This window comes from Lissotriton vulgaris, chromosome 1_1 (assembly GCF_964263255.1).
Source record: "Lissotriton vulgaris chromosome 1_1, aLisVul1.2, whole genome shotgun sequence".
Classification (NCBI taxonomy): domain Eukaryota; kingdom Metazoa; phylum Chordata; class Amphibia; order Caudata; family Salamandridae; genus Lissotriton; species Lissotriton vulgaris.
The window spans coordinates 1,540,207,804-1,540,279,892 of record NC_141685.1 but is presented as its reverse complement, the minus strand read 5'-3'; the positions used below and the strand labels follow the sequence as shown (position 1 = coordinate 1,540,279,892).

Below are 72,089 nucleotides of genomic sequence, written 5' to 3'. Positions count from 1 at the left end.
TTCTCTCTCTGCTATATAGATTGAATTAGAATGCATTTTAGCATTTATAGACTATTTTATTTTAGATCTATCATGTATCATAGAGAGTAAGGTGAAACATTTCAATCATCTTATTCTGTTGTGGTTTTGGTGTTCTATTCCATCATCACTGAAGTTCCCATTGGTTATTTGCCGTTGAGAATTCATTTTGTTTGAAGAACTGAAAGTCCATTGGCAAACCTATATTGTTAGGCTATGTTTTGCAGACTGCTTTATGTTACACTGTCTATAAATGTGTAATAAAAATAAGTTTAATTTGAATCTTGATTTTAAGCATCTTTACTGTGCAGCCAGATGGGTTGCACTGTATTTAAATGTAAATTCTAAACTTGGGGTCTCATTTACAAGCCCATGTGTGCTGCTGGAATGTCACTTTTATTGATGTGTGGCTTTTCATTGCCTTGTGGATATTGTGTGAGGCTACACAGCGCAAGTTGCTGCATTGCCTCACACTGCAATGGGAAGGCGTGTCATGGGTGTTATGGTTGGTGTTCCAAAGTAACACTCATGGTATTTGACACATTCCCAAATTTACAACAAGCCAATGCCTCGCCAGCGGAAGTGTAAGGGAGGCACAACGAGGAGAAATAACATTATTTATCCTCATTTTTTCCTCTTTCTATGGGGGCTGCATTCAGTATCACACATGAAAGGAGGAAATCACCACCATAGATTGTGTTTGTGCAGGAAGGTGTCACTTTCTGCACAAAAACTATAATTTCCACTACGCAGGTATCTTTGCACCGGGGTGCAAAGGTGCCTGCATTGGCACATGGCAGCCAATGGTATGCCAGTGCAGGGGAAGAGCACAGGAATGTGTGTATCTCATACGTAATGTGCATTCCTCCTCTTTTATTATGACATGGGGCAGCGCAGCAAGAAGGCTTGCGGCGCTGCCCCACATAAAAGGCTTGTAAATGAGGTCCTAACTCCTTTATTCTTCAAGCTCCCGTAAGAATATTGAGTCTGCAAGGGATGAAAAGGGCCCACATTCCCATGTTGGATCACACACATTGCTGAAATCCTACAGACATCACAGATAAAGTGATGAATGAGTGGTTTGGGCCAACGACTTATTGCTGTTTGACAAATTCTAACTGTTTCTTGCGGTGGTTTGCCACTTGATCTAGTTGGTGTCTGAAGTAGTCAGCCTTAGTATTCTTAATTTGTTTGTTGTAGAGGCTCCTGACATCTCTAAGGAGTTTTAGTTGGACCGAGGAAGGACTGGATCACCAGGAACATTTAATTGCCCTAAGGTTGTAGCCTTCTGTGTTGAAGTTGTCATTATACCTGGGTTTGGATATTTTTGTTAAGGCATTTTTTTGTAGAGTAGAGCAATGTCATCCATGATGTTGGTGATTGTCGAATTGTAGGCATCAGTGAGTGATTGCACCTCAACCAAGTCAGCTTGGGAGGAGAGGGCTAATTTACATTGGGCAGCCAGTTCATCACAGTTTCTTGATCTGAGGTCTCTTTTCCATATCTTTGATTTCAATGGTTGAGCCTTCCTCGTCAACACCTTCCTGTTAATATAAAAGAGGATGCTGTATTGGTCAGACCTGTCACAAGGGGTAATGGACTCTTGGATGATGGTCTGCCCTTAAGAGAGGATGAGGTCTAGAGTTTCTCCTTTAATATGAGTTGGATGGTCGCAGTGCTGAGGCAGATACAACATGGTCGTTGGAGTTAGATCAGTGCAGGTTGAAATCACCAAGAAAGATTTGGCCCACTGCTGAGTCTTCATTGCTAATGAAGATTTCCATTAGTTGCTCAATGAAGGGTAGATTGTCACCCGGGGGATGGTAAAAGGTGTGAAGCTTGCAAACATGTAGGTTCTCACTTGAGATGCTGAGACGAAGATATTCACTAGAGGAAGATGCAGAGGACTCCAAGTGAGCAATCGAGAGTGTGTTCCTGGGAATACAGGTTAGGCGACCACCCAACTTCAGAGCTCTGTCTAGCCTAATTATGTCATGAGTGGGAGGTGTATGAGGTCTAAGATAGGAGTGGAAGCAGGATTTAGCCAGGTTTCAGTTAAGATGATAATGTCTAAATCATGGAGTTGGAAGAGGTCGAAGATATCGGAGGCGTGTTTACTGGCTTATATGCAATTAAGTAGTACACATTTAAGTTGTAGTGGATTAGGGGGGAAGGAGTCTGGGTGAAGCTCACACAGGTGAGGTTGTCGGTATTGCTTCATCTAGGATTACGAGTAGGTTCTCTGTTTGGGTTAGAAAGGATGGAATGTATTTGTCTCAGCTGGAACATGTTAGATTTGGACCAAGAAGAGCAAGAGTGGTAACTGTCCAGGAGATCCATGGATGCCCACTGGGTCTAGCATTTTCTGAGGCTGGCGGGGGCATTGGGTAGGGGAATAGATTTCGAGATGGACAAGGCTAAAGGCTGACCAATGTGATCACTATCCCTGATAGACGCCCTGGGCCAATTTGCAGAGGTGAGGACAAAGCTGATCACGGGGAAAAGATAATTTGAGAGGGCTTTCAAGTCATGTCGCTTAGAAGTAAGAAGGTGCGACTGTAGAGATATATTGTCAAGGCACACAGCCAAGTCTCAGTGTTGGGCTAGGGGTGGACGGTGTAAGGGAAATGAGCGGTGTCAGGGGGCCTCAGTGTAAGGCCTGTTGGGGCCTGTGGGGAGGAACATGGCCCAGACTCTGGCATAGCATGTGGCAAATTTTTAGGGAAGGGGCCAGGGGCATCATCTAATAATCGAGAAGACTGTAGGGCTTTAGGGAACCTCTCAGCTCGAGAGAAACCCCATGACAGACTGACAGGCGGTGAGGAGAATGAGCCTGTAGATCCGGCACACAGCTGAGCGGTAGTTCTAATGGGTTGACATACTCCAACCGGGGACAAGGCGGCTCTGGGATCAGCAAAAGGAGGGGTGGGGTCTAGGGAGAGTGGGGTACTCACAACTGTTAAGGCGAGAGTACTGGTTAAACCCAGTGGAGATGTAGTGGATGAGTAGGGGTCAGTGGAGTTGCCATATAGCGGTTATTAGTGAGCGGTGATGGGGGGCCTCAGCCACATTGGACCTACAGGTTAAGAAACATAGTGTGCAAGGTTATAAGCATCAGGAAGGAACATTTCAGGTGCATTCAAAACAAAGGAACAGATTATTTCTAATTATGTTGTAGCAAATTTTACAGTGTCGTAGTGGTGAATACCTGAAAGGGCATAAATGTATCACAATCAATTGAATACAAAAGGCTCATAGAAAGTTTTAACGATTAAGGTACTGAGGCGGCCGGTCGAGGGGATTGATTTCGAGCGGCCATCTTGGGTTAGGAGGAAGACACTTGGGCAGTCGAGATAGGAGCATAAAAGGGGCATTTCCAGCGGGGCTGAGTCCTTGCTATTTTGCTTTTCTCCCCTCCTGAGGCGGAAGCCGGGAGGTTGCTCTTCCTCTCACACTATCTTTTTCTGTGTACCCTTCCCTGCTGTGCCACAATTTTTTAAAAATGGTTTAACCACTGTTTTGCCACGATTTTAAAAAGAAAACTTACTTAGTATTTTAAATTGCACAGGATTTGAGCCTGCACTCCCGCATCCCCTGCATTTTCGGCCAGCCCTCAGACGATAAAGGTACTGAGGCGGTCGGTCGAGGGGATTGATTTTGAGCGGCCATCTTGGGTTGGGAGGAAGACACTCGGCCAGCCGAGATAGGAACATAAAAATAGATCGGCATGCCTCCGCGCAGCAGACGCTATCAGCGGACGTGCCGGACCTGTGCCGGAGTCGTGCCAGAGTCCTGCCTGTCTGCGCCCGTCAGCGCTAAGGAGGCGTCAGGGGCCAGGGGCGCTGCTCAGCCGCTCATCCCTCCTCCTGAAAACCTTAGGTGCTCACTTAGTACCCTCAAATCACTCAGACCTTCCCGGCACGTTTGCCATCACAAATTATTTCCCGAGCAACTGCGCCATGGCTTAAATTGCAGCTGTCCGAATGAACCTAGTCCGCTAAACCCTGCTTACGCTGCAAATCCCTCCAGGATATCTGGGGCACAGGACTTCCCCCTTCCCTTGAAAGAAGTAGGCTTTCTCATTAATGCCCGTTCCCTGGCCAAAAACAACTTTGCTTTCAGAGACTTTGTATCTGAAAGAAAACCTTCCTGGGTCTTTGTCACCAAAACGTGGGGCTCAGACTCAGCAGGCCCTGACCTGATTAACGCCCTCCCTGATGGTTATTCCATGGTGAGACAGGACAGAGAGGGTCGTAGAGGGGGTGGAATAGGCATTATATATAAAAATTCCTTCACCTGTCTCATGGAGTCCCTTTGATCTCCCCAGAAATCCTTTCAGGCCCTTTTCTTCTCCCGCAGCACCTCCCCCAAGGAAAACTTTGCAGGTATCCTTATCTACAGACCTCCGGGCTCTAGGTCTTCGTTCGCCGCCGATTTACTCAAAGTAATTGAACAGTTTATTAATAGGCCCTCCCTGACTATTCTTGGAGACTTCAATTTTCACTTAAAAAATTTCAACTCGGCTGATACGTTGTCCCTCGTGGACTCACTGGCCTCTCTCAGCCTTTCCCAAAAAGTGCTATTTCCTACCCATTCCACCGGCCACATCTTAGATGGGGTGTTTACGAATGACCCCAGGCTAGAGATTGGTTGCCCTTTGCCCCTCTCCTGGTCGGATCATAAAGCAGTCCCCCGGGAATTCGCGTCAGGCTTTCTTTCCGCCCCTCCAACGGATACGAACTGTTGGGTCCTGAAGAAGAGTTACAGGGGCCTGTCTAACGAATCCCTTGGCCCTCTCATCGCCAATTTCAAGCCTCCCCCTTCTCAGGACATTGATACCACTACCCGCGAGCTCGCAAGCACCATCTCTAGGGCTATGGACACTCTTGTCCCGCTTAAGTCCCACTACTGTGCCAGGAAACGCCTGTCAGCGTCCTGGTACTCAGATTCCCTTAGATTCCAGAGACAGGAGTGTAGGAGGCAAGAAATGCTCTGCAGAGCCCAGCCCGATGCTGACGGACGGACCAAGCATAAAAATCTCCTTAAGAGTTATAAAGCGGGGGTGTTGGTCGAAAAGCAAACTTACTTTTCCAATCTAATCTCTTCCTTCACTTCCCCTGGAGACCTTTTCAAAGTTGTAGACACATTATCTCTCGTCCAACATCCTGACCCCATAGTTCCCTCGCAAGAACTCTGTGATCAGATCTCCACCTTTTTCCACACTAAAATATTGGACATTTACACAGCACTCCAGACTCAAAATCTCACCAATGTTTCTCTTCCCAGTCTAGAGCATATCCCAGCCCCCAATGAAACCTACCCCAGTTTTCCCCTTCTTACGGCTGAGGTCCTCGACAAGCTCTTGGACTCCCTCAGGTCAGGATCTCCCCTCAACCCCTGTCTGCTTAAAATCCTAAAAAACTGCAGGGAAACCTTACTTCCCCCCCTTTTGGAAGTTATGAATAGCGCTATCTCCAGCGGATCATTTCCAGCATCCTGGAAGACTGCCATCGTTAAGCCCCTTCTGAAAAAGGCCTCCCTGGATCCTGGGACCCTGAAGAACTTTCGTCCCATTTCCCTTCTTCCTGCTCCAGCCAAGATGCTGGAGGCTCATCTGAATTTCCATCTTAGCGCCTTTCTTGATAAGACCTACCTGCTCGACCCCTCTCAGCATGGCTTTCGAAAGGCGCAGAGTACTGAGTCAGCCTTCACAGTGGTGGTCAATAACATCCGTGCTAAGGTCGACAGAGGTCAGACTACTCTTCTGATCCTGCTCGACCTTACAGCCGCATTTGACACCCTGTCCCCTACCATCTTGGCCTCCCGTCTCAGTGAGATGGGTGTGGAGGGTCTGGCTCTGAGCCTCCTCCCTTCTTTCCTTAATCATAGGGAGCAAAGTGTCAAATTGGGTGGCTTCCTTTCCACAGCCAAGCTCCTGCAGTGTGGGGACCCGCAGGGCTCCTCTTTGAGCCCTACGCTTTTCAACGTTTATGTGGCCCCACTTGCTAGGCATGTCAGGACTTTTGGACTGGAAGTGCTCTCATACGCCGATGACACCCAGATCATGGTCTCTCTTTCACAATCCGTCGAGACCACGGCCCTAAACTTTAGAAACTGCATGGAAGCTGTGGTAGGTTGGATGGCCTCGAACTTCCTCAAGTTAAACGGGGAAAAGACTGAGATCCTTGTCTTTGGTGGAAACAAGGAGGTTTGGTCAGCCGACTGGTGGCCACAGACACTGGGAACATGTCCCAGCCTTCTCCCGTCGCTCGTAACCTGGGAGTCATATTTGACACCTCACTTGCCTTCGACAAGCAAGTTAACTGAACGGTCTCAAACTGCTGTGGGGACCTAAGGGTGTTAAGAAAGCTCACCCACTATCTCTCCCCCGACGCCCAGAAACTTGTTTCTGTTGCCCTCCTATCCTCACGCCTGGACTACTGCAATACCTTATATCTTGGCATGAGCAACAAACTAATCCATCGCCTGCAAGTCGTCTAGAACACTGCACCGAGGTTTGTCGTCAATGCCCCCAGATGCTCCTCAGGAACCTTGATCAGGAAAAATCTTCACTGGCTCCCTGTGTATGCCAGGATAAAATTTAAAAACCTGACCATCACCCACCGGCCTCTTCATGGTGCTGGTGCTGAGGGCATCAGGTCCCTAGTATCAACCTACGCCCCTGGTAGGGCCTTGCGCTCTGCCAGCCAGAATTTGCTAACCGTCCCCCGAGTTGCTAAAGCGAGATGGGGAGGTAAGGCATTTTCCTCCCTTTCTCCTAGACTTTGGAATGAGCTTCCCTTGGAACTCAGGAACCAAGAATCTCTTGTCCTTTTCCGAAAAGGCCTTAAAACCTTGCTCTTCACTGAAGCCTACTCTTAGGCTCCTATACTCCCTATATATGCACTTGGCTATTTTCCATCATCTGCGCCTTGACGCCTTCGGGCAAAGTTGCGCACTACAAATCTGGATCAACACTGATATATGTGTTGAGGTATGGACAGTTCTGTTGGGGACTATTAAACGCCTATCCTTACTGACAATAGAGAATGTTTTGAACATGTCCAGAGATGCATAAACACTCTGGAAAGTTCATTGGGGACTAAATGAGAGAAGACCAGTCCTCCTTCTGGATTATACCTATGTATAGACTCCTAGTTTGGAAAATTCATTTGAGTTCCTCTTTGTTTTGGAGTCGTTTGATGTCTGTTCCTCTCAGAGGTGGTTTCACCATGCTAATTACTTGCCAATGGGTATCATCATCTGTGTGTCCTTCGGAAGAGAAGTGATTCAGAAGCGGGCATTTGGTACCTTGCAGCAGAGTTGGCTGCGGTGTTCCCATATGTGAATCCTTATTTTTTGTCTCGTTTGGCCAATATCAATATTATTACATGGACACAGATTTGCATAGATCACATGGGAGGTGTTACAATTAGAAAATTGTTCTAGAGAAATACTGATGGTATCAAATACAAACACTTTGCTTTCAATAGTAAATTGGCATGCAACACAGTTCCCACATTTCGAGTGGCCAGTTAGAGAGGGGAGACGCCAGAGAACAGAGTCTCTGTATAGGTTTTCTTGTTGTCAGAAGACTGGCCCTGAACAGATGATCTTTTATGTTCCTATTCTTGTGAAATGCAAAAAAGTGGCATTCACTGTTAACCTCGCCAGCATTCAGTGTAGGCCAGGTTTTAAGATGCATTTTTTTCTCTTTATTGTATATTGGTGAAAAGGTTGTAACACACACCAGGCGATTATGTCTGTCTTTCTTAGCCTTGGGTGTGAGAAGAATATCAAATGAGTCAAATTGAGTGCGCTACGTGGGTACGTGGGCGCATCCCTGTGTCGTAGGCACACTTATTAACGTTCAGGATAACCTGACTCTGGTGTAAGTTCTCATGAAAAAAGTTCAAAACCAATTGATTCAAGATTTCATCATGGTTTGTATTTAGATATTTTCATAAGGTTCTGTGATCAAGCGTTACATCACGCTGTATTCATCATGAAGTTAACAACGGTTTAGCATTGGCTCCGATGCATTTCGGACTGACATAGTCCTTTGTCAAGGAGCGCTGAAAGGATACAAACAATGCAGTCTGACTGCATTGTTTGTATCCTTTCAGCGCTCCTTGACAAAGGACTATGTCAGTCTGAAATGCATCGGAGCCAATGCTAAACCGTTGTTAACTTCATGATGAATACAGCGTGATGTAACGCTTGATCACAGAACCTTATGAAAATATCTAAATACAAACCATGATGAAATCTTGAATCAATTGGTTTTGAACTTTTTTCATGAGAACTTACACCAGAGTCAGGTTATCCTGAACGTTAATAAGTGTGCCTACGACACAGGGATGCGCCCACGTACCCACGTAGCGCACTCAATTTGACTCGTAGCTTAACGCACCTGGACAGTTGCGTTACCTGTCAGAGCACCTTCAACTTGTTTAAACTCACCCTAAACATCTTTTCAACTTTGTTCTCAAACCTTGGCTGTGCGCCCGTGCCTATCCTTTCAACCATATAGAAGAATATCAAATGAGCCATTCGACACAACAGCTGACCAGCAGCCTATCTCAGTGTAGAGTTATAAATAGTAAAAGAGTACTTTTAAACTGTTTTTGGATCTTTTCAATAGGAAAATTGACCTAGCAAGAAAAGTACATGTACATGCTCAAGTGTAGCAGGCCCAACACATGATGTAAGACCTACATCTCTGCATGGTAGAGTTGAAAGTGTCAGTTCTTTACTAGATATTTGAATGAGTGTGTCAGTTTCTGTTTGGGGCTCTCATTGCGTGTGTATATAAGTCTGTTCTTAAATTGTTGCCTCTCTTTGTGACATACATAATTCTCTAAATTTGTCTATCAGCGGCTGCATGGATTGACTCCTGGATGAGTTAGTGAGTATTTGTTTTTTAAATATGTGTACAGCTGCCTCCATTACCACTAAATACAAATCAGTTCAGCCGATCTGTGTGAATGAGTATTTAGGTAGTTCTTTAACTACCGCACAAGGTGTTTTAGTGTCTCTCTGCTACTCTACTTAGGTATCTAATATTGAAGTCTGGGTAGCAGGGTGGATATATAATTGGACATAGAAGTCTGTAGAAGTGTGTATACTTCACTAAACTTTACAGTGCATGTGCAACATTTAAAGAATATACCACCCTACCCTATAATCTAGCTGCACCCCAGATCAGTGGTGCCTTATATATGGTAAATGACCACTTTATGCCTTCCATAGGACTTTTACAAGTAAAGGTTGGCCTAGCCATAAACCTGCATACACAGGCTCAGGTGTACCAAGATGGAGACATGATGCAAGGGCTACTTATGTGTTATTTAAGTGTGTAGGCAACTACCTCCATCAGCATTAGATACATAACAGTTGTGCCTGTCAGTGTATGTGAATGATTAAGTACTTCTGTCACAGTCTGTATGTATCAGATTGACGTGTCACTGGCAGGGTGGAAATAGGATTCGGTACATGGGTCTCTAGGACTGCACATAGCTCATTAAACTTCAAAGTATATGTGTAACATTTTAAGCATATAACACCCTACAATATTATGTAGCTGATGCTTATCTCAGTGGTAAGTTACTCATGGTAAAATAGCAGTGTGTGCATTCAATAGTACTTTTATATGGGATGGTTGGCCAAGCTGTAACTTTGCATGCACAGGCTCAAGCATAGCAGACATTATTCAAGGGCTACTTCTCTACATGGTCAACATGAAACGGTCAGTTGTTTAGTAGTTCTCTGAATGAGTGTTTCAGTTCTTATCTAGAGCTCTGATTCCATGTGTGTGTAAATTTGTTACTAAATCACTGACTCTGTGAAATGTATGGTTCTCTTAATGTGTCTGTAAGGGCCTGCCTTGATTGCCTCCTGGGTGTGTTAGTGAATACTGGATTTTTCAAGTGCATGTGAAACTGCCTTCATTAGCACAAGATACAAATTAGTTGTACCTGTCTGCGTAAGTGACGGTTTATGTGCTTCTCTAACTACCTAACTGGGTGTTTCAGTGTCTGTCTGCTTTTCTCCCTAGTTATGTCAGATTTAAGTCTGGGTTTAGGCTGGATGTGTAATTGCCCACAAAAGTCTTGTGGAGTGTATATACCTCAGTACATCTTCAGAGTAGATGTCTTAAGTTTTAAGCATATAGCTCCCTACAGTATGACCTAGCTGCACCCTTCCTTAGTATGGACTCATATGTTCTAAAAGAGCAGGTTCCACCTTGTGCAAGCTTTGTAAGTAAAAAGACAGCCCTAACAGTAGAACTGCATGCTCAGGTCAATTACACCACATATGTGACGACGAGTACGTTCCATAGTTGAGCCGTCTGTGTAATGAACTGGGAATTAGTGATATACTTGCCACCCCCCAAGGCTGGTGTTCTATCTATCTGTGAACCCCTGTCTATATGTGTACCCCCTATATCACGGGGAGCTGATATAGCCAGGTTCTGTCTGTCTCCTGCTGCTCCCATATCTGTTTGTAACAACTAGTATATTCCATAGTTGAGACGTCTGTGAAATGACCTGGAAAGCAGAAATATACTTGCCACCCCCCAGGACTGCTGTTCTATCCATCGATGGACCCCTATGTATCTGTGTACCCCCCATGTCATGGGGGAGCTGATATATACACGTTCTGTTTGTCTGCTGCTGCTCCCATATCTGCTTGTGACGACTAGTACATTCCATAGTTGAGACATCAGTGTAATGTACTGGGAACCAGAGATATACTTACCACCCCCAGAGCTGGTGTTCTACCCATCTGTGGACCCCTATGTATCTGTGTACCCCGTCCATCTGTGGACCCCTAAGTATCTGTGTACCCTCCTATGTCACAGATGAGCTGATATAGACAGGTTCTGTCTGTCTGCTGCTGCTCCCGTATTTGCTTGTGACAACTAGAACATTCCATACTTGAGACATCAATGTAATGAACCAGGGAAGCAGAGATATACTTGCCGCCCCCCAAGGCTCCTGTTCTATCCATCTGTGGACCCCTATGCATCTGTGTACTCCCCTATATCAATGCGAGCTGATATAGACAGGATCTGTTTGTCTGCTGCTGCTCCTACATCTGTGTGTAACAACTAGTACATTCCATAGTTGAGACATATGTAATGAACTGGGAAGCATATATATATTTGCCATCCCCAAGGCTCCTGTTCTATCCATCTGTGGACCCCTATGTATCTGGTTGCTGGTGGTCAGCTGGTGGTCTGCTGGTGGTCTCACTAGTGTCATTTTTGCCCGCTAGTGCCATTTCTGATCCATGTAACCTGTTGTGTTTGCATTTGCATCTTGCTCCAGCATATCATTATTGTTCACCCTCCCGCACTTACTCGGCTGCCATACCAACATGGATCTCATAGGCAAGCATACATATAAAATCAACTACCCATCCGTGCTCACCAAAAAAGCCGCTAAACGCTTTAAACACGACTTCCTTAGGTCCCACCCAGAAACCCCCTTTGCCGACACCTACTTCTCATCGGTCAATGGACCCTTGAACACCGACATCATTTTCCACACCACACGCAGAGCTCAATGGAAAAAAGCGTTCCTCACCCTACTCACCGTCTCCACCACCAGGAAAGCCGCCCATGGCCTAACACTCTCCATCACACCATCCCAACTCTTCCCAGGCAGAACCACCATCACTATTTACAATAACGGGATTGTCCTAATTCAATCGACAGACAGGAACTTGGAACTACTTGACAACCTGTTTCCCACTTTCAAAGAACACCTATCCAACCCTCGGGCTTACACTCATATCACCTCCTGTCCTACCACCCCTGACCGCACAGCACCCACCCTTAACTCTCCTAACCCAGTTCAGCACCAGAACGACACTCACCTTACCCTCACACCCAGCACCATAGTTAATTACCCACCTGCTGCAGCTACCCCTCCCCACCCATCAATCACAGACATAGATCTTGCCCCCTCATACACCACCCGCTCCCCCATCCCCTCTACCAACCCTCGTACCTCCGCTCATCTTCCCATATCCCCCCCACACTTTGCACCCCCGTCCCGTCCTCCACACCAATCTTCTCAGAACACCCCTCCTGCCCCATCGGCACCCCACACAACATGACTCTCTCCCCGCCTATCTCCCCCCCACCCTTAGCACTCCCGTCACGCCTAGCCTTCACCCCTCCATCAACCTTTCACCCCCCACTCTCACTCCCCATTATCCCACCTCCTCCCCCACATTTGCCAGCCTCCACACTGCCCCATTTACCCTTCCCCCCTAGCACTGATGCCCTTCCCAATAACGCCAACACCAACCCTAACACCTATCCTCTCGCTAACTAATCCATCACCTTTACCATCTCCACCTCCCCACCCCATTCCCTCCCGTCTCCAGCAACCTATTCGCCTGTTCACCGCCAGCACCCCCCCCAACGCCGCGCCCATCACCACGCTGGACATGATTATGTTCACCCTCCTCCAAATGAAAGAAGAACTACGCTCCATCAAAGAGCTGCTCATCACATACCCCAGACACCCTCCTCCCACCACCACCCTTACACCTAATTACACTTCCCCCTCACCTCCTACTCGCCTTATCACACAACACTCCACACACCGGACCTCTATCCCCCCTCGCACTACCACCAATCGCAACACCATTCGCAATCACATTACCACCATGCGTAACACTCCCTCTACACCTGACAACACTTCCTCCTCTCCTACTCGCCTTATCACACAACTCTCCCCACACTGGACCTCTATCCCCTCTCGCGATACCACCAATCGCCCCAGACGCACTACCAATACGATCTCAGACCATGACATACACACCCTTCTCCACTCCTACGTCCCGGCTCCCCAATATTGCCTAGCCACTAACCACATGTCCATCCCAACGATTATCTCTAACCCCCTCAGGCACCAAAAGGATAACAACAGAGGCGCCGTACCCAACAACCTCACTAATGTACCCCTCACTATAGAACCTTCCTCCACCCTTTGCACCCCCAGCCTCAATTGCATACTTCTCAATTGCAGATCGGCCCAAAGACATTCCGCGGAGGTCGCCGACCTCATCATGTCTCTGGAACCGGATCTAGCCATTCTGACTGAAACATGGATGTCTGATTCCTCTACACCTATATTGGATATCCTAGTCCCCCCAAACTACTGTATCATTAGACTGGACAGGAACAAAAAGACAGGCGGTGGAATTGCCTGTATCTACAGAAGCAACCTCTCAGTCACTAAAGCGTCCGCCCCCTCTCTGACTTCCTGTGAATACCTCTGCCTTGATGTAACCAGCAAAAGCAAACCAGCATGCTCACTACACATTATATACCACCCACCTGGGGACAAGCTCTCCTTCTTCCAACAACTCATGGATACAATATCAATCAAAACACCCAAATTTTTCTTGGCGACTTCAATCTCCACTGGAATGACAGCAGTGACACAGTGGTAAACAGCCTCAAAAGCTTCCTCAACGCACTTGATCTCACCCAAATATGCAATAGCCCGACCCATGAGAGAGGTTCTATCCTCGACCTTATCATCTCCAAAGAGGACGCTATTCAACTTGAGTCAATCCAACCTTGTGACTGGTCAGATCATCATATTGTCTCCTTCCTCATCAATGAAAAACTTAAATTTAACCCAGTTCAACACTCTAAGCCCAAAGTTTGGAAAAGAGACCTGAAGAAACTCAACCCAAACTCCTTACCGCCTAACAGCTGCAATCTCCTTCTTCCCCCCTTCTGGCACTACGGAGGTTCAACTCCTGACTGACCAATATCTCAATGCTATGTCCACAATAATCAATGAGGCTGCACCCATGCAACTGAAAAGAGTCTCATCCAAGATCTCCAACCCATGGTATGACGGGAGCCTCAATGAAGATAGACGGGCCATGCGAATGGCAGAGCGCACTTGGAGGTCAGCCCCCTCTGCACTGCACCTAAAAAGCCTGAAGAAACAGAGAAACGCCTACTTCAGGAAAATTAAACGCTCAAAAAGAGATTTCTTTAGCCTCCAGCTCGCCCAAGCAAAAAACCGCCCAAGAAAACTGTTTGAGTTAATCAGAACACAATCCAAAGAACAACCCCAGACACTCAGCACCATGGGCGCTACACCTTCCTGTGAAGACTTCTCTGCTTTCTTTAACCAAAAAACTGACAACATAAGAACTGATCTCCTCAATGATGCAATCCTTTACTCCAACCCCCAACACACAGCAGTGCCTGAACCAAAGAACAATGCTACATGGTCATCCTTTGGCACCTACTCCGAAGAAGAAATTGGCAGATTGCTCAGCACCCTGAAACCATCCAATCACCTCATTGACCCCCTTCCTGCTAATGCTGTAAAAGACTTTACCCCCTTGCTCCTCCCACTCTGGACTAAGATTGTCAATAGCTCTCTTCAACAAGGATCCATCCCTAACGCCCTCAAAGTCGGGCAAATCACACCGCTACTAAAAAAAACAACAGCAGACCCCACTGACCTAAACAATTACCGCCCTATTACAAATATCCCCACCCTTGCTAAACTGTTGGAAAAATGCATACAGCTACAACTGACTAAACACATAGATAAGTTTGATCTCCTCAATGCTCATCAATCATGCTTCCGAGCAGGGCACAGTACTGAAACTGCCATGACTCACATAGTGGACGACGCCCTCCAAATCCTAGACCAAAACAATACCTGCCTCCTCATCCTTCTGATTATAAACAAACAGTGGTCCTGAACCTATCAATTACAGTTTTTTGAACAAATCAAGAATGAATCAATATTTGAGTAAGAAAGCAACAATGATCTGTCTGCTAATTGTAAAGAATGTATTGTCTATGACAGAAACCTTACACCACGGTTAGAGAAAATATATTCCTATTTAATTTTTGTATTCATATTTTTGCAATACTTTTTATATCGATAAAAAACACACAAAGGTTGCCCCAAAACAGGAGCGTGCAAAGGAAAGATGTGATCCAGAAAATGAAAACAAGTGAAAGGGGAGGTAAGTAAGGAAATAGTGATTAAGAAATAGTTTGCATTATTTTACAATCAATACTAAACAAAACATTTTTCATAGTATTGAGCACCTGGCCAACAACATAGTTTTTTGCATTCCAATCAACAACATTGTCGTACATGAGCCTAAATATCATCAATTTTGCACTGTGTACAATGCTAACAAATAATTGGTCCAAGGTATATATATTGGAGATGTCGACGTTTCGACTCGACTTATTCCCAAGCAGCGATTTGGACCTGGGGATTGCGAGCCTTCATCAGGACTAGAGATAAAATGAGGCAACCAGGGAAAATGAATGACCCTAAAAGAGAGAGGAAGTGTGGAAATTACTATCCGTGGTGAAGGTGATAGCCTATCCTATAAGTAGGGTATGGCAATTTCTCTTACCCTTGATAATAGAGCAAGTGATGTGGGGAGATCCAAATTTACCACAACTCAACAGGAGACCTGTAGAGACAATTTGAAATCCAGAATGTATCTAGATCAACTAGTATGCAATTTGTCAATGATTACTGTGGCCAAGTCATCATATTACCTTGAGTTCATATCTTTGTCCATGTCAAAGGGACGTTGCTTCATATATGACATGGTGTGGGGTACCTAAAATTAATTAAATGACATCAGTATACCATAAACTACATCACTGATGGGTACCTAGTAATATTATATGCCTGGAGGTGTAAATTACCTTATTTGCAGTAGAATCAATCAATGAACCCAAGTCGGTAATTTGCGCACTTTCACTCCAGAATTCAATAACCGCTATAAGAATGACAATGAAACCTTATTCATTATGTGCCATTGGTCCCACATGAGCATTCATTAAAGTGCATAAGGCAGGAGGCTAAAAACTTTGTAGAGCTTACCTGAATTTAATATGTACAATTTTCAGGTAAGCCATGTGCAGAAATACTCCTACTCAGTTTGGGATGAGGTGTGTGGGAGGACAAAAATCAATAAGTTTAAAATGTCACTCGGGTACTAGCGTAGTTGTGTGTGAATAGTCCAAGCATATTCAGAAGGTTCACACATACCCGTTGTTTTTTACGTTGTCATCCTATCCATCCGAGCCTCACAGTGCCATCGGATGTCCTGGCTGATTAGAGTGAGTGAAACTGCTGCTCGTGTTGTAGATACTGGAACTGATATTTACACGTTCTGTTTGTCTGCTGCAGCTCCCATATCTGCTTGTGACGACTAGTACTTTCCATAGTTGAGACATCAGTGTAATGTACTAGGAAGCTGATATATACTTGCCACCCCCTAAGCTCCTGTTCTATACTTTTGTGGATCCCTAGATATCTGTATCCCCCATGTCACGGGGGAGCTCATATACAGAGGATCTGTTTGTCTGCTGCTACTCTGAATCTGCTTTTGACGACTAGTACATTCCATAGTGAAAACATCTGTGTAATGAACTGGAAAGCAGATATATATTTGCCACCCCCCAAGGCTCTTGTTCTATCGATCTGTGGACCCCTATGTATCTGTATCCCCCCGTATGTTACAGGGGAGATGATAAAGGCAGGTTATGTTTGTCTACTGCTGCTCCCATATCAGCTTGAGACGACTACTACATTCCATAGTTAAGACATCTGTGTAATGAACTGGGAAGTAGAGATATACTTGCCACCCCTAAGGGCTGCTGTTCTATCCATCTGTAGACCCCTATGAATCTGTGTACCCCCCTATATAACAAAGAAGCTGATATAGACAAGTTCTGTCTGTCTGTCTGCAGCTGCTTCCATACCTGTTTGTGATATTCGTTACCAATTTGCATAAACTGTATAAAATATGGACGGCTGATAGCATATTGAGAGCAGTCAGTGGATCTTTCCGCCGGACTTAAAAAAGGGCTGGTGTTCTATCCATCTGTAGACCCCTATGATTCAATGTACCCCCCTATGTCACAGGGGAGCTCATATAGACAAGTTCTGTCTATCTCCTGCTGCTCCAGTATCTGCTTAGTACTTTCCATAGTTGAGACATCTGTGTAATGAACTGGGAAGCAGAGATATACTTGCCAACCCCGAAGGCTGCTGTTCTATCCATCTGTGGACCCCTATGTATCTGTGTACCCCCTATGTTACGGGGGAGCTGATATAGACAGGTTCTGTCTGTCTGCTGCTGCTTCCGTATCTGCTTGTGACGACTAGTACATTCCATAGTTGCGACATCTATGTAATGTACTCGGAAGCAGAGATATACTTGCCACCCCCCAGGGCTGGTGTTCTATCCATCTGTGGACCCCTATGTATCTGTGTACCCACTATGTCACGGGGGAGCTGATATAGACAGGTTCTGCCTGTCGGCTGCTGCTCCTATATCTGCTTGTCACAACTAGTACATTCCATAGTTGATACATCTGTGTAATGAGCTGGGAAGCAGAGATATACTTGCCACCCCCCCAGGGCTGGTGTTCTATCCATCTGTGGACCCCTATGTATCTGTGTACCCCCCTATGTCATGGGGGAGCTGATATAGACAAGTTCTGTCTATCTGAACAGTTGTATGTCAGCTATGTGACATGTCATCACAAGAAAGTGTCCAAAAAATACCTACAATTTAAGAAGAAATGAAGAGTCAAAATACATAAATGACTACAAGTCATTCATTTTGTCCATATTGAATGCTAACATGGATATTCAATATGTTGCGGACAATTTCATTGCTGTTGCTACATTACAAAATCAGAAAATATGGAATTGAAAGAAATGTGGGAAGAGATTTATCACGAAAAGACACTAACTAAGAAATTATACAGTTTTAGTTTGAAGATGTTATCCCATCGAGAAATCAGAGCATATGAATGCTCAGATCGGTTATCATCTGCATCTCTATACTCCAAATCTAGAAGAATAATTTAGGTGAGTCTAAGTCTTGCTGCAATGCAAAATCGGGTACTGAAATCTGATCTAGAAATTGAATATTTAGCAGAAAAACATCCGGAAAGTACAGATATTTTGAAAACGAATATGTTGAATACATATTACCCAAACAGAAGTCATCAACTTGAGAACATGTGTTTCTATGAAGTGCTGCAAAATAACACTTTTAAACAGAATACTACAGAGAACACAATAATGGTAAACATGAAGTCATTGGTTCCGAAAGATATTTGGTGAAACAAACGAAAGGAAATTTGATTAATCACAGGAAGCTGAGTTGTGACACTGCTGATTAAAGGGAATTTTACAATGAAGCTCTTTTACAAATATTCAAAACAAGGCGTTCGGAAGTATAATTATTTGAAGATTTTAGGTGAAAGGCCACATTTTTCTTGTATTTGTTGTCGCCGAACTCACTACAGGAAGGAATTTGCAACTAATTTGTTGGTAGAGAATTGTTTTGATTTGGGTTCTGATCACTATATTTGCAAATATTGTTATAACAAATTAGATAAGAATAGAATGCCTGCTAGAGCTGTGCATAATAATTTAGAGTTAGTTTCTATTCCTCCAGAACTGACAGATCTCAATACCTATGACTCTGTTCTCATTCAATGTGTGCACCCATTTCAGGTTATTGTTCGTATGGACCTTGTTAGAACCAGGGGTCTCTAGTTGGCACAGGTAAGTACCTTAGACCAAGTAGGGACCCTTGCTTCTAGTCAGGGTGAAGGAATAACCCTCTGAGATAACCCCCGCTCACCCTCAAGGTAGCATGGCGCGAGCAGTCTAGGCTAAACAGAGGCAACGTGGATAATATTTGCACTTAACACAACAATAATCCCCAATCCACCACAAACTGAGACCACACAGGTAAGTATATTTTATAAAAATATATAACTTTATCTAGTTTCAGCCGGTAAATGAAGCAGTTGCATGATAATCACTTCTTTAGAACACATAGCATTTTAACTTAAAGGTTGCACTTAATTTCTAGGATGGTACTTGTAAATAGGCAGTTCTGGTCATTCAAAACAATAGTCTCAGGTTCCAAACAAAAATAGTCTCTAGTCTCTTAAATCAGGCCTAAAAAAATATGCCCCCGATTTCTATTCCCACCGCTCCCAAGACGAGCAGTAAACACAAGGCCCACGTGTACTTGTAGCTATGGGCTTCAAGCGCTGATTCCACTCCCTCGCGAGGCCCAGGGACTCTTTCTCGTCCCCGGGGCAGCCTCGCGTCTTCCCGGGATGCAGGCGCACCAAAGCACACCCGCCGTGCAGATTGCACGTGTCCCCGCCCCGGCCGGTCCCCTTTCCTCTCCCGCCCGCTCTCGACAATCCAACGAGCGGCGGGGGAGGCGGTGAGGCTCACCTGGTGGGGGGACGGCTGGCCGGGGGTGCGGGACGCTTCCAAGTCCCTCGGCGGGGTCAGATCTCGTCCCCGGTCCCGGCGGTGATTACGACAATTCTTCGGCACCTCCCGCAGCTTCAGTGGAGGCAGCCTATCCTGTCGCGGCCCTCTAGTCGAGCCCCTCTGAGCGCGAGGCCGCCAACCAATGGCAGCGCGGCCTCGCCGATGACGCTCCGCAGGCTCAGCCAATCACGGCACACCACAGCTGATGACGCTGCGCCGCACGGGCCAATCCCGTCGCGGCGTTAGTGAGGGGGCTCGGCTCCCTCAGCCAATGGGGTCGCGGCGGCTTCGTTCTTCGGCGCGGCAGCTCCTGGACCTCGGAGCAAGTTGCGGGGGGGGTTTCCTGGCCCCGGGCCGCGGTGGTGATTTGGCGGCAAAGGGTTTCCAAGGGCGCTGGTCTCGACTAGACCCCCCTCTCGACCTTGCCACCACCTGGGAGCAGATTTCACGAGGGGAGGCTCCACAAGCCTCCGACCCTCACGGTTAATGTGCCGATGAGCACACCGATCCCTTCCTCACGCTCCGCAGTCCAGCACCACGCGTCTCGGGTCCCAACAGCACGATTTTCCAGCCGTTTTCTGGGATAGCTTTAGGAACCTTTAGTCCTGGGTTCCCAACAGGAGGCCAGCTCTTCTCAGGCCCTTGGAGATTCAGTAAAGACACAGCACACAGCAAAGCCTTGGTAGGTTCAAGCAGGCAGGGTCACAGCACTCACCAAAGTCCCTTTCTCCTCTTCAGCTTTCAGTGGCCACAGCAGAACAGGTCAGCCCTTAGAGCACACAGCAAGGCAATCTTCCTTTAGTTCTTCAGCTGTCCTTCCTCCAGCAGAGGTTCCTTCTTGCTTGTAGAATCTTAGAATCTAAACTTCTGTAGTAAAGGGTCCTTCCCTTATACCCCTAAACGCCTTTGAAGTCCTTGGTGCAAGGGGGTCCTTGGCTCTGGAATGTTTCTGGCGTTCTTCTTCCTGACAGCTTCAGGGCCAGAGGTGACAGCAGGCCGGCAGGGGAGTTAGCCAGCACGGTGGTCAGGCAGGCACAGCCCAGCACTATCAGGCGCTCCTCTCTCCCCTTCCCCGGGCAACAGATGTCGCCTTTCACCCCTGGGCTGACTCCAACCCCCTCCGGGGCCCTGCAGCTCCTGTCACGCAGGCATTCCACACACACAGGCCCAAGCACACAGAAAGGTTTAAACAAAAGAACAGCCACTTTCTAAAAGTGCTATTCTCAACCCCAGGATCCAAAAACAACCTTCACTAAAAGATGTGTCATTTAATTCTGAGTTCAGGGATATCTTTCATTGATGTTCCATCTTGTTCCTATAGGGAGATAGGCTGGGGTCCAATGGGACCAGACTCCCCATGTTACCCTAGGGAGCCTTACAGCCCTACAGTAGTGAGCACACAAAGTGGCTGCTGCTCTCCACCAGTGCATGTTACCTGCATTAGTACTTGCTCTCCCCTATCCATACACTGCACCCTGCCCAGGGGGGTACCTGGAGCCTTCCATAGGGGTGGCTGATGTGCACAGACAGGGGAGGGTTAAGCCCAGCCAGTGGGGACACTGGCCAGGCGGACATGGCAGTCCACTGACTGCACACAGGCCCTGCGCTGGCAGGCCTGAGACACCATTTTAGAGCTACTCATGTGGGTGGCGCAATCTGCGCCGCAGGCCCACTAGTAGCATCTGTCATCACCAGCCCTGGCACACACAGTGCACTTTACTAGGAACTTCATGGTGATACAGATATGCCAATCAGGTATACCCAATTAATAGGACAATTTACAGAGGGAGCACTTACCCTCTGACACTGATCAGCAGTGGCAGAGTGTCCAAAGCATCTAAACCAGCAAAAACGAAATCCAGCACAGCATCAAAAATACATGAGTCAGAGGCAAAAAGATGGGGGAATAACCACGCCAAGGATGTCAGGTCTAACACGTGTCCCCTCCAGCTGAAAGTGGGGAGAACTACCCAACCTCTTGGGAGTCCTCATCACTAAGGCGGAAGAATCTGGACAGACCGTCAGCATTGGCGTGTTCTGTACCAGGGCGGTGCTCCACCGTGAAGTCCATCCCCTGTAGGGAAATGGACCACCTCAACAGTTTTGGATTCTCGCCCCTCATATGCATTAACCATCTGAGGGGCCTGTGGTCGGTCTGAACACGGAAGTGAGTCCCAAACAGGTAGGGCCTCAGCTTCTTCAGAGCCCAGACCACAGCGAAAGCTTCCCTTTCGATTGCACTCCATCTCTGTTCCCTGGGGAGTAGCCTCCTACTAATGAAAGCCACTGGTTGGTCTTCGCCCTCCTCATTGATCTGTGAGAGTACTGCTCCCACGCCTTGCTCTGAAGCGTCAGTTTGCACAATGAACTCACTGGAAAAGTCAGGTGCCTTAAGCACCGGTGCTGTGCACATGGCAGTTTTGAGGGTGTCAAAAGCAGTTTGACAGGCCTCAGTCCAATTCACTTTCCTGGGCTGATTTCTAGATGTCAGCTCTGTCAAAGGGGCTACAATGGTGCCATAACCTTTGACAAACCGTCTGTAATACCCGGTGAGACCTAAAAAGGCTCTCACCTCAGTCTGGGTCTTGGGGGGTTCCCAAGCCAGAATGGTCTCAATCTTCGCCTGTAGGGGCGCCACCTGGCCGCTCCCCACCTGGTGTCCCAAGTACACCACAGATCCCTGCCCTATCTGGCACTTACTGGCCTTGATAGTGAGGCCTGCCTTCTGCAGAGCCTTCAACACTGCGCAGAGGTGTTGCAAGTGCTCCTCCCATGTGGAGCTGAACACAGCAATGTCATCCAGGTATGCTGCGCTGAATTCCTCCAGCCCTGCTAATACCTGGTTGACCAGTCTCTGGAATGTGGCCGGGGCATTTTTCATCCCAAAGGGCATGACACGAAACTGGAAGTGCCCCTCGGGTGTTGAAAATGCTGATCTTTCCTTAGCCCCCTCAGTTAAGGCAATCTGCCAGTAACCTGAAGTCAAATCAAAAGTGCTCAGGTACCGGGCAGCTCCCAACCGATCCACCAGCTCATCAGCTCTGGGGATGGGGTGCGCGTCAGTCTTGGTGACCGCATTGAGCCCGCGGTAGTCCACACAGAAACGGAGTTCTGGGGGGCCACCGGGTGTAGCAGCTTTCTTAGGCACTAAGACTACTGGGCTAGCCCAGGGGCTGCTGGAGGGCTCAATTACCCCTAGCGCTAACATCTTAGAAACCTCTTCTTTGATGCTAGCCCTGACCTTGTCAGCCACTCTGTAAAACTTCTGTTTCACAGGCAGGTTGTCACCGGTGTCCACATCGTGGACGCACCACTTGGTGACACCTGGGGTCAGGGAGAACAGGGGGGCGAACTGACCCAAGACTTGGCGACAGTCCTTCTGCTGCTCTGGGGTCAGGGTGGGTGAGAGTATCACACCATCCACTGACCCATCCTGCTCCTTGACTGCCAGGAGGTCAGGGAGAGGATCACTATCCTCCTCCCCTCCCGTATCTGTAGCCATGAGCATAGTCACTTCAGTCCTCTCAAAGTGAGGTTTGAGGCGGTTCACATGTAGCACTCTCAGGGGTTGCCTGGGAGTCTTCAGGTTAACCAAATAGGTAACCTCGCTCTTGCGCTCCACCACCTCGTATGGCCCAGACCACTTGTCACGGAGCGCACAGGGCTCCACTGGCGCCATCACCCACACTGTCTGTCCAGGTTGGAACTCCACAAGAGAGGTGTTCTGGTCATACCACCTCTTCATTTCCTCCTGGCTAGCCTCCAGGTTCTCTTGAGCGAGCTTCCTGAAGCGCTTGGTCTGGTTGCGAATGGCCAGCACATAGCTGAACACATCCTGAGGGGTTTTCCCACGGGATTTCTCCCACCCCTCCTTCACCAGAGTAAGAGGCCCTCTGACAGGGTGGCCATACAGCAACTCAAAGGGACTGAACCCTAAGGATTTCTGAGGCACCTCCCTGTAGGCAAACAACAGGCATGGCAACAAGACATCCCATTTCCGCCTCATGGGCTCTTCCAGGCCCATGATCATGCCCTTCAAGGTGCGGTTGAATCTCTCAACCAAACCATTTCCTTGAGGGTGGTAAGGAGTGGTGAATTTGTATGTCACCCCACACTCCGCCCACAGGGACTTCATATACCTAGAAATGAAGTTTGTCCCCCTGTCCGAGACCACCTCCCTGGGAAATCCCACCCGGGAAAAGATTCCCATCAGGGCACGGCCCACCACGGGGGCTGTGACCGTCCTGAGCGGGATGGCTTCCGGGTACCGAGTGGCATGGTCCACCAAGACCAGGATAAACCTGTTGCCTAGGGCTGTCTTGGGGTCCAGGGGCCCCACGATGTCAATGCCCACCCGCTCAAAAGGGGTGCTCACCACGGGAAAGGGTTGGAGGGGTGCCACGCACTTCCCTCCACTCTTGCCACTGGCCTGACAAGTCTGACAAGACTTACAAAAGGCAGCAACGTGCTTCTTCATCTGGGGCCAGTAGAAATGGGTGACAAGCCTGTGATAGGTCTTGTCTTGCCCCAGATGTCCTGCGAGAGGCACGTCATGAGCCAGACCCAGTAGGAAGTTCCTGAAGCGCTCGGGCACTACCAGCACTCGGGCTGCACCGGGCTCAGCGAACTTAGGCTCACTATAAAGTAAGTCATCCTCCCAGTAGATCAAATGCTCCTTGGACCCCAGGCCTGCGGCCTGGTCGGCAGCCTGCTGCCGCACACCAACGAGAGAAGGGCACTCCTTCTGAGCCTGGCAGAATTCCTCCCTGGAGGGACCACCTTCCTGCTGCCACTGGGACAGCTCAGGCAATTCCCCTAGTTCGGCCACCTGTTCCCCTGTAGGTTCCAGGGCATCCCCCTCTGGGTCTGACTCCTCCTGGACCGTGGGAACAGTGGGGGCCGGTTTCCCGCGCCCTCTACCCCTTCTTCTCTTGGCAGGTTCCTGGGCCTTTGTTCCAGGCTCCAGCTCTGCTAGACCGCCCTCTCTGGCTGTCATGGCCCGGGTGGACACACAGATCCACGCAGGCAAACCCAACATCTCCAAGTGAGTCCTGTGCTCTACATCTTTCCATGGAGAGCTCTCCAGGTCATTACCTAATAGACAACCTACAGGCAAGGCATCACTTACAACAACTTCCAATGTACCGGAGACTCCTCCCCACTCAAATGGAACCCGTGCCAACTTGCAGTAGCGCACTGAACTGTCAGCTGCCACCACAGGACGGAGTACATTGGGAATGATCTGCTCTTCAGACACCCATTGACACCTGACAGATGTCACACTGGCCCCGGTGTCTCTCAGAGCGTCTATCTCCTTTCCATTGATGGTCACCTTCTGCCCATATTTCTTAGTGTTTAAGGGCAGCAAGGCTTCCTGGGCCATCTCTTGGTCTCCTAAAGAGACAAGGGTCATCACAGCTAACCCCTCCTCCCCACTAGAAATCAAATCCCCTCCCAAAGCTACACTGGCCAACGCCGGTGCTGGAGCACCAGAGGGTGCTGGAGGTTTCTTTGGACATTTGGGGGCAATGTGCCCCACCTCCCCACATGTAAAGCAGGTAGGCGGGGGCCTGTTGTCCTGCTTGCCCTTACGGGGCCAGGACTTCTTAGGCTTGGGGGGTTGAGACACCTTCTCCTGGGAACCAGTTTGGGGCCCTTTAGAAGACTCCTTTTGATTACCCGTGTCCCCCCCACTCTTCTGCTGGGGACCCTGTCCACCCTTGGCTGGGGTACTTACCACCCCCTTGTGGACCCTGGTGCTAGTCCACCGGTCCGCCTCTTTAGCAAGCTCACTGGGATCAGTTAACTTGCTATCCAAAAGATGCTGGCGCAGCTCTGGGACACATAAACTACTTAAGTGCTCCCTACTAATCAAGTGACACAACCCCACATAATCAGTAACCTTGCTGCCCTTCATCCAACCTTCCAGTGCACGCGTGTACATACTCACACACTCCACCCAAGTACTTGAATCAAGCTTCTTGAAGTTCCTAAACTTCAGGCGGTACTGTTCAGCAGTGAGCCCATACCTGAGGCACAAAGCCTCCTTCATGGCGGAGTAGGATAAAGCATCCTCTGCGTCTAAGGGTGCCAAAACATCCCTCCCAGAGGCCTCAAAATGCTTCCACAATCCTGCTCCCCAATTCCTCTCAGGCACTTCATTCATCTTTAAGGCAAGTTCATACGCTCTGAACCACGCATAAATATCCTCACCCCTCTGATAATTCTGTACCAGATCCTTTGGTATGTATACCTTACCCGCCTGTACTGGTTGTGCGCTGCCACCATTAGAACTGGACACCCTCTCCTTATATTTGATGTCCAACTCCTTCATGCTCCTCTCATGAGCCAATTGGAGCTTTTTCTCCTCCAACGCGAGAGCATGCCTTCTCTCCTGCGCCGCTCTCTCCTGCGCCTCCCTCTCAACTTCCAGGCGCAGTTTCTTCTCATCGGCGTCTGCTCTGAGTTTCAAAAGCTCAATCTCATGAGCCCTGGCTCTCTGATTATCCTCCAGCTCCTCTGGAGAAATAACCCTACTGGAATGGTTGCTGCCAGCCTTAGATGCTGACCGCGCTGGCAAATCACTGAGCAAAACAACATTCTCCTGTGTGCCGTCCACTTCAGTAGCTTCTTCTGAGACAACATGTTTGGCCTCCCACCAGGCCCTCAGAGATTTCTGTAACTCTTCCTTGTTTGCGCTGCCCTTCACTGGGCATCCAAGCTGTTTGCAGAATTGTTTCAGGAGATCCTTTCTGTAGTTGTACAACTCCTGAATTGCGAATTCCACTTCCAATTCTACTCTCACGCTTGCCGCGTTCAAAGACATGATGCTTCCTAACCTTTTCCACAAAAAGGTTTCACCAAAAAGAAAAAATCTTGCGCAACCTGTGCTGCTAAACTAGACTAGTGATGTACAAGAAATCACTGCAGGTCAAGTGCAACTATTAGTTCAAAATCCGCACCGCTGCCCACCAATGTTAGAACCGGGGGTCTCTAGTTGGCACAGGTAAGTACCTTAGACCAAGTAGGGACCCTTGCTTCTAGTCAGGGTGAAGGAATAACCCTCTGAGATAACCCCCGCTCACCCTCAAGGTAGCATGGCGCGAGCAGTCTAGGCTAAACAGAGGCAACGTGGATAATATTTGCACTTAACACAACAATAATCCCCAATCCACCACAAACTGAGACCACACAGGTAAGTATATTTTATAAAAATATATAACTTTATCTAGTTTCAGCCGGTAAATGAAGCAGTTGCATGATAATCACTTCTTTAGAACACATAGCATTTTAACTTAAAGGTTGCACTTAATTTCTAGGATGGTACTTGTAAATAGGCAGTTCTGGTCATTCAAAACAATAGTCTCAGGTTCCAAACAAAAATAGTCTCTAGTCTCTTAAATCAGGCCTAAAAAAATATGCCCCCGATTTCTATTCCCACCGCTCCCAAGACGAGCAGTAAACACAAGGCCCACGTGTACTTGTAGCTATGGGCTTCAAGCGCTGATTCCACTCCCTCGCGAGGCCCAGGGACTCTTTCTCGTCCCCGGGGCAGCCTCGCGTCTTCCCGGGATGCAGGCGCACCAAAGCACACCCGCCGTGCAGATTGCACGCGTCCCCGCCCCGGCCGGTCCCCTTTCCTCTCCCGCCCGCTCTCGACAATCCAACGAGCGGCGGGGGAGGCGGTGAGGCTCACCTGGTGGGGGGACGGCTGGCCGGGGGTGCGGGACGCTTCCAAGTCCCTCGGCGGGGTCAGATCTCGTCCCCGGTCCCGGCGGTGATTACGACAATTCTTCGGCACCTCCCGCAGCTTCAGTGGAGGCAGCCTATCCTGTCGCGGCCCTCTAGTCGAGCCCCTCTGAGCGCGAGGCCGCCAACCAATGGCAGCGCGGCCTCGCCGATGACGCTCCGCAGGCTCAGCCAATCACGGCACACCACAGCTGATGACGCTGCGCCGCACGGGCCAATCCCGTCGCGGCGTTAGTGAGGGGGCTCGGCTCCCTCAGCCAATGGGGTCGCGGCGGCTTCGTTCTTCGGCGCGGCAGCTCCTGGACCTCGGAGCAAGTTGCGGGGGGGGTTTCCTGGCCCCGGGCCGCGGTGGTGATTTGGCGGCAAAGGGTTTCCAAGGGCGCTGGTCTCGACTAGACCCCCCTCTCGACCTTGCCACCACCTGGGAGCAGATTTCACGAGGGGAGGCTCCACAAGCCTCCGACCCTCACGGTTAATGTGCCGATGAGCACACCGATCCCTTCCTCACGCTCCGCAGTCCAGCACCACGCGTCTCGGGTCCCAACAGCACGATTTTCCAGCCGTTTTCTGGGATAGCTTTAGGAACCTTTAGTCCTGGGTTCCCAACAGGAGGCCAGCTCTTCTCAGGCCCTTGGAGATTCAGTAAAGACACAGCACACAGCAAAGCCTTGGTAGGTTCAAGCAGGCAGGGTCACAGCACTCAGCAAAGTCCCTTTCTCCTCTTCAGCTTTCAGTGGCCACAGCAGAACAGGTCAGCCCTTAGAGCACACAGCAAGGCAATCTTCCTTTAGTTCTTCAGCTGTCCTTCCTCCAGCAGAGGTTCCTTCTTGCTTGTAGAATCTTAGAATCTAAACTTCTGTAGTAAAGGGTCCTTCCCTTATACCCCTAAACGCCTTTGAAGTCCTTGGTGCAAGGGGGTCCTTGGCTCTGGAATGTTTCTGGCGTTCTTCTTCCTGACAGCTTCAGGGCCAGAGGTGACAGCAGGCCGGCAGGGGAGTTAGCCAGCACGGTGGTCAGGCAGGCACAGCCCAGCACTATCAGGCGCTCCTCTCTCCCCTTCCCCGGGCAACAGATGTCGCCTTTCACCCCTGGGCTGACTCCAACCCCCTCCGGGGCCCTGCAGCTCCTGTCACGCAGGCATTCCACACACACAGGCCCAAGCACACAGAAAGGTTTAAACAAAAGAACAGCCACTTTCTAAAAGTGCTATTCTCAACCCCAGGATCCAAAAACAACCTTCACTAAAAGATGTGTCATTTAATTCTGAGTTCAGGGATATCTTTCATTGATGTTCCATCTTGTTCCTATAGGGAGATAGGCTGGGGTCCAATGGGACCAGACTCCCCATGTTACCCTAGGGAGCCTTACAGCCCTACAGTAGTGAGCACACAAAGTGGCTGCTGCTCTCCACCAGTGCATGTTACCTGCACTAGTACTTGCTCTCCCCTATCCATACACTGCACCCTGCCCAGGGGGGTACCTGGAGCCTTCCATAGGGGTGGCTGATGTGCACAGACAGGGGAGGGTTAAGCCCAGCCAGTGGGGACACTGGCCAGGCGGACATGGCAGTCCACTGACTGCACACAGGCCCTGCGCTGGCAGGCCTGAGACACCATTTTAGAGCTACTCATGTGGGTGGCGCAATCTGCGCCGCAGGCCCACTAGTAGCATCTGTCATCACCAGCCCTGGCACACACAGTGCACTTTACTAGGGACTTCATGGTGATACAGATATGCCAATCAGGTATACCCAATTAATAGGACAATTTACAGAGGGAGCACTTACCCTCTGACACTGATCAGCAGTGGCAGAGTGTCCAAAGCATCTAAACCAGCAAAAACGAAATCCAGCACAGCATCAAAAATACATGAGTCAGAGGCAAAAAGATGGGGGAATAACCACGCCAAGGATGTCAGGTCTAACAGACCTAAAACAGGTAAATTGCATGTTTTATATTTACAAAGACGAATAAAAGGAAGAGTGGTGTATTTATCATTAGATTTAAAGAAAAATATTGAAACTATTGGTGTAGACAGTGTAGAAAGTTAACCACTAGTTATTCTTGTTAATAATGTACCGACTAAGAATAAGAAAATCTGGCAGGAGTTAGTGGATGTTAGGAAAGTGCAAAACGCAACATTGTTTTCGATAAAAAACAATACATACTAAAAGAATATTTATATAGAGAAGAAGAAATAGTTTTAGCTGATAATACTGAAACGTCAAGTGCAAAAATTAAAAAAGTGGATATGTTAGGATGTGAAGAAATCTATGAACATTACAGTGGATCCCTATGTATCTGTATACTTCACTATGTCACGGGAGAGCTGATATATACAGGTTCTCTTTGTCTGCAGCTGTTCCTGTATCTGCTTCTGACGACTAGTACAAACCATAGTTGAGATGTCTGTATAATGAACTGAGAAGCAGAGATATACTTGCCACCCCTCAGGGCTGGTGTTCTATACATCTCTAGACCCCTCTCTATCTGTGTATCCTCCTATGTCACCAGGGAACTGATATAGAAAGGATCTGTCTATCTGCTGTTACTCCTGTATCTGCTTGTGATGACTAGTACATTCCATAGTTGATACATCTGTGTAATAAACTGGGAAGCACAGATATATTTCCCACCCCCAGGGCTGGTATTCTATCCAACTGAGAACCCCTAAGTATCTGTGTACCCTCCTATGTCACAGGGGAGCTGATATAGACAGGTTTTGTCTATCTGCTACTGTTCCCATGTTTGCTTGTGAAAGCTAGTACATTTTTATATGTTTATACATCTGTGTAATCAACTGGGAAGCACAGATATACTTGCCATCCCCCAGGACTGCTTTTCTATCCATCTGTGGACCCCTATGTATCTGTATACCCCCTATATCATAGGGAGCTGATATAGAAAGGTTCTGTCTGTCTACTATCGTTCCCGTATCTGCTTGTGATGACCAGTACATTCCATAGTTGATACATTTGTGTAATGAACTGGTAAGCAGAGATGTACTTGCCACCCCCAATGCTGCTGTTCTATCTATCTGTGGACCCCTATGTATCTTTGTACCCTCCTATATCACGGGGGACCTGATATAGACAAGTTCTATCTGTCTGATGATGCTACCATATCTGATTGTAACAACTAGTACATTCCATAGTTGAGACAGAAAGTACAGATGTTTTAAAAACAAATATGTTGGATACATATTACCCAAACAAAAGTCATCATCTTGAGAACATGTATCTTTATGAAATGCTGCAAAATTACACTATTAAACAGAATACTACAGAGATTATCAATGATGGAAAATAAAGTCACAAGAACCTGACTTGCGACACTGCTGATAAAAAGGGAATTTTATTACTTTGCCCTTTTACAACTATTCAAACCATGGCGTTCAAAACTGCAATTACTTGGAGATTTCCAGAGCTATGAAGATTCCTTTAATACTTGTAAAGATAGCGTACAATGCAGTGCTTTTGCAAATTATGTGAAAATGTTGAACAATATAATTGATCAAAAAGCTATCATTACAGCTGAGATTGCTAGAGACAGTTCTCAAGCAAACCAAAGTTCTACTGCACTGAGTCAAGATCCACTAGGACAACTAATTGTTGAAAACAAAGCCGCAATCGCCATAAATTAGGTGAAAACAGCAATGTATCAAGCTGAAGAAGATGTAACAAACTTAGCAAACTTGGAAGAGCAACTAAATGGTCAGCAAAAACAAACATATGAGCAAGTGAGACAACAGATTTACCATAGATTAATTCATGAAAAGAAAGTCTGCTCATGCACATTATTTCAACCTATCAGAATGTATGTGAGTGGACAAGCTGCAACAGGAAAAAGTTTTTTATTTAATGTAATTACAACTTATCTATAGAAAACAACTGAGTCGCATTTGTCTTGTGTTGTCACTGCTCCAACTGGGCACACAACAATAAAGGAATTACTTTACATCGTATACTAATGCTACTAGTAGAGCATGAAAACAAATTGGAATATCACAAGCTATCTGGAGAAGCTTGTTGTGAAGTTTCAAGAGTCTTGAACAAAATGAACTTCTTATTATTAATGAGGTAAGCATGATATCAAATTTAATGCTTGCCTTTGTGCATTATTATCTGCAATTTCCATATATATTTTCTCAGTAACTATATTTTCATTTGGAAATAAATTGAAAAGTAATCAAGTCTATAAAACTTGTTTGCCAAGTTCTGTCAGTAGTCCAATTCTTATATCTTGGAGAATAATACCATAATCAACATCACTTGCCTGTCGCATATTTGTAATGAGTTTTTTATATTTAAAATATGACCAAATGTTCACGTTTCCAACACTACCCAGAGACTTTCTACTGTCTTCATGCGCAAGTGTTTTAAATACTGGTTGTCTTTTTACAGGTGTCAGTTGCAGTAAATCTCCCAAAACTATGACGTGCTTTCCTCCAAATAATACGTCATGCTCTGTTTTAAGAATTTGCTGTTTGTATGACATTCAGTCAGGCAGCTCCCTACTGCGCCCCTCGCAATATTGAGACCTATACACAAGGCCTGCACTGTATAGAAAGCAACTTCCCCTGTAACATTAAGTAACCTATATACATACACATAGGTACAACTATATTATATTCTTAATTACTCCATTCTCAACATCTGCATACTAATATACTAACAATAGAGTTGATTCCCATGCACAATATCATCAAAAGGAGGAGACAGCCTAACCATGTGACGAAATAGACTTCTTCAAAGAAAAACAACTTGCAAATATCTCAACACAACACAAGACGACAAGACTATGGAAAGCATTTCAATCTACAGCACTACATGCCAAGAACATATAATTGAAAGGGTAAGCACCTTTGATTATCTGGGGGTTACCATCAATGAGAACCTGACTGGGGCCCCCAGAAAACTGAGTCACAATTAAAACTGGCCCAACTTTCGGGTGGAATTCTCAAACTATCCAATAAGTCCACTATTAAACCTGTTGGTCCCCCGCTGGAGGTTTATAAATCACAAGCAAGGGGTGCCATCATGTATGGGGACACTGTAACACGACCGAAATTACTAGGACCGAAAATTAATTTTGAATACAGCTGCTAGCACTTCCATCCAGCACCCCGTTCCTTCCTTAAAGGCTTGACGTGGGGAATAGATCAATTGATAAAGAGTTAGGTTCTGGCGCAGGCTCTGGGTAACACCAGAGCTGACAAATTACAGACATGAACTAAAAGAAATACTGACCTTTCTGAGTGCATGGAAAATTCCTTGGCTCACTTTTATAAAAAATGAATTTACAAGGTTAGGTTCCTCCTCTATGGTCTGACCCAGAGAGGGGTTGTAAAATGATCTCACGTGCTTTGCTTATGAAAGTATTCCGTGCTGATAAACTCGATGTGGCACTAAGTAATCCCCAAATCGGTTCTGTAACTGCTTCCTTTTTTCTGGTTAAAGATTTTTATTTCTTTGAGCGATTTTTAGATGACATATATCCTTTATTAGCAAAAAAATTGTATGTACAAATGAAGCATGGAGTTTTACCCCTTGGAGCCTTTACCAGCAAGTGGTCATCTCCTGCCCCAAAAAATTGTCCTCCATGCAATTGCGATATTGAAACTGAGCTTCATGTCTTCTTTTTTTGTCCGGCGTACAACAAATCTAGGAAGTACTGGCTCATTCCCCTGTGTAAAAATTTGGGCTTTTGGCATTGCATGCAGGCACTCAGAGTGCTAAAGTCAGACACAACTGGACCTATTGTATTTGCCGTATCGCAATTTCTGGCAGCTATGTGGCATAGGCGCAGAATTTTAATCACCTGAGTTTAAGCCTGGAATGGCAGCCAACGGACATGCATTGCTTTTTATAAATTTGTTGTGCTTTTTAGAAACGTATTTATTCTTTCCATCTTAAGGGGTATTTACATGTATGAATTTTGTCCAAATGTGTCTATCTGAAAAATGCTCTGGAAATTATTTTTGCTATAATTGATGTATATTGCCATCTATATGTACGTTTTTAGTCTACTTTTACGGTACATTACCAAAATAAAGATTTCTTGACTGACTGATATAATTACTGAGTAACTGACATTTTCCATCTGTAACATGTAAAATCTATCAGAAGTAAAGAAACCTGTTCTCAGTGAAGTGAAATGAGTTATTCTGGTACATTGAAACTTTTTTCATAACTTGTTTACTGTTCTATCAGTGTTTGTGGTCCTCATATTTAATATTTTGAACTACTCTGAAACTGTTTTTACAACTTCTTTACTGTAATATCCACCTTTGTGGCACTCACATAAAATATTTTCTGATACATTGAAACTATTTTAAAAACTTCTTTACTGTAATTTCAGTGTTTGAGATACTTAGGAAAAAAATAAGATATATTGAACATATTTTTACAACATCTTTACTATAATATCAGCCTTTGTGTTGTTTACTATAAAATCTATTTATTATTTATTTAGTAAATAAAGGAACAACGTTTGTACTTCTGGAAACTATTTTGAAAACATACACTATTTTCATACTTTGAAACTATTTTAAAGACATCTTTACTGTAATATCAGTGTTTGACGTGATCAGAAAAAAAATAATTAACATACATTGAAAATATTTTTACAACTTATGTACTGTAATATTGGCATTTGAGATGCTTACTATAAAATGTATTTATTATTAATTTTGGAAAATAAGGAGTAAAGTTTGTACTTGTAGAAATTAATTAGAAATCATTCAATAAAAATTCACAATTATAAATACTGTATCACTATGCATTGTATCAAGTGCTTTATTAAAAATATGCAGAAAAAATGATCCCTATAATTGTCGTGACGCACACAGCCAGACAAGAATGAACAGTGCAACTGAACTGCATTACAGAAAGGTAGCAAGCATGCAATTTCATGATTGGGTATTAGGATAGCATACAGAGCTCAATTTAAACTACATTCCCAGCCTTCTTACTTTTTCTCTTGAAGTGTTGATAAGGTCTTTCCAATAGAATTTTAAAGGAGAAAGTAGAAGATGAAGAACATACGTAGGACAAATTTGAATTAGCACCAGCGCACCTGTGTACCTGCGGGGGCTCCTGGACTTGCCCTTGCCTCCCCCTCTGGACTCGGCAAACCCGCAACTCTGTTGCTGCTCTCCTCCCACCGCCGCACCTCCAAAGACCTGTGTGGCCGCCGTGGAGGAGAGCCAGGGCTGAGGGGACTACGGGTCCCAGTGACCAGCGCGGCTGGTAGCCGCCTTACGTGAAGGAGCGCCAGGAGAAACATAAATTACATCTCCAACGCCCGTGTCGTGGGTGCTTGCGGGAGTGCGCCGGACTAAGCCCGGGCAAAGGGCGGGCCCTCTTAGGCCCTCAGAGGCCAGAGGAGGCTGGGCTGGGCCACGGACTTTGGTTCTGCATCCTATGAACTATACATCCAAGTGAGACCTTTATATTTTTGTTAACAGGATAAAGTTATTCGAAGTCTGTTCTCATTCCCCAAATTTTGACTATGACTAAATCCAAATTTGATAAGACCGCATCTGGGTTGGGTACTATGGACAATTATCTGGTAAAAAAGGTGAATCAAATTAATAATGAACGTAGGGCCTCGCTAGGTCGAGGGAGTCATTCGGTGTTGGATGAAGATATGTCGTCTCCAGTTGCAGATTCAGCTGTTGCTGATATCCCTGATGTGGGCAACAGGTCTGTCATAGTAGCTGAAGCGGAGGTCCATGTCGAGTCCCAGGAAAATCTACCTGATATATCTATTGAGGCCTTAGAACAGCCATTGCATACCTCTAGACCAGTGAGATCTTGCAGAAAGTCACAGACCAAACGCGGGGGAAGTATGGTAAAAAAAGAGTAGAACTAGCGCAATCAGACCCAAATAGCCATACTAGTGGATCTGATTTACATGACGGTAAAAATGTAGTTGCCATAAACTTAAATCCGGAGCAATTTGCCCTATTGATTAGCACTTTTGAAGCCAAAATAGAGGCAAAGATAGAAGAGTTAATGAAACCCCTGGCATCTAAATTGGATACTATGGCCTTAGAAGTTAATAAGTCTAAGAAATATCCCTGGAAAAGTTCATTCACTCAGTCACACTTGGAAATGCTGAAAATGTATAATCACTGGTCACAAACTAATTTATACAGTTCACAGACTTTTTATTAAAAAAGAAACATATAGATAAAAAAGAGAATTCATTACATATTCAATTTCACAATACATATAGAATCAAAAACATATCAATTTATGCAATGGATAAAAACAATTTAAAAATATTTTTCAGTAATGTACATAGATAAAGCAGAGAAAGAGAATCCACATTCTAAAGTGTCAACACAATCCTATCAAAGTTAATCACCATATTGTCTAAGGCAAAACTTATACAACCTATAATCAACAAAGAAAACCCCACTGTCAGAAATAACACCTACGTATATTGCGGATTTCGAGATTCAAAAGCCCTTACAATATTTCAATTACAAATCCCATATTACAATATGTCTAATGTCAAGGATTTCCTGGGCTTGAATTCTACAAAGTAAAGCGTCGACGCGTTTCGGTGTATCTGCCCTTGGATATTGGCACACCTTCTTCAGGACAATTTGGAATTGTTTGGGGAAAAAGTCATTTATCCTTCCTGTGTGTTAAAAAAGGATTAATCAGTACATTTAAATCAAAGCAAAGATTATTTCCCTATCTAGATGGAATATTATTCCTAGAGGGGCATTTCTGTTCAAAATTACGGGCATATCTACATTAGACATTCCATTACATGTTCTAGTGTCACCCAAGTGGAAAGAGATTTTCCTACTTTTATGGTCTATGGCTCATCTATTACATCTCCGTTATAACGTAGTTGGTGACCAGTTCTATATATCACAATCTAGCAATCACAACATTCACTCAGATACTACTGACCTTCAGAAACAGGTTCTGAATCTTTTTGGATGGGTTCTAACCATATCCACGTTTAACTGGATCTTAAACTTGATCTTTTGGTAGTAAGTCGTCTATAAAGATACACAAATATTTGTGTTATCGATCTGGAGAATCCGTATTATAGTTTATGTACATAATTCTCTATTCATATTTGTCGCTCGGATAAGGAAGAATGTGTATTACCGTTGGGAGTGTTCACTTGCCCATATAGTACGGTATATCGCCCTCTGGATATGGGGACCTCGGTATGCTGTGTTAACCAATTCTGAGGAGAAGGCTCCTGTATAGGATGATAACATTGTATATCTCTAAGCGGGGTTGTCAGGTTATTTTGTTTCCCTACGTTCTAACTTATTATGCAAACTTGTAAATACCTGAGGGTGTAAAGGATGTCCTCTTCCCCGTGGTTTTCTTTCCTTTCTTAAAAACCCATTCGCCACTGGATAACGATTCAATGGGTTTGCAGGAGCTGCGTCTGATCGACATAGTGTTATAAATCGCGGTTTGTTTTTATTTTAATGTTATTAACTAGTACGAAGTATAGGTATATACCTTTCTATGTTTTATTGCTCTATTTCGACATTTTAACTTTTGAGAGTTCATACTTAGCAATTACAATCCCATGCTTTTGTCATGTCAATATATGAAGTTATACGCAGTTACTTTCCTTTATCAAATTATTGGGGCAAGAAGTCTACTTGCTCCCTTTCCTCTACATTAAAGTCTCTTTGCATACTACTGTTCAATTATTATAAAAAAAGCATTGTTTCTTTATATTCCTCCTCTTTTAAATGCTAAAGCTTGCGGGTCCTTTACGTATATTATTTAGACATGCTAACAAAACCGTTCAGGATCCCCTCCCATTACTTAACCGATACATAGTCCGGTAACCTCTGTAATACAGACCGGGGATCGGTTTAACATTGTACTCCTGCTTTCCTGGACTGGGGCCTACGTTACGGCGGGCTGATTCCCAGGACGGGTCCCTTCCGCTTACCTTCGCTATGTCTTGATCGTGCACGACCACGGGTACGTCCAATTCTCCGTTCCTCTCTGCTGGGAGGAAGCCATTGCGCCTCCCTATATGTACGATTCCTAGTTCCTTACGTCAATCGTTTCCAGCTGTGAATGCACCGCCGAAAAAGCGCTTGTAGAATTCAAGCCCAGGAAATCCTTGACATTAGACATATTGTAATATGGGATTTGTAATTGAAATATTGTAAGGGCTTTTGAATCTCGAAATCCGCAATATACGTAGGTGTTATTTCTGACAGTGGGGTTTTCTTTGTTGATTATAGGTTGTATAAGTTTTGCCTTAGACAATATGGTGATTAACTTTGATAGGATTGTGTTGACACTTTAGAATGTGGATTCTCTTTCTCTGCTTTATCTATGTACATTACTGAAAAATATTTTTAAATTGTTTTTATCCAATGCATAAATTGATATGTTTTTGATTCTATATGTATTGTGAAATTGAATATGTAATGAATTCTCTTTTTTATCTATATGTTTCTTTTTTAATAAAAAGTCTGTGAATGGTATAAATTAATTTGTGACCAGTGATTATACATTTTCAGCATTTCCAAGTGTGACTGAGTGAATGAACTTTTCCAGGGATATTTCTTAGACTTTGTGTCCGTAGTAACCTGTTCCCTGGAACACATGGGGTCTTCTCTCTTCTTGTTGACTTTAAAGTACAGCTGTGTGCTGGAGAGATTCTTTAGCTCATTTGGGAAATATTTTCTCAAAACCCATTAACTGGTCATCCTTAATTTAAACAATGGATTCGATGAAGACCTTTGGCTTCAGCGAGGACCAGCTAAATAAAATCCTTGGGGCCAATAGAAGTGGTAACTCCATTACTGTGATCCCAAATGGGGGAGAAAAATGGAATGAATTGGTAAACCTGAAAAAGAAAATTATTCGCACAGAATAACATGCAGAATTTATGGCACAATATGTAAGAGCCGGGACAATTCCTGTGGGACTTCAAGTCCGTAATGAACCAGGTCTTTTCGTTAATATTCCCAAATTTCTAGAAACTTGGACGTTCATCTTGAACAGATGTAGTAGGGATTGGATGATCCTAATAATAGAAACAGCTCAGAACACCATACTTATAGAAAAGAGGGAGATAGAGGAACTAGAGAAAACTTTAACCGAGACTAACATAATAGAAGAGGCCAAGAAAAAGATAGAGGAGATAAATCAGGATATGAACGGCTATTGCGAATACCTAATGAACAAAAAAACATCGAAACTTAGAAAGGATATAACCAAATTTAGCCAAGAGGTTGTCTACCCGTTTCTCAGAAAGGAATACTACACAGAGAAACCAGAACAAAACTGGGATAGAGGAACGAGGGGAAGATTCCAAAATAGACGCCCTAGACATATGAACTTCTCAGGTACCTCAGAAAGCAGTGGGGGAGAGGAAGACATACCCCGGAGAGATGAGGAAACCTATAACCATCAAAATAGAAATTATGATGATTTTTTAGATCAGCGCCCACAAAGACCATCGATAGGTTTCCCCAACAGGGGGAGGGGTGGATACACAAGGAAACCCCAAACACGGGACCCAGAGCAGGAGTATCAGAACAACCCAGCACCTCAAGAATACAAGAGGACGAGGAACAAGGTCTACTGGAGGTAGGGACTAGCCCCATTATAAATCTATCAAGTAGAATCTTAACAAGCACAGAAGAGGAAGTCCTTAGGATGGGTTTTAGTTTTGTCACCACGGTCGGCATTAACAAATTTCAATTAGAAAAGGACTAAAGATCGTTCTTCAGAAAAATTAGGCTACGTAGGTTCTTTGAAGGGAGACCGCAAAGGGATCCCCCTTCAGACTCTGGCCTCAGAGCCAAGTCTACCTTCACTCCTAGCTTAGGAATGGTTGATAAAAATGTAGACATCTTTGAGAGCATGGTTAAAATGGAAGTAGGGAAGTTAATTGAGAGCAAACATCATGTTCAGCACAATATCTCAAAAAAAACAGAGAGAAGCCTTAAACTCTTTAGCTCAAGATACCCTCATAACTATAAAGCCAGCGGATAAGGGAGGGGGAGTAGTGGTATTTGATACAAACGACTACGAGCAGAAGGCCCTATCCCTCCTTTCAAATGCTGAGCATTATACAAGGGTAACTCACCATAGATTAGAATCCCTTAAACAAGAAGTAGCCTCTTTTCTAACGAATGCCAAGAATAATGGTATAATCACTGAAGAAGAATATAAATTCTTAAAAAACGAGAACCCGAAAACACCTGCATTTTATGGACTTCCAAAAGTCCATAAGAGCATAGAGGATCCACCTTTAAGACCGATAGTGGCCTCTATTGACTCCCTATTGGAACCGTTGAGTATATACGCAGACACATTTTTAAAACCATTAGTACAGGTTCAAAAATCTTATATTAAAGACACAACAGATATGATAACTAAGGTAGAGGGACTTAGTTTTAATGAAGATACAGAATATATGGTAACTTTAGATGTAGAGTCCCTCTACACAAATATACCACAACAAGACACAATAAATGTCATTAGAACACTTCTTGAAGAAAGTGAAATAGTGGGAGCAGATAAGGACTTTATAGTCCAGTGTGTATCTATGGTATTATTGAATAACATCTTTCTCTTCAAAAAAGACCTTTATATCCAACGCAAAGGCACGAGCATGGGTGCTACCTGTGCACCGAGCTTGGCATGCATCTATGTGAGCACTTTTGAAGAAAGACACATATATAAAGTGGGTAAGATTTATAGACAACATTTTTTTTCATTTGGTCAGGACCTGAACAAGTTTTAAAAGAATTTTTATGTTGGATCAACTTAGGAGATGATAACCTTAAGTTCACAGCTTCATATAGTAACAGTAAAGTAGACTTCTTAGATATCAGCATCAAGGCAGACAATAATCAATTAGCTGTAGAACTGTACAAAAAGAAAACGGACCGTAATACGGTCCTCCACTATAACAGCTACCATCCAAAAAGCCAGAAAGACAATATCCCCTTCGGAGAATTTCTCCGTTTAAGGAGAAATTGTACCTCTCTAAATGATTTCTATAAACATGCTGAAATGACTAAAAAAAAGTTTTTGGATAGAGGGTACCCAAAAAAAACTGGTTAATCATTCTCTAAAAAGAGCGAGATACTATAATAGAGAAAGTCTGTTAGATAAAAAAGAAAAGGATACAACTTTAGATAAAATTGTGATGGTCAGCCAGTTCTCCGGAATTGCAAATCAAATAAAAAATGTTATTAAACATAACTGGAAAATTTTAAACGAGGGAATGGAAATTAAACTTCCAAGACCACTGTATGCCTTTAGAAAAAATAAAAATCTGTGTTCCACTCTGGTACACACCTACAGAGATGACACAACAGGTGGACAAAAAACCTTATCAGGCACCAAAGCAATAGGTAATCACAAATGTGGCTCGTGCAGTGTATGTGACTCCTGTTTAGTCACAAAGGAGATATGCCTAAATGGAGTCACCCATAAGATAAATACATTAAACAACTGTAGGAGCAAAAACTTGATATACCTAACCCTATGCCCTTGTGGCCAGGGATATATAGGTGAAACAGGTAGAGAGCTGAGGATACGCATAGGAGAACATAAATCAGCTATCAGATTGAATAAAGAAAATGCCCCGCTTGTAAACCACTGGAAAGAAAAAAACCACAATGTGACAGAAATAAAATGGGTGGTATTAGAAAAAATCAAAGAACAGACAAGAATGGGCAATACTACAAAAAGATGTAAACATCAAGAACAGTGGTACATCATGAAATTTGACACTATTAAGAAGGGATTAAATACCAGAGAAGACTAGGAGACCTGTTAGGAAGCATACATTGATTGGGTAATATTGCTTCTGCTCAGTATAGCATATTCTATGGATAACTCCATAATGCTTTATGTTGGGACATTCTACAACATTACTTAAAAAATCTCTTAGAATACGAGTGGTTACATCCGGAGGGGTTATAATACATATCACAACAAAAAAGATTATATGATAGGTAGAAATTAGACCGTCTAGTTACCTTGAAAGCAATATGCGGTCCATATTATAACAATTAAAATAAGAGTAGCCCATCTAGCAACTTTATATACAGAAATAAGCCAGACGGGGTCAACAACTCAGCAACCGTAAAATATGGAAAGGGGATCACAGCGCACGTTACTATCTTTGCGGTAATGGCCCCCTATACAGATACTGATATATGCCCATAATAAGCATGTGTTAGATTTAAATCTTAATAGTGCATCATGATGAGTCTGTAAAACCATGCAATGGGAAGCGGAGATCCGGACAATAATAAAGAGAAATCAACATAATATAACAAATAGGGTGCGTAATTATGTCCCACGTTATCATTTATTTAATATCCGTTCATGCAAAACACGATTTCCACCACTAAACAATGGCGCCCACATAGATCGGGCGAAGGGTGGGTCTGCGCATGCGCGCTTTTCGGCAATGCGTCACTATCTTTGCGGTAATGGCCCCCTATTCAGATACTGATATACGTCCATAAATAAGCATGTGTAAGATTTAAATCTGAATAGCGCATCACGACGAGTCTGTAAAACTATGAAATGGGAAAAGGGATAAAGCGGAGAACCGGACAATAATAAAGAGAAATCAACATAATATAATAAATAGGGTGCGTGATTAAGTTCAACAATATCGTTTATTTAATATCCGTTCATGTACAACACGATTTCCACCACTAAACAATGGCGCCCACATAGACCGGGCGAAGGGTGGTTCTGCACATGCGCGCTTTTTCGGCAGTGCATTCACAGCTGAAAACGATTGACGTAAGGAACGAGGAATCGTACATATAGGGAGGCGCAATGGCTTCCTCCCAGCAGAGAGGAACGGAGAATCGGACGTACCCGTGGTCGCGCACGATCGAGACATAGCGAAGGTAAGCAGAAGGGACCCGTCCTGGGAATCAGCCCGCCGTAACGTAGGCCCCAGTCCAGGAAAGCAGGAGTACAATGTTAAACCGATCCCCGGTCTGTATTACAGAGGTTACCGGACTATGTATCGGTTAAGTAATGGGAGGGGATCCCGAAAGGTTTTGTTAGCATGTATAAATAATATACGTAAAGGACCCCCAAGCTTTAGCATTTAAAAGAGGAGGAATATAAAGAAACAATACTTTTTTATAATAATTGAACAGTAGTATGCAAAGAGACTTTAATGTAGAGGAAAGGGAGCAAGTACACTTCTTGCCCCAATAATTTGATAAAGGAAAGTAACTGCGTATAACTTCATATATTGACATGACAAAAGCATGGGATTGTAATTGCTAAGTATGAACTCTCAAAAGTTAAAATGTCGAAATAGAGCAATAAAACATAGAAAGGTATATACCTATACCTCGTACTAGTTAATAACATTAAAATAAACACAAACCGCGATTTATATCACTATGTAGATCAGACGCAGCTCCTGCAAACCCATTGAATCGTTATCCAGTGGCGAATGGGTTTTTAAGAAAGGAAAGAAAACCACGGGGAAGAGGACATCCTTTACACCCTCAGGTATTTACAAGTTTGCATAATAAGTTAGAAGGAAGGGAAACAAAATAACCTGACAACCCCGCTTAGAGATATACAATGTTATCATCCTATACAGGAGCCTTCTCCTCAGAATTGGTTAACACAGCATACCGAGGTCCCCGTATCCAGAGGGCGATATACCGTACTATATGGGCAAGTGAACACTCCCAACGGTAATACACATTCTTCCTTATCCGAGCGACAAATATGAATAGAGAATTATGTACATAAACTATAATACGGATTCTCCAGATCGATAACACAAATATTTGTGTATCTTTATAGACGACTTGCTACCAAAAGATCAAGTTTAAGATCCAGTTAAACGTGGATATGGTTAGAAACCATCCAAAAAGATTCAGAACCTGTTTCTGAAGGTCAGTAGTATCTGAGTGAATGTTGTGATTGCTAGATTGTGAAATGTAGCACTGGTCACCAACTACGTTATAACGGAGATGTAATAGATGAGCCATAGACCATAAAAGTAGGAAAATCTCTTTCCACTTGGGTGACACTAGAACATGTAATGGAATGTCTAATGTAGATATGCCCGTAATTTTGAACAGAAATGCCCTTCTAGGAATAATATTCCATCTAGATAGGGAAATAATCTTTGCTTTGATTTAAATGTACTGATTAATCCTTTTTTAACACACAGGAAGGATAAATGACTTTTTCCCCAAACGATTCCAAATTATCCTGAAGAAGGTGTGCCAATATCCAAGGGCAGATACACCGAAACGCGTCGACGCTTTACGTTGTAGAATTCAAGCCCAGGAAATCCTTGACATTAGACATATTGTAATATGGGATTTTTAATTGAAATATTGTAAGGGCTTTTGAATCTCGAAATCCGCAACATACGTAGGTGTTATTTCTGACAGTGGGGTTTTCTTTGTTGATTATAGGTTGTATAAGTTTTGCCTTAGACAATATGGTGATTAACTTTGATAGGATTGTGTTGACACTTTAGAATGTGGATTCTCTTTCTCTGCTTTATCTATGTACATTACTGAAAAATATTTTTAAATTGTTTTTATCCATTGCATAAATTGATATGTTTTTGATTCTATATGTATTGTGAAATTGAATATGTCATGAATTCTCTTTTTTATCTATATGTTTCTTTTTTAATAAAAAGTCTGTGAACGGTATAAATTAGTTTGTGACCAGTGATTATACATTTTCAGCATTTCCAAGTGTGACTAAGTGAATGAACTTTTCCAGGGATATTTCTTAGACTTTGTGTCCGTAGTACCCTGTTCCCTGGAACACGTGGGGTCTTCTCTCTTCTTGTTGACTTAGAAGTTAATAGACTAGGTGGATTGATAGCAACACACCTGGCCCCAGTCTCAACCGTAAGACTTAAGGGTGTGGATAAGGGCCATAATGGAGATGGGCAGGGTACTGGCAGAATGAACACACAGCAAACTAGCCAGCAAATAACTGTAATTGAACCTGCCCCACTTGATCCTGTAACTCCAATCAGTCAGAATAAACAGGCTATGGTAGTCCCAGAGGGCAACCCAGACATTAGACAAGTAAAGAAAAGTCGCTATATCAACCCTCCTCCAGACTGTGCACCTTATGTGGTTGTCCTAACAAATGTCCCGCACATTGACTGTCATTCTGCTCAGTCATTTGAGGAATCCCATGATTCATTAAAAAAAAAATGGTATCATGGCTGAATAACAAATGTGGTTTGCCAATCGCATAATCTGTTCAAATTTTGTCAACCAGAAGGGTGAACTGGATAGGCCCGTCCAGAAAAACATCGAGTGGGGATTGTATTGTTGTCAACTTTAAAAATCCCCAACACATGGCAACAGTTTTATTAAGTGCAGCCTCCTTAGTTGACGCAAGGAATCTAAGGGTCAGGAAATAGAGACATTGGCTGAAGTGGGATATTCGGAAATCACATTAGTAAAACTGAGTGGAAACAATTTAATTTCCTGGAACATTACTGGACTGGGTGCTACGATGGAGGATTGCAATTGGATTAGGTATATCAAGCAGTTTCAGATTATCTGTCTGCAGGAGACTTGGTCAGTTGAATATGACTATTTTCTTGAAGGGTACAAGGCATTTTAGGTCCCTTCAATAGAAACAACTAGGGAAAGACCAAAAGGGGGTATGGTTACGTTAATTTCTGTTGCGTTATTTTGTAAAATTCGCAGAGTCTTAACAAACAATTCTGGTATTATTGGTTTAATTTTAACGGGAGAAAACTGTATGGCTGGTATGGTCAATTTTTATAATGCTGTCAACTCAGGCTCAGTTATTAGTCAGATATTCGCACTGAATGTCTTCATTAGTAATTCAATGAGGAATTGTATCCATAATCTTATGATTATGGGTGATTTTAATGTTCACCCTTGCGGGATCCCCTTCTGAAAAGTATCTCGGACTTGCATTGTTCACGTTCCGAGAGTATGCATTTGGAACACACGACAGAGGGGGAACTTTTTAATGATCTATTGAATGATCTGAATCTATCGCTGACCATGGCACTGACGTATCCTACTAAGTGTTTTGAGATCCCGACTTTCGAGGGCCATGGAAGGGGAACATTTATTGATTATGTATTAGTAACATCCTCAATGCAGTCCTTTGTGGACTCTTTTGCTATCGAAGACAGTGAATTTAGTGACCACAACCCGCTCACTGTACATTTGAGAGGCCCCTGGATAGCTAATGAACTCTCAAATCTTATCTCTTGCAGGGTGAGCACAACTGATGGGAGACGTCGTCTTAGATGGTCTAAGATCACCCCAGACTTGTTGTATAAAGACATTAAAGCCATTTGCGCAGATGAAATCATGGTTTGTATGCAAGAAGGGACACAGCCGAGGAAGGTTCTTACAGCCTTCCAAAGTATATCCGACAAGGTGACACACATCTGTTGTCGGTTCCAGCAAAGAAATTAGAGACTGTGGGACCAAAGTGGTTCAATCGAGATTGCTCTAAAGCAGCCAGAAACCTAAGGTTGGCACTAGCAGCTAAACCCAGAATCAAGGCAACAGTTCAATTGTGCCGTAAAGATTATAAATCTATCATTGCTAAACATAAGGATTTTCTAAGAGCGGGGGCATGGAGAGACATCCTTGACCCTACTACTTTGCGGTGTAGCTCCAGATTCTGGGCAGTAATGAAGAAACCTTTCCTGGTCCAGGTACCGGGTGACGGTCTGGAATGCTACATATCAAAGGAGGAGTGGGAAGTACATTTTAAGCAATTATACTGCTGCTTGATGGACGACACGTCCAATCCTGCTCCTTGCAATAATAGACAAATGATTAGTTTTGATAGAAGGGAGGTTATTGATGGCATTGAGGGACTAACAGCCGGGAAAGCGCCCAGTCCCAATGGGATTCCTCCAGACTTATTCAAGTCTGAACCAAGCTTTTGGGCACCTATATTAGAGTCTGTTTTTAATGCTGCGGTGAAACATGGCTGTCCACAATCATGGGATGTCTCTACGATTGTCCCGGTCTTCAAGAAGGGGGACAAAGGCAGCCCACACTGTTATAGGTCTATTTCATTAATAGACTCTATGGTTAAAATCGTAGGAAGAATCCTACTACAGAGACTTTCTGACTGGGCGTTGGAAAATAATATTATGTCCATCTCGCAGTATGGTTTTTGTAGTGGCCGTTCAACAGTAACCCAGTGTCTTAACCTTTTTCTAATATTAAGCAAGTACACTGTGGCTCAAAGGGGTACCATCCACATCACCTTCAAGGACTTGTCCCTCAGCTTTCCACTATGTAAACAGGGGAAAGCTCTGGCAGTCCATGAGGGCAAAGGGTGTAGATGGTGGTATTGTCAACTTTCTTGTTGATTTACATAGTAATACTCGAGCAAATGTGAGATATTCCCAAGATCTGAGTACTACAAATAACTTTGACATCAGAAAGGGTGTTCGCCAAGGTTGTATCTTGGCCCCCTTCCTTTTTATTTTTATATTAATGACCTAGATAGTGTGCTGCAGAATGTACTGGCTGACTGCCCTAGAGTCGTCAGGCAGGGAATTCCTGTACTTCTATACGCAGATGATGCGGTTTTAATTTCTAGAACTGAGAAGGGTCTGCAAGCTTTAATAAATGCATTTAAACTGTTTATGACGGATAGAGACCTTATGGTCAACAATTCGAAATCTTTTATCATGCAAGTTGGCCAACAACCAAAAAGGAACTTTTTATTTAAAATTGACGATGTAGTAATCCCCATTTCAAAAACATTCTTGTATCTTGTGGGCCTTTTTGATTCTAAACTTAACTGGGGTCCTCATCTTACAAAAAAGAGGGGGTAACTGGTTAGGGCTAACGCCTCCATTTTTAATTTTGCATTGAAACTGGGGAAAAACCTACCAGCAAAATCGGTGGCAACTGCCACATATGGCAGTGAAATTTGGGGTGGTGTGGCCGGTGAGCAGCTACAGATTGTTGAAAACTCTTTCTTGAAGCGTATCCTGTGCGTTCCCCCAGGTACGCCTAATCTTGCAGTACACGAAGAGTTAGGGACGCAATACTTAAGTGACATTTTCTCCTTACGCCCGTTGACCTGCTGGTTAAAACTGTGGTTGAACCAGGATATACCACTGACACATTTGATTGTGAGGGACTATATGACCCAGGATAAAGCAATGGGCTCCCCTTGGATAAAACATGTGAAATCTAGGTTTTCTAGGCTTGGTCGTTTGGAACTGTTTAACCACCCAAGTCAGATTGTAAAGGGGGATCTGGAGGTAATTAAACGGGACTTCCTTTTGGATAGGAAGACCCAGAGGGAAGAAGTGGAGCTCCAGAAACAAAGTGTGAGAAAATTTGTCATGCTGAAAACATGTGAAAATGCAGAGCCGTACCTGTTGGGCTCACTGACCTCTCACGAAAAGTTCCTGTTAATAAGGTTTAGGTTAAATCTCTTTCATCATCTACTGATTAGGCCGAAAACTGATGTTTTTAATAAAACTGGCAACACCCTGCGGCTGCGACGGAAAGTCTCTGCAGGATATGCTGCATTTTATATTTTTATGTAGATTTTATGAATACTCACGCAAGCGCTATCTGGTAACTCTTTTAAAAAAACTTAATTTTACCCAGATCAGACCGGCTTTAATGTACTTACAACTTTTGCACAATGACAGTATTCTCCATATTACTGAATTTTTAAAATTGACTGTAATGCTGGGAAATTGTGTGGACAAGTAATGGTTTTTATTCTCCTTTTGTGACGATTGTATTAGTTCTTTTTTTCCCATTGTGAAGATGATACCGTACTTTTGCACCTCTGGCACTTCATCTGATATGTGTTTATAATTATTGTATTTTTAAATTGTTTATCAATGTAAATGTACTTTTATGGTTTTTGCAAAAAGCTAAATATAGTCTCTATTGAATTGAATTGAATACGTAGGATGTTATATCTCAAAGTGCAAAAATTGATAAAAACACAAACTAAAGACTGCATGTACAATAGCCAGTGGGAGCATTTTGACAGCGGGTACACCCTATGTGGTGTATATTGTGAAATATCTAGTAGCGGTACCACCACGCACAGAATGGTCAAGGGCACATGAATTGATGGATTGTATGGGCTTGGACTATCAGGAGAATATACTTTAGGAGGACCAACTCAAGTAAAGACATTTGATTGATAAGACATAGCAAAGGAGGTGGCAACAACGGGGAGTAAGATCCATGAGTGGTGGAGACTGGGTTTCTACATCTATGTCTTACCTACTATGTTGCAAGCTCAAGACACAGTAACAACTAGAGACCCTTACTTTGTGTCACCCCCGGTATTTTGTTAATTAGGGTAGAGGGAGGAAAAGGAAAACAGTGAACAACATATCTACTAATATACTGGTATGTTCAGAAAACTAGATCAAGAACTTAAGAACAAAGGTCACAAATAAAAGAAGTTACACAAAGGAAGGCTGCACAAGAAAGAAGACAGGTCTTGTACACAAACAGGTGAGTCAGCAAAAGAACAACAAGTGAACAAGACTAAGAACACTGAAACAAACGGACGCTGTGGAACAGATTACGATAAGACGTAGAAAGATACTGTAAAGAAAACAGAGTTCAAATAAAGAAAAGTTCAAAAACATGTCAAAGACGCAGGAGTAAAGGAGTAACACTATTGTCCGAATCTTTTAATAATGCACCCGGGATGGGCCCCCTTTGCTCAAAATAAAACAAACATTCGTATGAAGGAAGCCCCAATGCCCACACGGTCCCAGCCGGCTCCCCGCATCCTACGTAAGGCAGCATTACTTTCCTCAGGAAGAGCAGCTAACATGCTACTCCCCCTGAGGAAAAACAATCTGTTTTCCTATTTGGAAGAGAAAGCAGGTTTCCTGCTCTCTCTTCCAAATAGGAAAGCAGTTTGCAATGGCAGGGTTGGAGCCGCAAGACTCATGCCCTGCCATTGCAAACAGCAGTGTCCTGGGGGTGGACACCCCGGGACCATACAAAACCTGGCCCTGGGGGGCTGGCGGTCCCCAGGGCCATCTGCGGCCCCCCTACGACACATTAAAAAAGCCCCGCGAGTGGCGGTCCCCAGGGCTTTAAAAGGCCTACAACCATGCCACCCTTTTTGACAAGCCCCAGGGAGTAGCAGTCCCTGGGTCTGCGGGGAAGGCAGTGAGCCCCCGGATATATTTACTTACAGCCCGAGGGGTGGCAATCCCCGGGGCGGTATGAGGGGGATTTGGACCCCCACACTATTTGCTTTAAAAATGCCCCCAGAATTTTGCAGTCCCCGGGACTAATAACCTCTAAACCGCGAGAGCCCGCACTTCGTTTTCTAAAATTTTTCTGTGGCGAGAATGCGCGGATCCTACACGCACACCACGATTTTATTTTTTTAATTGTAATAATTTTTTTGCCCTAGAGGTCCTTCTGCGACCCCCTGAGCACACCTAGGGAGTCAGGGTGTGTCCACCCTGCCCCCTTTTCATACGTTGCACACATATTTCAATGACTTCCTCAGCCTCACTTCTACTGTGGCACAAAATGGCTGCTAACAGTTTCTGATTTCGAATGTTTACAACCGCTTGACAGACAATTAGAATTGAGCACGTGATCGGGGCGGTGCGCTTATCCTACGAGGCCAATCCTTGCACAATCCACGGACCCACCGCACCTATAGATATATAAATTACTTTAACCGTAATTTTCAAAGAAACTATTGAACAGATTGACACCAGATATGCCAAAGGCACAAGTCAGAACTGAGGACTACCTCTCTGCCAAATTTGGTGTAATTCCGTTTAGCCGTTCGAGCTGTAGCCGTGGCTAAAGGTCCTGTGGGAAAACACGTTTTGAGGTCCCCTTTTTTCTCGGCCCCCGCTTAACCAATCACCCCAAAACTTTCAGGGACGGAGCGGAACTGAGCTGGCCAAAAGTTTGAAACATTTCAAGAAGATTCATTAATCGACGCCAAAGTTATTGGCAATAGAATGTTGCGGTTTTCCTATGGATAATAGGTCCTAACTATAACTACCTACTGGCGACCACCAGTAGGTAATCTATATGGGAACGTTGATCCAAAGATAGACCAGAGGACACAGCGGGGTACTCTATGGCAGACCTTTATTCACTGTGGCAGACTGGCATAATGCATTTCGGCAAAGCGCCTACTTCAGATGCCTTTCTCCACCAGGTGTCACTCACTCCCTCCCTTATAGTTCATGCGGCATTCCCATTGGCTGGAACACCCCAGGTTCCGTCTAGCTGCTGTAGTCCGATATGGAGAGACTTTGAATCCCAGCATGCAATAGGCAGGTAGTGTCCTTAGCAGAGCTGTGCTTCAGGTGTGCCAAACAAGGGAGGGAAGGGGCAAAGGCGTGGCGAGTAAATACCTTGATTAATGCGCTGAAGGCTGCTTCGGGTCCACAAACACCAGAGCGGGAACCAAACCGGACCGTAACGTGAAATTAATTTTCAGGGCAGATAAAATCCCCTATTTTTTCCACATATTTTTGTATATATTTTATCCCTTGTTTCATCACCTTTTCTTATTCCTCTGGCTGAGACTTCTTTAACCCCACATTACACACCGCTCATAGACATTCACATGCTCTTTCAAATCTGCTCTTCTAGTTTGACATAGGAAGTGGGAGTATGACTTTTACATGCTTTCTTATTCAAAGTATTCGCGTTGTCAGTCTCTATTAAAGCACAAGATACCGGCAGGCTGCTATCTACCCCTTTCGTGAATGCGCCGTGGTCAGGGTCAGGTTCAGGTTCAGGGTCACGTTCATGTTCTAGATTCTCAATTTGTACACTTTCTGGTTGAGCTGTGGCTACAGCGGTATCAGACGCCATAAAATTAGTAACAGAAACAGGAAAAAAGGTCTCTGACACTAACGGCTGCCTCAAGTTCCCTTGTTCTGTTGGTTTTCCCTTATTCCGTTTATTTGTCACGATTGCCTTACTTTTTTCTTTTTTCTTAGGTTTCTCCCCCACGGAGCTGCCAGCCTCCTTACTTCTTGCTATGCTCCTTCCATGATCGGCAGCCTGCGGGTCGCCGAACTCCTCCTGGGTCCGTGTCATTTTTTTTGTGCGAAGGTTAGCTGCCGGTGCGTCGGACTCACTCCATGCAGCTTTCTCCTCCCGCAAAGCTTTTGAGATCTTTGGCGCCATTACACGCCAGGTTACAGACAGCGCTGTCACTGCTAAACTCTGCTGCCGATAATGCTGCTGCTGCCGTAACTGAATAAGAAAGCATGTAAAAACACTGAACCATCACAAGGAAGTTCATTTCAGGAGAGGGAAGAGAACTTTTCAGAGAAGGATAAACGGAGGTGTACAAAAGAGGGCGGTGTGGCCGCTGTTAATGATAAGGGCACTGGCAGTATGGAAGACAGTAATGCCATATATCATGCTGAGGAGAACATTTTACCTCCTAGAGTGGATGCAGACAATATTCTGACTTTAACAGAGGCACTAACTGAGGCGATAAGGGAGGGGGAAAGCAGCCTCAATATCCATAATTTGTCTGTTTGCAACCTACCCGTAACAGGGAAAAATAACCAAGAGGGCAGTATAAGCAGTCATTCTGATGTGGGGGGGGCTGAAAAAGGAGGTGGTAATGGGGATGGCGACGGCAATGGTGATAATGGCGATAATAACATGAAGGATATGATTAGCCGTGACCCCAAGGCATTGATAACTATAACTGGCTCCCCTAGTGATGAATGTTTCTTCTCTGTTAATGAGGGCGAAGAGGAAGGAGAAGAGGTGGGGGCGGTCGGGGGGGGCGAGTCGGAGGACTCCTCTACTGTAGACTTGGGGAGTGATCAGACATTGTCAGAGCTAGAAACAGGGTCTACCTCCACATCAGGCTCGGGAGAGCTCTCTATCCAAGATATAGCTGTAAAACGTAAATCAAAAGTCCTGACTAAAAAAAGGAGAAGATTAAAAGGGTCTATAAGCCCTGCTGCTATTAACGTTGCAAAAAGGCTAGACTGGGATTATGCAGCCACATCTCAGATGTATAAAGAGGGTGTTGGAGCCCTAGATGAAACCATGGGCTATTCACGGATGAATGAGGAGGGGATTAGGCAAGGGCAATCTGAAAACCAGACCCAGATCCAGACTCATAATCAGTCACATCCTCGAAGCCAAGACTCACCTAAGGGGCTTGAAATGATTTTTCTCAATGCTCAAACAAATTCAAACTGAGGCGAGGGTAGAGAGTCAGAGAGCTAGACAGGAAAGTAAAAAAATACAAAGTTCCCTTCGGAAAGTAAGCAAGGCATGCACAGAATTGGCAGGGAGGCTTACGGAAGTTGAAGGAAGAACTGGGAATCTGGAAGACGAAATTAAAGGGTGGAAGGAATTTAGACAAGATCAAGAAAAAACTAATAGTGATGTGCTATGGAAGCTCGAAGATTTCGAGAACAGGCAGAGGAGGAATAATGTCAGACTCCTAGGTATTCCGGAAGGAAGAGAAGGAAAGGACGTTAGAGCCTACACAATAGAACTCCTTAAGGGGGCACTCCCAGATATAAAAGGCTGGGATTGGGAGTCAGAGATCCAACGTGCTCACAGACTCCCATTTATACAGAGGAAGGGGGATGGCTCAAGTAAACCTGGAGCAATCTTAATATATGTGGGCAATTATTTGCTGAGAGAAGAGATAATGGCTAAAGCAAGGCCACAGACAAAATGCAGATACCAGGAGGTAGAATTTTTCGCTAGACCAGACTTCTGCCACACAACGGTAGAGCGTAGGTGGAGATTGCGGGAACTAATAGCTCAGTTTCAGAGAATTGGTTGTGAGGCATACCTAATGTTTCCTAGTAGGCTGAAGGTGGTAAGAGACGGCCAATTCAAAATTTTCCACTCGGAAATCAGGGCGGCTGAATTTTTGGCATGGCTCAAAGAAAGGAATTCGCAGAATCATTCACAATCTCAAGCACATGCCGATAGTGAACTGGTGGTAGATTTATTGGCAAAAGATAGCCGGATTTAGGGTATAGCTTTTGGAAGCAGAAGCAGAGCAGTATAGTATTTTGTTGTGCAGAATTTGTAGAAAGATATCAATAAGTTGCACATTTTTTCTGCGAATGTACAGGAGACAACAGGTGCGGGGAGGGCGGGGGGCGCGGGGTCCAAGCAGACACAGCTGTCACACATAGGTCCTTCGGACCTATTTGCCTGTAGGGGGGGTGGGCTAGCTGGGGTGGGGGTCAAGGGTGGGGGGCACAGGGGGGGCAAGGAACACAGAGGAATTTGGAAATATAGTATACAGGAAACAGTATGGAACAAGAAGACTAACAAAATGGAAGAAATATTTGTGATGTATAAAGCCGTGGCAACAAAGTGTGTTAATTTCTTTTTTTTCAAAATGATTAAATCTATGGTTATATTTGTCAAAAACCCAGGATGAGTACTCGTATTATGACATGGAATGTATGTGGTCTTAATGACAGGGTAAAAAGGCAGAAGGCAGCAGCCTTGATCAAAAACCTAAGACTGGATTTCTTAATATTGCAGGAAACCCATATACAGGTATCTGAAATTAGGCTCCTAGAGCAGTTAGGACTTACGGTTATAGCACACTCTAGGCAGGGCACCAGGAATAGGGGGGTTGCTGTGATGGCAAAACAAAGAGACATATGTACTAGAAAAAAATGGGAGGATGTATGGGGCAGATGGGCTCTAGTAGAGTGTATGGTTGGAGAAACATGGGTCACTCTGGGGTCTATTTATGGATCTACAGGGGACGATCCGGAGATTTTTGAAGAAATTGACATTGAGTTGGCAACTTGGGCACCCTTTATATTGATAGCTGGTGATTTTAACATTAATGGAGCAGGAGGCTTGGGGTTGGGGCTAGGACCCCCAGTTAAATACAAAGGGAGGAAGAAAAGAGTCTTTAAAGCAGTCTCTAATCTAGCTAGGAATAATGGATTACTTGATGTATGGGATACTCTCAACCCAGGACAAGATGGTTACACATACTACTCAGCGCCTCATAGATTAAGTGTGAGATTAGATTATTTTTTAATTAGTAGCCAACGCATCGATGGGGCAGAGATTGAAAGAATACCAAGGCTTTTTTCAGACCATAATCCTCTTATTGTCACTTTGAAGGGTATGAAAGCTGTAAGGAAGGCTTCTGAGTGGACATTCGAAAGGGCATTGCTCGTGGAGGATGCATACATCCAACATATGAAGAAATGGATAGTCGAGTTTTTGAATATAAATAGACATACAGCATCGGTTGGGATAGTGTGGGATTGTTTTAAGGCCGGAGTAAGGGGTGAGACCATCAGCTTTGGGGCTAGAAAAAGGAAAGAGGAAAAAGAAAGAAGCGATCGGATAAAGAGGGAGCTGCTGTTGGCAGAGGAGGAACTAACCAATAGGACAGACCAAACTGATAATGGAGACCCAACGGATCCCGCATATATGAAACTTGTAAAAATAAGAACGGCAGCAGAAGAGTATATAGCAGAAAGGGCTGCTAAACAATACACAGTGAATAGAGAGAACTGCTATGAGCTGAATGAAAGAGTTGGTAAAATGCTAGCAGCCAGAACCAGACAGAAGACATCTTTTGGTGAGATAAAAGCAATAAAAGATACCTCAGGGATGATGGTAACTAATGTACAAGAAATAAGGGAAGTCTTCAGGAGTTTTTATACGAAGCTTTACTCTGAAATTCAAATAAAAAATCCTGAAGACATAATGGAGTACCTGAATTACTATGAGGGGGGACAGCTGGGTGAAACAGAGAAGCAGAGGATAGATACCTTGTTAGAATTAGAGGAAGTAAAAGCAGCTATGAAGAGTTTACCATCAGGAAAGGCTGCCGGCCCAGATAAAATCCCGCTAGAGTTTTATAAGGTGTTCTGGGAGGAGTTAGCAGGAGACATGCTTTATACTCTCAAACAGGCACAGAAGGGATGTTCAATACCGAATACCTGGTCTGAGGCTGAAATTGTGGTCATCCTTAAAAAAGGAAAAATACCGACTGACCCGGGGTCATACAGACCAATCACTCTCATGAACACAGACACAAAGATTTATTCAAAGGCACTGGCAATCAGATTTGCCAGTGTAATAACACCATTAGTTACTACCACTCAGCATGGTTTTATACCAGGTCGGGGGACTACGCACCACGTAAGGAAATTAATTACTCTTATGGATATGACAGAGGCTAACGGGGATCCATTTGTGGTATTACTACTGGACGCTGAAAAAGCTTTCGACTGTGTATCGTGGGTATACCTATGGAGTGTTTTGGAAAAATTGGGATTTGGCAGCGGCTTTTTGACAGCGATAAAGACATTATATAGAGACCCGAGTGCAGCAATTAGAATTAATGCGGGGTTAACGGACAAAGTAAAAATTGATAGGGGCACAAGGCAGGGCTGTCCATGCTCCCCGTTGCTGTTTGCTATATATTTAGATCCGTTAATTAGAAAACTGGAGCTAAATAGGCATATTTCCCCAATTGTCACACTCAGGGGGGAGTGTAAGATTCTGGCATACGCTGATGACGTGGCGGTTATAACATCTTCACCCACAGAGGCTATAAGATATGTGGAACAAGAGGCAAAAGAATTTGGGAAAGTGTCTGGGTACTCCTTGAATACCGGAAAAACACAAATTATAAAAAATAATAAGGCTGTATGTCAGGATTCTAGGGTGGCGCTGACGGGAACGTATCTGGGAATAACTATAACCTCAGCTCTAGAAAAAATAGTAGAACTAAATATTTATCCTATTATACAGAAAGTAGGGGGTGAGCTACATAGACTGAACAACCTCCATCTTACTTTGGTCGGAAGAGTAAACATCGTAAAAATGTTAATTATGCCAACATTTCTGTACCTTTTCCGAACAATTCCCCTATGGTTTGACAATGTCTGGTTTAAAAAGATTGAGAACATGATCAACAAGTTTATATGGTCCAAAGGTAAAACTAGAAGGGCGGCGAGATTCCTGGCACTCCCACGTGAAAGAGGAGGTTGGGCATTACCAGATGTCAAGCTTTATTATTGGGCCGCTGCTCTGCAGTATATGATGGGATTAATAGGTGGTGCCGAAGCAGAAGGAGAGGATCATCTGGGGTCATTAGCAATATACGGTATTTTAATGGGTGAAGAAACCAAAAACATTTTTTTGAAAAACTTTGACACGGCATATTTTAAAAGAACACGCTTTAAGACTATGCTGGGAGCTCATAATTTATGGAAGGCTTTTATGAAAAAGTTTGGTTTGGGAAAATTCAACAGATATACGAGGATATATGAGAATATGGCATTTCCGGGAGATATATTTTTTGATTCAATATACAGAGAGTGGTATCGAAAAGGAGTAATAAAACTGGGGGACATTATGGGGACACAAGGGATGAAACAATTTGGAATAATACAGAAAAAATTTAATTTGCCAAGAAGTCATTTCTTTAAATACCTACAAGTAAGAAGTTTCCTACAAAATAAAAGAGGGGGGACGAGAGGATTTGAAAAAAACAATATACTAGAAATAATAGAGAGTGGAGTAGATTGCACTATTAAAAGGTTTTACGCAGAGTTAAATGAACACAGATCAGATGACATGGCTAAATGGGGGGAAACTTGGTCAATGAAGTTGGGTATAGAACAAGAACGTTTTAAAGATTCATTAGACTTAGGGATAAATATTCTCTGTTCTGCATCACTACAGGCACAGCAATACAAGACTTTGTACTGGCTTTATTACACCCCGGCTAAATTAGCACAATGGGGAGCGACAACTGGTATACATTGCCCTAGGTGTATGAGTGTAAATGCAGATGCTATCCATATGTTCGCAACATGTCCAAGCTTAGCCATATTACTTAAGGAAATAGAAATGTTCTTACAAAGGGCATTAAAACTAGTTGCTAACTTAACACCTGTGACTATTTTACTAGGGGCAGATGGTAGTAATGAAGATGAAGCAGGGAAATATTGTATTTTTGTCGCTATGGCAGTGTACAGACTATGCATTGCATCTGCATGGTTAGACCAAATGGCACCATCATTCCAGCAATGGCTAGCCAGGTTGTTGAGTATTTATAATTTAGAAAGAGCAATCTACTCAAGAAGGGGGAAAAACTCGAGGAAACTAGGTTTGAAAATATGGGAGGCCATAACGAAATGGAAGGAAGAAGGATGATGTATATAGAAAATGTATATAATCTGTATCTGTATATAAATTGTATATAATTAATAATAATATCTAGCGTATATATACTGTATATAAAGGATATCAATATCAATATATAAGGTTTATGATATTGAGCCCATCTCAATAGAGACTGTTGTATTATTGTGCTTTGAAGAATAAGTTTTGCTTTAATTTTTTCTTTTTCTTTTTTTTGTTTGTGCCTATGGTATATGGAGATGTATTGTATGATTATTCCATGGTTATGTAGTATTGTTTACTTGTTCCACGCCCCCTCTGTGTTCCAGAGGGTGGAAAATATTCAAAATCTTTCAATAAAAAGAATTTAAAAAAAAAAAAAAAAAAAAGAAGTGGGAGTATGACAGTTATGTATTTGCCGATTCACGGCAGTATGCCACACATAGAGTGCCCTCTGAAGTGAGCTACATGGCAAACATCTCTAGGTTCTAATATCAGATGTTTACAATCAGGCAAGATGGTGCCGATACAAGGCAGAATGTGAGTATGGTTGTCTTATTTAATAACAGGAATCTTGCCTTTGAAACTTACATACTTACCTGATGTTAGCTGGGATTATTAACATCAATGGGCTCTCAGCCTAAGACCGCGCTGATACACGGCGAGATTTAATAGTGGCTAATTGTGACAAACTGCGTACTCTGTGTACTTGCAATATTTATTGCACATATGGTGTATATATCATATATACTGCATTTTTTCCAGGGTCAAATATAGCAGTGACAGCGATTTTATTTGGTTGAGAATTACTATGGCCAGTAATAAAATGGATGAAAAGTACTGTGCTAAGATGGCCGCCAGTTGAAGTGAAATGTTAATGTCCATGCATACCATCATCTATGTTATTACTTGGGTGACGGCAATAAATTTAAATGCTTCCTCACAGTGATCGAATTAGACACTGACGAAGGAATCTCTGAAATGCATCTGTTTGTTTTGCTGATTAAATAACTGTTGCAATACCCCCCTGAGTGCTGGACCTTTGTTTGAAGGAAGGACGAAGTTTTTGAAGATTTAACCTGGGGCACCACCACGACGAGCACCCGTCTGCGAGTGCAAAAAGCAGCGTAATATATCTATAGATTTTTACATAGTTATCAAATAGTAGCCAACATCAATTGAAGGATACATGTAAATCAATACAGGGAGGGAGGGGGGTCCACCATTTGCTGCCTATATGTTCCAACATATCTGTTTCTTTGGAGATACGTTAAATTGTCACTGTGTGAGTTCCTTAATTGATACTTAACCTGCAACAGGAAGATTCCCTATGCCCTTGTCTGGGATGTCAGTGAGTATGCCTATGCCTGGTGTTGCAATTCTGGCGATTGGGTGATGAGGTCGTGGTGGGGTAGATGAACCATATGTCCTTGGGACGGAAGGCGGGGGGCTGGAACATAGCATATATTTCAGATTGCATATTACAGTATTTCATTCTCTGTAACCATGCCTCCCTCTTAGGGCGGTGTTTGGTACCCCACAACAGCACTATCTCTCATTTCACCAGCAGCAATGCTATGGCGAGAAATCTGTGGAAGGAGCGTTAAGGTGTACCATGCTATCCACGGTCTAGGTCCTGCCCAAACCAAAAGTGAGGGTAGACCCTGTAGTTGTGTGAAGAAAACATTTGTGAGTGAAATTGGTATATTAACAAATAAATATAAGAACCAGGGGAGGACATTCATTTAAATGACAACAATGCAGCCGGCCATCGAATCTGGTAACTGAATCCATCTCTCAATTTGTGTGGTGAATTACTCTATGGCTGGTCCGTAGTTTAACCTTATCACTTGTTCCTTATTCCTATGTAAATAATACCTAAATATTTGGTGATTTCCACCGCCCATCTAAAGGGTAGCTCGGTACACCCTGGGTCAGCCGAGTCAGTGATCAGAAACATTTCTGACTTGTTCCTATCAATACACAGCCCAGACATTTTGCCAAAGTGACATATTTCATCAATCAGAGGCTGCAGATTGGTGTTGAGATGACGGATAAAAAGCAAGATGTCGTCTGTGAACATAGCCATCAATAGGGGCCGACTGAAATTGCAAACAACGTAACATGTGTTTTCCTGCAGATGCCTTATCCAGGGATCCATGGCTATAATAAAAAATAAAGGAGAAAGGGGACATCCTTGTCAAGTGCTCCGGAAAATCGAGATTGGGCAAGACAGGGATCCATTGATTCAAAGCCAGGTAGTAGGGGACTAGTAGAGCAATGCAATTACAGCAATAAAATTTGCTGGGATACCAAGTTTGCAAAGCTTGGCAAAGAGGAAAGGCCATTCCAAGGAATTGAAGGCTTTTTCCGCATTGAGTAGGGCCAACATTGTGGTAAACGTCAGTTCTATTCTATTAATCAAATTGGTTCTATTCTATTAATCACCGAAAAATAGTCTGGCGGTTAAGGGCTGTTGATGTATGTGGGATAAATCCGGATTGTACAGGTGAGAGTATTTGATCCAGTAACAGTGATAAACTAGTAGAGAGCAATTTGGCTAGGATTTTATTATCAAAATTGATTAGGGAGATTGGGCGGTAGGAGGCACATTCCATGGATTCCTTTCCCGTCTTCATCAAAAGTAATATGGCTGCTTCCCTCATAGAGGGGGGAGTACATCGTCCTCGATTGGTTCTGGATATACTTCCAGGAATTGCGGGGCTAGCTGGTGTTTATAAGTCTTATAGAATGTCCCAGATAGGCCGTCCAGCCCCGGGGCCTTTGAACCATCTAGGGCTTCCATTGCTTGCACAATCTCCTCAATGGAGAAGGGTTCAGCAAGAAACTGTGCCGGGCCAGTTGCAAGTCATACCAATGCAACCTCCTCTAGTTATGCTAAGTACAGCATAAAGTTTTTAGGAAGTTTGGATGTATATAAGTTCTTGTAATAATTAAGGAGCTTTGGTATTATACTAGCATTTTCAGTGGTTACCGTCTTATCCGAGCGTCTCAACGTTGCTATATACCCAGCTACTCGGGGGGATAGTACTAGCCTAGCCAGTGCACTACCAGGACGTTCTCCCTCCCCATAGCCACATGCTGTGTTGTATTTGCCCAGTAGTGTAGCCTCTCAATTAGCATGATCGTTGAAATCTAGTATTAGGCTGTTGTGTTGGTTGGATCTATGGAGTGTGATTGGCAAGGCCTCCAGCCTCTAGCTGGGAAGTGCCATCTCTGTTCCCAACAGGTAGAGTAAGGAACCCTTAGATGAAGGAGCACAAGCACATGACCCAAAAATGTGCGGGGCATCGTTTCTATATCACCAACCCATTGACATCTCACCCCATCAGTTTGCCAATAGTCTATACACATCTGGGTGGAGTGTGGCGCAGAGTAAAATGTGTATCCAGGTATATCTGGATGGTGCGATCGCCATATGTCATGCAGAGCTAAAGACTGCATTCGTTCCTCAAGTACTCAATGTGCCTGTGGTTTTGTATTTTGTATGGGGTTGGTGGAGTCATAGCTAGAGTCCAACCATAAATTCAGGTCTCCCCCTATGAATAGTGTAACATACTCATAGTGGTCAAGAATTTAAAGCTTGTTGAAGAAGGCGGGCGTATCTACATTTGGCGCATATATGTTAGGAAAAAGACCTGTCTTATCCAGTAATGTCCCCATGACTAAACAATATCTCCCTTGTGTGTCTGAGATAATGAGCTTGTCTGTAAAGTGGGGAGTATGGTGAATAAGGAGGCATACTCAGCGGGAATACATGTAGTAGCTTGCAAAATATCTATGGGCTCTCCACGAGGAAGCAAAATGGGGGCATTTTGGGGTGGGAGGTGGGTTTCTTGTAGAAAAGCTTTTTTAACATTATGCCTCCTAAGGTATGCAAGAACTAATTTGCACTTCCTGGGGTTGTTAAGCCCCCGCATGATCCAGGTGAGGGCATGGTCATCGGGTAGGATCTGTATGCACATATTTACAGTATGTGATATCATCAGCCTATGCCAGTGGACAGGGGATGGTACAGTAGGAAGAATCAATTAATCAATCAATCTCTCAGGGGTTGATTAAGTGTTACTACTCAGCTGTAAGGGTCTCAAGGTGCTGGGGGTGGAGGGGTTGCAGGTTCCAATCCGTCAAGGAGGGGTCTGTCGAAGATCCAGGTTTTGAGGTTTCTTGCAAAGATGGGGAGCGATGTTATCTCTCCAAGATGGAGTGGAAGGTCATTCCAGGCTCTGGCAGCGCATAAGGAAAAGGAGCAGCCTCCCAATCTGATCTTTCTGGTGCGGGAGACCATGGCATAGGAGAGCTGGGCTGATCGTTGGGTCCTTTGAGTGCATTGAATTTCAGTCAACTGTTCAGGTATGCTGGTCTGGTGTTGTGGAGGACCTTGTGAGCGTGTGTTACCATCTTGAAGGTGACTGTAGCTTTGATGGGGAGCCAGTGGAGTGTGTGCAGGTGCTGGGGGATGTGGCAGTGTCTTGGCAGGTTGAGGGCTAGTCTTGTGGCGGCGTTTTGGATGTTCTGTAGCTTGTGGGTGAGGTTTTTGCTTATTCCAGCATAGAGTGCATTGCGGTAGTTGAGCCTGCTTATGACCAGGGCATGAGTGACGGTCTTTCTGTGTTCGGGGGGATCCAATTGAAGGTCTTACGTAAGAGGTGGAGGGTGTGGAAGCAGGAGGACGAGACATGGTTGATCTGGTGGTCCATTTTGAGCCAGGATGATTCCCAGGTTGTGTGCGTGGTCCATGGGGGTGGGTGGGCTTCCGAGAGTGGGGGGCCAACAGGTGACATTCCAGGCTTCGGGGTTTGGGCCCATGAAGAGTACTTCTGTTTTGTTGGTGTTTAGTTGTAGGCAGCTGTTTGTCATCCATTTGGCGACAGCTTCCATGCCTTCTCGAAAGTTGTGTCTGGCGGTGTTGGGTTTATTGGATAGGGAGAGGATGAGTTGAGAACCATCTGCGTATGACACAATGTTGAGTCCGTAGGTTCTGACGATGGGGGTGAGCGGAGTCATGTAGACGTTGAAGAGCATAGGGCTGAATGAAACCTGAACAACAAAATCTGACTACAAAAATATCAAAAAGAAAAGCAAACATCAAAACCCCAAACCGAAACTACGACACCCACTCCCCTCCCACACCTGGGCTCATAAGTCCAGTGAATACCCTCTAAACAGACATAGAGATAAGGAAAGAAAAAGAGAGTAAAGAAAGACATACTGTTCGGAGTCATCCGTGGGTAGGCGGGCAACACCTCGGACATCCAATGCCCATTTCTTACTGTAGATAGATTTTAGAATAAGTATACAGAAACTTTTCATGATGATTGGGAATAACGTAGTCCCCTTTTTCAGTTTTTCAGCATTTTTCAATCACTGTAACACTCAGGGGATAGCAGGGTTAGAGTGACAAAGCAGTCATCATTCTGAGGCAAAGAGGTCAGCACTTGCGGCAAGTTGGTGATCTGGAGATGAGAGGCTAGAGGATCGACAAGGGCTCCTGCAAGCTTCACTTTGATGTTGCTTACAGAATGTCAGTACCTCAGCAGGGTTATCAAAGAATCGGGGTTTGTCTTTTACCATTTGTCGACTTTAATGCTGCTCAGGAGCCGGTGCTGGGCCCGCATGGCATATTTGGGGCTGCTGTGCAGGTATATGTATTTCCCCTCTTTATGTGGTCTTTGTTTCTCCCACAGGGCGGAGAAGCGTGTGTACACTGTCACAACACTGGGGATGGTTTATGCAGGTGCCACCGGGGCCTGAGGGAGCAGTGGTGATGGTTTGGCATAGTTGTATGTGTGTGCTAGGCCGCGTATCTCACAGCTCCTCTGTCGTCACTCACCAGGAGCCCATAGATGGGCATTGCCTTTAGTTTTGGATAGGCCATTTATGCCAGGGCGACTCTCCCATCTTTCCCGAGTTGGCATCACAAGCAGGCAGGGGGCACAGCAGAGCACCACTGCTCTGGCCTCAGGCTCCCCCGTGGCTTCTATTTCCTCGGGGCCTTCAAGGAAGGCTGGGTCCCAGTACGCCTTCACCCATCTTCCAGTAGTGGCCGCTGAATTGGGGGTTTTTCACCCTCGGCCCTCCTCTGCCACAGCTCTAGTTGTTTCTACTACATTTCGAGCAGTGGAACGATAGGATCATGCCATTTCCATTGTCAATAGTGCATCGGGTGCCGCAGCTTCAATGCTGTGTGGCCACCTTGGTCGACTGCTTGACCACGCTTCCAGCTTGGTGCAATATAAAGAATTGGATCAGCTTAAATCGGGCCTTACAGGGTATTGTTCGTGGATAATGCTGTAGCCTACTCCTACTCATTCAATTCACTATTTATTAAATTCTTCCTCCCAGGCAACTCTCAATTGTTGCAGTAATGTTAGAAGGTGGGAGCATTGTTTTCCATATGCCAGGTCACACAATGTCATCAAAAAGCTGATTCTGCGCCTTTTCAACACACAGGCCACCCCAGTTCTTAAGGTCTTACCTACTATGTTGCAAGCTCAAGACACAGTAACAACTAGAGACCCTTACTTTGTGTCACCCCCGGTATTTTGTTAATTAGGGTAGAGGGAGGAAAAGGAAAACAGTGAACAACATATCTACTAATATACTGGTATGTTCAGAAAACTAGATCAAGAACTTAAGAACAAAGGTCACAAATAAAAGAAGTTACACAAAGGAAGGCTGCACAAGAAAGAAGACAGATCTTGTACACAAACAGGTGAGTCAGCAAAAGAACAACAAGTGAACAAGACTAAGAACACTGAAACAAACGGACGCTGTGGAACAGATTACGATAAGACGTAGAAAGATACTGTAAAGAAAACAGAGTTCAAATAAAGAAAAGTTCAAAAACATGTCAAAGACGCAGGAGTAAAGGAGTAACACTATTGTCCAACACTTTTAATAATGCTCCCGGGATGGGCCCCCTTTGCTCAAAATAAAACAAAAATTCGTATGAAGGAAGCCCCAATGCCCACACGGTCCCAGCCGGCTCCCCGCATCCTACGTAAGGCAGCATTACTTTCCTCAGGAAGAGCAGCTAACATGCTACTCCCCCTGAGGAAAAACAATCTGTTTTCCTATTTGGAAGAGAAAGCAGGTTTCCTGCTCTCTCTTCCAAATAGGAAAGCAGTTTGCAATGGCAGGGTTGGAGCCGCAAGACTCATGCCCTGCCATTGCAAACAGCAGTGTCCTGGGGGTGGACACCCCGGGACCCTACAAAACCTGGCCCTGGGGGGCTGGCGGTCCCCAGGGCCATCTGCGGCCCCCCTCCGACAAATTAAAAAAGCCCCGGGGGTGGCGGTCCCCAGGGCTTTAAAAGGCCTACAACCATGCCACCCTTTTTGACAAGCCCCAGGGAGTAGCAGTCCCTGGGTCTGCGGGGGAGGCAGTGAGACCCCGGATATATTTACTTACAGCACGAGGGATGGCAATCCCCGGGGCGGTATGAGGGGGATTTGGACCCCCACACTATTTGCTTTAAAAATGCCCCCAGAATTTTGCAGTCCCCGGGACTAATAACCTCTAAACCGCGAGAGCCCGCACTTCGTTTTCTAAAATTTTTCTGTGGCGAGAATGCACGGATCCTACACGCACACCACAATTTTTTTTTTAATTATAATAATTTTTTTGCCCTAGAGGTCCTTCTGCGACCCCCTGAGCACACCTAGGGAGTCAGGGTGTGTCCACCCTGCCCCCTTTTCATACGTTGCACACATATTTCAATGACTTCCTCAGCCTCACTTCTACTGTGGCACAAAATGGCTGCTAACAGTTTCTGATTTCGAATGTTTACAACCGCTTGACAGACAATTAGAATTGAGCACGTGATCGGGGCGGTGCGCTTATCCTACGAGGCCAATCCTTGCACAATCCACTGACCCACCGCACCTATAGATATATAAATTACTTTAACCGTAATTTTCAAAGAAACTATTGAACAGATTGACACCAGATATGCCAAAGGCACAAGTCAGAACTGAGGACTACCTCTCTGCCAAATTTGGTGTAATTCCGTTTAGCCGTTCGAGCTGTAGCCGGGGCTAAAGGTCCTGTGGGAAATTGCATGGGGAAAACACGTTTTGAGGCCCCCTTTTTTCTCGGCCCCCGCTTAACCAATCACCCCAAAACTTTCAGGGACGGAGCGGAACTGAGCTGGCCAAAAGTTTGAAACATTTCAAGAAGATTCATTAATCGACGCCAAAGTTATTGGCAATAGAATGTTGCGGTTTTCCTATGGATAATAGGTCCTAACTATAACTACCTACTGGCGACCACCAGTAGGTAATCTATATGGGAACGTTGATCCAAAGATAGACCAGAGGACACAGCGGGGTACTCTATGGCAGACCTTTATTCACTGTGGCAGACTGGCATAATGCATTTCGGCAAAGCGCCTTCTTCAGATGCTTTCTCCACCAGGTGTCACTCACTCCCTCCCTTATAGTTCATGCGGCATTCCCATTGGCTGGAATACCCCAGGTTCCGTCTAGCTGCTGTAGTCCGATATGGAGAGACTTTGAATCCCAGCATGCAATAGGCAGGTAGTGTCCTTAGCAGAGCTGTGCTTCAGGTGTGCCAAACAAGGGAGGGAAGGGGCAAATGCGTGGCGAGTAAATACCTTGATTAATGCGCTGAAGGCTGCTTCGGGTCCACAAACACCAGAGCGGGAACCAAACCGGACCGTAACGTGAAATTAATTTTCAGGGCAGATAAAATCCCCTATTTTTTCCACATATTTTTGTATATATTTTATCCCTTGTTTCATCACCTTTTCTTATTCCTCTGGCTGAGACTTCTTTAACCCCACATTACACACCGCTCATAGACATTCACATGCGCTTTCAAATCTGCTCTTTTAGTTTGATATAAGAAGTGGGAGTATGACAGTTATGTATTTGCCGATTCACGGCAGTATGCCACACATAGAGTGCCCTCTGAAGTGAGCTACATGGCAAACATCTCTAGGTTCTAATATCAGATGTTTACAATCAGGCAAGATGGTGCCGATACAAGGCAGAATGTGAGTATGGTTGTCTTATTTAATAACAGGAATCTTGCCTTTGAAACTTACATACTTACCTGATGTTAGCTGGGATTATTAACATCAATGGGCTCTCAGCCTAAGACCGCGCTGATATACGGCGAGATTTAATAGTGGCTAATTGTGACAAACTGCGTACTCTGTGTACTTGCAATAGTTATTGCACATATGGTGTATATATCATATATACTGCATTTTTTCCAGGGTCAAATATAGCAGTGACAGTGATTTTATTTGGTTGAGAATTACTATGGCCAGTAATAAAATGGATGAAAAGTACTGTGCTAAGATGGCCGCCAGTTGAAGTGAAATGTTAATGTCCATGCATACCATCATCTATGTTATTACTTGGGTGACGGCAATGAATTTAAATGCTTCCTCACAGTGATCGAATTAGACACTGACGAAGGAATCTCTGAAATGCATCTGTTTGTTTTGCTGATTAAATAACTGTTGCATACCCCCCTGAGTGCTGGACCTTTGTTTGAAGGAAGGACGAAGTTTTTGAAGATTTAACCTGGGGCACCACCACGACGAGCACCCGTCTGCGAGTGCAAAAAGCAGTGTAATATATCTATAGATTTTTACATAGTTATCAAATAGTAGCCAACATCAATTGAAGGATACATGTAAATCAATACAGGGAGGGAGGGGGGTCCACCATTTTCTGCCTATATGTTCCAACATATCTGTTTCTTTGGAGATACGTTAAATTGTCACTGTGTGAGTTCCTTAATTGATACTTAACCTGCAACAGGAAGATTCCCTATGCCCTTGTCTGGGATGTCAGTGAGTATGCCTATGCCTGGTGTTGCAATTCTGGCGATTGGGGTGATGAGGTCGTGGTGGGGTAGATGAACCATATGTCCTTGGGACGGAAGGCGGGGGGCTGGAACATAGCATATATTTCAGATTGCATATTACAGTATTTCATTCTCTGTAACCATGCCTCCCTCTTAGGGCGGTGTTTGGTACCCCACAACAGCACTATCTCTCATTTCACCAGCAGCAATGCTATGGCGAGAAATCTGTGGAAGGAGCGTTAAGGTGTACCATGCTATCCACGGTCTAGGTCCTGCCCAAACCAGAAGTGAGGGTAGACCCTGTAGTTGTGTGAAGAAAACATTTGTGAGTGAAATTGGTATATTAACAAATAAATATAAGAACCAGGGGAGGACATTCATTTAAATGACAACAATGCAGCCGGCCATCGAATCTGGTAACTGAATCCATCTCTCAATTTGTGTGGTGAATTACTCTATGGCTGGTCTGTAGTTTAACCTTATCACTTGTTCCTTATTCCTATGTAAATAATACCTAAATATTTGGTGATTTCCACCGCCCATCTAAAGGGTAGCTCGGTACACCCTGGGTCAGCCGAGTCAGTGATCAGAAACATTTCTGACTTGTTCCTATCAATACACAGCCCAGACATTTTGCCAAAGTGACATATTTCATCAATCAGAGGCTGCAGATTGGTGTTGAGATGACGGATAAAAAGCAAGATGTCGTCTGTGAACATAGCCATCAATAGGGGCCGACTGAAATTGCAAACAACGTAACGTGTTTTCCTGCAGATGCCTTATCCAGGGATCCATGGCTATAATAAAAAATAAAGGAGAAAGGGGACATCCTTGTCAAGTGCTCCGGAAAATCGAGATTGGGCAAGACAGGGATCCATTGATTCAAAGCCAGGTAGTAGGGGACTAGTAGAGCAGTGCAATTACGGCAATAAAACTTGCTGGGATACCAAGTTTGCAAAGCTTGGCAAAGAGGAAAGGCCATTCCAAGGAATTGAAGGCTTTTTCCGCATTGAGTAGGGCCAACATTGTGGTAAACGTCAGTTCTATTCTATTAATCAAATTGGTTCTATTCTATTAATCACCGAAAAATAGTCTGGCGGTTAAGGGCTGTTGATGTATGTGGGATAAATCCGGATTGTACAGGTGAGAGTATTTGATCCAGTAACAGTGATAAACTAGTAGAGAGCAATTTGGCCAGGATTTTATTATCAAAATTGATTAGGGAGATTGGGCGGTAGGAGGCACATTCCATGGATTCCTTTCCCGTCTTCATCAAAAGTAATATGGCTGCTTCCCTCATAGAGGGGGGAGTACATCGTCCTCGATTGGTTCTGCATATACTTCCAGGAATTGCGGGGCTAGCTGGTGTTTATAAGTCTTATAGAATGTCCCAGATAGGCCGTCCAGCCCCGGGGCCTTTGAACCATCTAGGGCTTCCATTGCTTGCACAATCTCCTCAATGGAGAAGGGTTCAGCAAGAAACTGTGCCGGGCCAGTTGCAAGCCATACCAATGCAACCTCCTCTAGTTATGCTAAGTACAGCATAAAGTTTTTAGGAAGTTTGGATGTATATAAGTTCTTGTAATAATTAAGGAGCTTTGTTATTATACTAGCATTTTCAGTGGTTACCGTCTTATCCGAGCGTCTCAACGTTGCTATATACCCAGCTACTCGGGGGGATTGTACTAGCCTAGCCAGTGCACTACCAGGACGTTCTCCCTCCCCATAGCCACATGCTGTGTTGTATTTGCCCAGTAGTGTAGCCTCTCAATTAGCATGATCGTTGAAATCTAGTATTAGGCTGTTGTGTTGGTTGGATCTATGGAGTGTGATTGGCAAGGCCTCCAGCCTCCAGCTGGGAAGTGCCATCTCTGTTCCCAACAGGTAGAGTAAGGAACCCTTAGATGAAGGAGCACCAGCACATGACCCAAAAATGTGCGGGGCATCGTTTCTATATCACCAACCCATTGACATCTCACCCCATCAGTTTGCCAATAGTCTATACACATCTGGGTGGAGTGTGGCGCAGAGTAAAATGTGTATCCAGGTATATCTGGATGGTGCGATCGCCATATGTCATGCAGAGCTAAAGACTGCATTCGTTCCTCAAGTACTCAATGTGCCTGTGGGTTTTGTATTTTGTATGGGGTTGGTGGAGTCATAGCTAGAGTCCAACCATAAATTCAGGTCTCCCCCTATGAATAGTGTAACATACTCATAGTGGTCAAGAATTTAAAGCTTGTTGAAGAAGGCGGGCGTATCTACATTTGGCGCATATATGTTAGGAAACAGACCTGTCTCATCCAGTAATGTCCCCATGACTAAACAATATCTCCCTTGTGTGTCTGAGATAATGAGCTTGTCTGTAAAGTGGGGAGTATGGTGAATAAGGAGGCATACTCAGCGGGAATACATGTAGTAGCTTGCAAAATATCTATGGGCTCTCCACGAGGAAGCAAAATGGGGGCATTTTGGGGTGGGAGGTGGGTTTCTTGTAGAAAAGCTTTTTTAACATTATGCCTCCTAAGGTATGCAAGAACTAGTTTGCACTTCCTGGGGTTGTTAAGCCCCCGCATGATCCAGGTGAGGGCATGGTCATCGGGTAGGATCTGTAGGCACATATTTACAGTATGTGATATCATCAGCCTATGCCAGTGGACAGGGTATGGTACAGTAGGAAGAATCAATTAATCAATCAATCTCTCAGGGGTTGATTAAGTGTTACTACTCAGCTGTAAGGGTCTCAAGGTGCTGGGGGTGGAGGGGTTGCAGGTTCCAATCCGTCAAGGAGGGGTCTGTCGAAGATCCAGGTTTTGAGGTTTCTTGCAAAGATGGGGAGCGATGTTATCTCTCCAAGATGGAGTGGAAGGTCATTCCAGGCTCTGGCAGCGCATAAGGAAAAGGAGCAGCCTCCCAATCTGATCTTTCTGGTGCGGGAGACCATGGCATAGGAGAGCTGGGCTGATCGTTGGGTCCTTTGAGTGCATTGAATTTGAGTCAACTGTTCAGGTATGCTGGTCTGGTGTCGTGGAGGACCTTGTGAGCGCATGTTACCATCTTGAAGGTGACTGTAGCTTTGATGGGGAGCCAGTGGAGTGTGTGCAGGTGCTGGGGGATGTGGCAGTGTCTTGGCAGGTTGAGGGCTAGTCTTGTGGCGGCGTTTTGTTTGTTCTGTAGCTTGTGGGTGAGGTTTTTGCTTATTCCAGCATAGAGTGCATTGCGGTAGTTGAGCCTGCTTATGACCAGGGCATGAGTGACGGTCTTTCTGTGTTCGGGGGGATCCAATTGAAGGTCTTACGTAAGAGGTGGAGGGTGTGGAAGCAGGAGGACGAGACATGGTTGATCTGGTGGTCCATTTTGAGCCAGGATGATTCCCAGGTTGTGTGCGTGGTCCATGGGGGTGGGTGGGCTTCCGAGAGTGGGGGGCCAACAGGTGACATTCCAGGCTTCGGGGTTTGGGCCCATGAAGAGTACTTCTGTTTTGTTGGTGTTTAGTTGTAGGCAGCTGTTTGTCATCCATTTGGCGACAGCTTCCATGCCTTCTCGAAAGTTGTGTCCGGCGGTGTTGGGTTTATTGGATAGGGAGAGGATGAGTTGAGAACCATCTGCGTATGACACAATGTTGAGTCCGTAGGTTCTGACGATGGGGGTGAGCGGAGTCATGTAGACGTTGAAGAGCATAGGGCTGAATGAAACCTGAACAACAAAATCTGACTACAAAAATATCAAAAAGAAAAGCAAACATCAAAACCCCAAACCGAAACTACGACACCCACTCCCCTCCCACACCTGGGCTCATAAGTCCAGTGAATACCCTCTAAACAGACATAGAGATAAGGAAAGAAAAAGAGAGAAAAGAAAGACATACTGTTCGGAGTCATCCGTGGGAGGCGGGCAACACCTCGGACATCCAATGCCCATTTCTTACTGTAGATAGATTTTAGAATAAGTATACAGAAACTTTTCATGATGATTGGGAATAACGTAGTCCCCTTTTTCAGTTTTTCAGCATTTTTCAATCACTGTAACACTCAGGGGATAGCAGGGTTAGAGTGACAAAGCAGTCATCATTCTGAGGCAAAGAGGTCAGCACTTGCGGCAAGTTGGTGATCTGGAGATGAGAGGCTAGAGGCAGGGTGCACAGCAGAGCACCACTGCTCTGGCCTCAGGCTCCCCTGTGGCTCCTATTTCCTCGGGGCCTTCAAGGAAGGCTGGGTCCCAGTACGCCTTCACCCATCTTCCAGTAGTGGCCGCTGAATTGGGGGTTTTTCACCCTAGGCCCTCCTCTGCCACAGCTCTAGTTGTTTCTACTACATTTCGAGCAGTGGAACGATAGGATCATGCCATTTCCATTGTCAATAGTGCATCGGGTGCCACAGCTTCAATGCTGTGTGGCCACCTTGGTCGACTGCTTGACCACGCTTCCAGCTTGGTGCAATATAAAGAATTGGATCAGCTTAAATCGGGCCTTACAGGGTATTGTTTGTGGATAATGCTGTAGCCTACTCCTACTCATTCAATTCACTATTTATTAAATTCTTCCTCCCAGGCAACTCTCAATTGTTGCAGTAATGTTAGAAGGTGGGAGCATTGTTTTCCATATGCCAGGTCACACAATGTCATCAAAAAGCTGATTCTGCGCCTTTTCAACACACAGGCCACCCCAGTTCTTAAGGAGCCATGGCATAACCCAAAACAACAGGTCCCCTATGCAGAATGTGATTAGGGACCCCAGAATGTCCTATATCTTAGAGATATTCACTGGGCATTCGCTGAATAAGGGTCCCTTTTGATGGTCTGAGGGCACCTAGAGGGTTCAGGCCCCCTGCCACACTGGGGTTGCAGGTCCCTTTGTTACGCCCCTGATCAGGATGCACTTATCGGCCTCCCAAAGGGTTGAACACTCTGATTTGGGCAGGGGAAACCCGA

The 72,089-nt window shown here is 44.6% G+C and overlaps 1 pseudogene; it reads left to right on the top strand.

Moving 5' to 3' along the window:
- Positions 1 to 44,643: 44,643 nt before the first annotated feature.
- LOC147750784 (uncharacterized) lies at positions 44,644 to 49,592 on the top strand (annotated as a pseudogene).
- Positions 49,593 to 72,089: the final 22,497 nt, after the last annotated feature.